The following is a 72,089-nucleotide window of genomic DNA, read 5'->3' as shown; positions in this document are numbered from 1 at the left end:
TGAAATCACCCAAACTGATGTGGACACTAGCTTTCGATCTTTATATTTGTGTGAAGTCTAGGAAATTGAAATGAAACACCAGGAAAGGGTAAGATTTTTAAGGAAGGGAAATAGTAGAACCAACGTTGTATGAAGAGGCAAAGAGTGCAGTTCATGCTTATTGTCTTAACTTAGCAATAAATTAATTTTACATTCATTGTTGAAACTGTACTAAGTTGAGACAATTTTCTTTTGTACAAAGCATAGACTTCTTGAGATTATTAAACACGTTGCTCTAACAGGTCACTGTTCACATCCATTAAAACAGACAACTTTATTCATCTGGGTTGTCTCATTAATTCTTTAGGACATATTAAGTGTATATGTACATATATATACAATTTTGTTTGAATAATAATTATACATTATTTTCTATTTTTCATGAGTCTTAATACACAAAGAATATAATCCAATTTCCACAGTGTACATATACCACTATTTAGTTAACAATGTTCATTTAATGTTCACATTTTTTTCTGTATTTGAAAGCAAGATTCAACCATAAACAATTTTGTCATAAATATCCTTGGCCGAACATCAAAGTAACACATTGTTCTCTGGGGATCAATCCTGAAGTGCAGTGTAGTTGAAACATCTGGCTGTACAGCATAGAAAGGATTAAAACTAGGGACACATTTCCTCGTATATCTTTAGCTGGCACTAGCAGGTGTATCTGCAAACTGCATCTGGGGCAGCTGCTTGCTCTACATAAAGAAGCTTAGGGAGATCCCACAGACCACCATTGCTGGGAAAATTCTGAGTCTGGTTCATCAAGAATGAGGTGATCTTCAGCAAGCACCCTGAATACTCACTATAAATCTGAAGAACCAGCTCAGTGCTGAAAGTTTTAAAGAAATGCCCTAGAATAAGGCATAACATAGTTGCCATTGAACAAAGCCTATTAAAGGCCTTCCAAGATCCAAAAGCCATATAAAACGTGGAAAATGATAAAAACAAATGGACATTAAGAGCTTCTCTCATGTAGAACTCTACACTAACACCCTGGATAAACAGGTTTGCAAGAGGTGACCTAATATTAAATTATTCATTAGACAAGAAGGAAGCATTCAAAGACTTTTGTCCTAGAATTAGCTACATACAATATTCATGCAGACATCACTAGATAACAAAACCTCAAGTAATTGTTTATCTCCAGAGATAAAGAAATTGCCATTAGTAAGGGACATCTGAAGTTGATTTAAATATCCATGTTTAGTGAGCAAGTCTAAAGTACAGAGTCCAGGGCCACTTCCAAGGCCAAATCTCCCAAGGCTGGGAGTTATCACCCCGTTTTGTGTTTTCCAGTCCTATTAATGAAACCCAGAGTGATGTGGAGGCTAGGCCAGGACTCTGTCAATGACTTACTACAAACCCAGGCCACTGTCAAATCATCAGACAATAGCTGAATATCTTAGATCAATCAGAAACTTGGGGCCACAGAGCAAAGACAATTGAGTACAAGCAAATACAGATCCAGGAAGAAGAATGTTCAGAGAGCCACAGCTTTGATGTGCTCACCTGAAGGAGAAGCCACTGAGATCTTAAAGGCACAGTGTTTATTTTGAAGAATCTCTTGGCCTGGATGTGCACTGGCTTGGACATGGACAATGCTTGTGAAATCAACTTCACACTTTTATGAATTTTACATTTGAAAGACATCATTGACTCATGGTGAAAACCTAAGGTTGACACATAAGGTGAAAGGGAAAAGTAGCCATTTTTTATATCTCTCAAAACTAAAGGACTACTATTTTGGAGTAAAATTTTTACTTTATCTGGACTATGTGATGGCAATTGTCCTCTTTTTTCTCTTTGATAATCTATAAGCAAACAGAATTTAAGGGTTTTGGCTAACAATATATCAACAAATGATTCTTCTGTATAGCATTGTAGAGGCTTCTAGGAATGCTAGGTAGTTGTTGTGTGTCTCTGAAAAAAAATAAGGAGTATATGGAACAGGCAGAGGCCATTCTTTTTTGTTTGATTGGTTGGTTTTTTGTGTTTTTGGTTTTTTTGTCTTGGTTTAATTTTTTTTTCTTTTATTGGGTATTTTCTTTATTTACATTTCAAATTTATCCCCTTTCCAGGTCTTCCTTTCAGAAACCCCCCTATGCCATCTCCCCTTCCCCTGCCTCTATGAGGGTGCTCCCTGACCCACCCACCCACTTCCGCCTTCCAGCCCTGGCATTCCCATACCCACAGGACCAAGGGCCTCTCCTCCTATTGATGTCCAACAAGGCCATCCTCTGCCATATATGCTGCCAGAGCCATGGGTCCTCCCATGTGTACTCTTTGGTTGGTGGTTCAGTCCCTGGGAGCTAAGGGGGGGAGTGAGGCGGTGTCTGGAGGTCATTCATGTTCCTCATCCACTGCACACACATTCACTTTTAGTTGTTAGATGGGTTTCTTTCGCGTTTCAAGCATCACACCAGAGTCATCTGCTTGGCTCCACTGCTATGGTAATATCAAAAGCACAGCCTAAGACTGACAGTGTGTTTGTGCAACAGGTAGGCCGAGAAGATCAAACTATAAATCTACTCCTTAATTATTAAATTGCCAGTGTAACCCTTTGACATTGCAAGTTTATTTTTAATGCTGCCTGAGATTTTATTTTTAGTTCATACAAGGAAATTTAAATAGGACTAGAGGAAAACGAGCAAGCCTGACTCCTGTGTGGTTTGCGTGTTTGCATATTACAGGGCTGGGATTATGGCGAGTCTAAGAAAGCAGCAAAAGATTTTCTGCTTAATGCAGGAATCCCATTTTAAACATGTGAGCAGTCCCAGAGGTGGGGAGGCTTTATGTGTGAATCAGCAGCTTCACCAACTCCTACTCAGTCCTGAATTTTCTCACTGCAGTGTCCCCCTTTCTCAGTCCCAGCTTTGCTCTGTAGCATCCACAAACACTTGTAATGTTAATGTAACCTTGGGAAAACTTCTGATTTACTGCTCTGAGTTTAAATATCGGATCCACTTTCCGAAATACTTTTGGAAATGGGGACTGAATTTTCTCAAGAACTTGATGAGTTAGGTGATTTTTGTTTTGTTTTGTTTTGTTTTGTTTTTGAATTACCAAGTGATTCTATGAGAGAACAGTTCCAGTGCTGAATAATTTAGCATCGTTGTTCAAGAAATTTTCATATCCTATAAAGTAATCACAAGTGCCCTCTGTTTTGAATTGTATTTGCATTATCAGTGATTGCCATAATCTTGAGCTTTGATATTTAGTAACTTATCAGTGTACAATATGCAGTAAATTACTGTTTTTAGCAAACTAGATCATCTTATCAAGTCTAAGCACTTAGGTTTAAATCTATAATATTTTATTCAGGTTTTACAAGTTATTATAGATTTAGAAATTATCTACGGGTCAATTCAATAAAAAGTCAGGTTTATATATTTTATATACTAACTAAAATATAAAATAAAAGTAGTTGGTAAACCTATATGTCATCGTAACTACATATTAAACAGCTAAATAAAATATTGCCTCATCAAAATAATTTGTCGAGAAAGATCAATGATGGAAGCAGAAAAGCTTGGAAAATATATGGCTTTAATTAGTGATCAATAATCATGATAACAACAATAATAAATATGATTCACTGCCATCATTTCTAAGGTTATGTTGCGTAGAAATGAGGAGAATAAAACAACAGATAAGCATGGTTTATTTTTAAGAAGACAATAACCTATGCCCATGCATTGTTCATATACTTCTAGGAAGGAAACAAAGTAAACAGTCAGTTTATTTGTAGCAAAGGAGCATACTAAGTGACCAGAAAATCTGAAGTATCTCTGCGTGTACCAGCAATCATCTGTTCATTTGTCAATAATATCTGGACAGTTAAAACAGTATTTAGAAATGTTCAGATGGCAATGAATTTATATTTTCCGGAGTTTTATAAAAAAAAATATAAAATATGATATTTTTCAATAGTATCTTATAAAAACGTTCCTTTTTTCTTAATTTATACTAACCAAAATATTTTTAAGACACACTGAAGTTATTGCTTGCCCTTTCTACCTGCTTATAATTTCAATATATTCAATTTAATGCATATATATATGTATATATATATAAACATATATACACACTTCATAGTATTACAGGAACTTTTCTGATTTGAAATATTTCACATTTTTATTATTAAATAAATAATTCACACTTGTAGAAAATTAGAAACTACAGAAATAACAAAAGAAAATACAGTTTTTCTTATTTTCTAAAGATTTAATATATGAAATTTTATGTATAGCAGTCCATATTACTTTCAAAGTACTTTCTCTTTTTTCTGTCAATGCAATATTAGCTATGTTCTCCATATTGTATTTCAATTTGGGCTAGTATCATGTCTCAAATAGCTTAGAAAAGCAATTGTACAGTATTAAATGTCAGTTAAATGTGACAATTGTCATTCAAATAACTTAAAATTTCAACACAACAGATTTTTGTTTTTACTTTTTACTACTTTAAAATATGATTTGTTCTATCTTAACTATTTTTCTGGCATTTTAATAAATACTGAACACATTTATTTATTTGGTGCTATCATTTTATTAGTAGTTTGACAAAGAATAATATCAAATAAAATTATTGTTGCTAGTTGATGGTATATATACATGTGTGTATTATGCACATATATGTGTGTATCTTTTCAAAAAATCTAATAAAACTTAATCTTGACTTTTTTATTTACACATTTGAAAGATGTTTATTTTCTTGTGTGTGTGTGTGTGTGTGTGTGTTTCTCTTTATGTACATGATGCTTGCAAGTGCTGAAGGAAAGAAGTCAGGATAATGTGTCAGACATCTTAAGACTGGAGTTAAAGGTGTTTGTGTGCTGCCTTATACGCATGTTTGTAACCACTCCTAAGTCCTCTGCAAATGCAGGACATGATCTTCAGTTCTGAGCCATCTCTCCATCCCCTTCCATGGATTCTTTCAAAGTATTATGTTTTTCACGTTTGCCAAAAAGTGTACACAGTTTTCTACCATATAACTGATAAGGATGTTAACAGGATGGCTATACATATCATTTAAGATTGGGACACACTGATACAAAGTGGAGAAGACTTCAGTAAAGAAATAAAAATGACTATCAAAACTATGCTAATTAGTTCAAATATAGTGCATCATTTCCTGTTCAGAGCTTCATTTCCTACTCAAGTATAAGTAGCAAAGCTCCAGCATTTCAAATGCAGACAACAAATCTTTTGAGAAGTTTAAGATGTTTTCTATCTACAAAAAAATAAGAAAAGGTGAAGATATGAACTAGACTTGCATCCCTATGTTTATCACACCAACGTCAAAGCAAACTAAAGTAAAAATTGATACTGGGTATTCAATATTACTGAACACTTACTAAAGACTTTCTCCACAGGAGAACTACGAGAGTTTTTGGAACTCTGAAGCACAAAAGCCACTGAGAGTTTAGAGTTTATCCATCTTAGCTCTGAATTTGTAACTCTTATACTTGTCCTTATTTAAAAATCCTCATCTATTTTATCATAGGCTAATGCAGCCATCAATTTCCATGTTTACTTATCTCCAATTGTGTCTGGACAGAAAGCATGAGAGAACAAGGAAAGAAATGCCTGACTTTAAATGGAAACCCCTGTTAAGTGGAAGTTTCTGTTTGTGTCATGTGATGCAGATTTAAGTGGTGTTTCACTGAGGAAAGACACACAGTAGGACAGGTGATGTTTGGAAAGAGTATAAATAGGACTCAATGGATGGTGATGGGGTGCTTTTTTTTTTTTTTTTTTTTTTTTTTTTTTTTGCTAGTTGTGAACTCCTTATTGGTATTAACTCCTTAGAGTGTATGGCAGAGAACACCTGGCAAAACTTTGACTTATTTTAAATTTTATAGTAGCTCATAGTTTAAAGATTAGTTTTTAAAAATCCTTATAATTTTTACAGGTTGAAATTTTAAAGATTATTGGGCTCTTATCGTTGAACTGTTGTGTATTTGACATTAACATGAGATCATGAAGATAAAGAAAGGCTGTGGTTTAACAGATAAGAGTTTGTATGTTGAGTTGACAAAGGGTTAACTTGTGATTGTTAGGTTTTGTGGTCAGCTTGACACTTGGGAAAAAAGACTCTCAACTGAGGAATTGCCTCCAATAGATTGAGAACATGTTTGCTGCACATTTTAATAATCACTGATTGATGTGTAAGTACCCAGCCTGTGATGCTATCCTTAAGCTGCAAAAGAAGTGATGGGGGGAGGCTGAACGTGCCAACTAGTTAGCAGAATTCTCCCACATTCTCTGCTTCATACCTTTAACCCAGGTTATTTCTTAATAGGTGCCCTAGTTTTTCTTGACTGTAGACTGTAACTCACAAATAAACAAGTAAGCCATTTCCCCCCATGAATTGGTTTGGGTGGGAGTTTTCCCTAGGAACAGGGAAGTAAACTGAGTCTTCAGATAAAAACTAGGGTGCATGACAAGGAGAATCAGTAGAAAATCTACCACTTGCCTATTACTGGGTCTAAATTACTAAAACTGAATTTAGCTAGTATGGATAGAAACTAACCCTACGTCTTTAAGCTTTTATCATTAAAATTTAACAGCACAAATACTGAAAATGCAATGAGGTTTACAGACTGTGTTGTTGAGTGTGCAGAAGTTCCAATGGACTTCTACAAAATGTGTCAGAATGCAGATCAGCACACTACTGTTATGCCTCAGGACTTCTATACCCTCAGGAAAAGTGTCTAGATGCCAAAGTTATTTTTATCAAGGCTATGAGTTACACTATATGCTCTATCTGTTGTCTCTGAAGTTCAGAAATATACTGAACACATTTTTATTATCAACAGTCATGATCTTTTTTCTATAAGGCTGTCATTGTAAGGCATGAGCCTATTTGCAGTCACCTTCATCTGAGTGTTAATCACTATTGTATCGTTTCACTTGTTCTACTCATCCTGTTTTGTCAGAGGAAAATTTTTAAGTTTTACAGTAGAAAATAAATGCTGTAAAAAATAAGTGGTTTATTCTTTGAATAGTTTTAACTCAATATAAATACTTTTAGATGAATACGGTCCCATTTCTAACAAAAGAATGGGGGTAATAACTGCCTAGCCCCATACATGTTCACCTTTGATAAAAGTCACACTAATCATGTTTTTGATATTTAGTGAGTCATTTAGGCTGATGAGACTTCACTAAATAAAAACACTGTAAGCATATAGAAAATATTTAAATAGAAATTATTGATGATGCCATGCTAGTTATTTCTGGTAACTTAATTATTCAAGTGAATGTTTAAATATCTGAGGTCTTGGCATGGTCTATCAGGTAAATGCTTTGTCACTTTAAGGACACAGAATGATAGAGTTAAGGAGATTCAGTCAACATTTTAATCTAGCCCAGGAAAAGACTAAGCATCATACAAGGAAATAGAATCTGGCAGCTAACAACGTGTTGTGGTAGGCCATTCATACAATCCAAAGAACTCTGAGCGAAGGTTTGTGAGCCACATTTACATACAAGAATTACTGACAGTGTCACTTATGTGCCTTGCCTACGGTACAGATCAGAGGTGGCTGGTGTATTAGAAACCATGGAGCTGAAGTTTGGAAGCAGCTTGTGTTCAGGTCACAGATTGGCTACTATGAGAGCTGAAGCCTGGAGGGAAAATTGTCAAATCCCTATCACTGGGATGTCATCAGTAACAGAAGTGGTATCTGCCTACTAGAGCTATTTAGTGGATATGAATCGCTTAAACATGGAATTGTCTAAAACAACTTTTGCTCTATATTGTTAAAGCTCTCCAATGTCTTTCTTGATTGTAAGTATTTGCAAATTTGAAAATTAAAAACTTGTGAATTATCAAATTATACGAACTCACAGAAAGGATAATTAACAAAATAGATTTTGGATCTTGGTAGTTTTCTTCTTTCTTATAGCCACTTTCACTTCTTCTGTAACAAGGACAAACAAGTGCTTTCCAGGTAAATGGATTCTAAATTGTGCCTCCAGTATTTGGAAACATCAGAAAATATTACTAATTAGCAAGTAAGATTTTCTAGTCTACTAAGTCAAATTTGGTCCTAAGTAGATGGAAAGATGGCCCATTGCTTAAGAGTGATTACTGCTCTTGCAGAGGATTCAAGTTCAGGTTCTCACAGCCACATTGCAGCTCATGATTATCTGTAACTCCAGTTCCATAGGATGTGGTGCATCATCTAAATGTCATAATTTTCTGCAAGCATGCAACGCATATACGTACACTCAGGCACACATACATCAAATAAAAAAAGAAATATTTTTTAAAGAAATTCATTTCTAAAATAGTTGATGAAATGCCTCAGTACCTATAACTGCATGTATAGATTTGTTACAACAGGTATTGTTACAGGTGCCAATAAACATTACTGGAAACTAGGTTGTGAGAAGAAATATTAGGCACTTTGTCTTTTTATTTAGCTTCTGTTTATTAACCTTTCCAATATTTACACTGCAATCAAAATCCATAAAATTGTAATATAATTAGAAGATTTATTACGTATTAAGTGTAATTAATTTACCTTTCCGGAAAGAAGACTAAGGAGTGATCTGAGTTGTCAACCATTATTGCTGTCTCTAGCTCCTGGGGAGAAATGTAAGCTGTATGTAAGGAGTGTCTAATTCATTATGCCCAGAGATTTTAACCTTTCAGACAATCTCTCTAAAACTAAATGTTTATAGGATATGATTATTCATTAGCACTTTTAATCTAAATTGCATTTGAAAATTAAACACCCAAAAGTTGCTTCTAATTTTCTTAGATTGCATTTGATATTAAAATCTGACAGTAGATTATTATTGTTGTAACATAGTATAAATATAACATTTTAAGGAAACTAAAATTAGTTTAAACATTGTGGAGAGAGAGGGGGAATGGGAGGAAATTAGAGAGAGTGAGGGAATGGGAAAGGGGAAAGCAGATATATATATATATATATATATATATATATATATATATATATATATATATGATACATAGATAGAGAGATAAAAATAGATAAAATAGATAAAAATAGATAAAAAGAGATAGATAGATAGATAGATAGATAGATGATAGATAGATAGATAGACATAGACATGTAACATAAAAGAAGGAAGAAAGGAACAAGGACAGTGGATGCTTCTTTAAGAAAGAATTTTATGTGACAAGGTGAAGAAGGTCTCCTCTTAAGGGCAAGACTCAATGAAATCTGGTTACAGAAGGATGAGCACTCATTTTACTTTGACAGCACATGTCTAGCATAATTCCAAACAACAGCTTCTTCTAAACTTTTACGGCAATATAAGCACTACCTAAGCATGGAAATTTATTCCTTCTAAGTACTTAAAATTAAAACTGTACAAAAATATTGCCCATTCTTTTTTAGAGCTGATACTGTAAAGAATTTCATAATGGCTAGAAATTTTAAAGTGAAATTAAAAAAGTTATTAGTCATTCCCACTGCATTTTGCTGCATATATGAATTTTAAAATATTTCCTTCTTCTCAATCAAGATCAATAGAAAAAAATCAGTTTAAATAACACCTCCTGATAAAGCAGTGATCACATTTTTGTGGAGAAACAAAGATAAAATAAACACTCGAGAAATATAATGTTTTTCCCATTCAAATAATACCTGCAGCATTGAGATATGACCTTCATGTGGGATCTCAGAGTTCAAGATTTAAGTGTATTTGGGTTTTTGTGTGTCAATGCTTCATGATTTGTCCCATAAGTTTAAGGGTTTTTTTTTGTCTGTAAATGATTGGAATAATGTACCCTCCCCTGGGTATCATTAATATCATTAATAATGATACCCCTGGGTATCATTTAATATATCATTAAACCCTCCCCTGGCTCTGAAATGACAACAGGTTAAGTATAATTTTCTCTTGGTAGTGAAACTTTTCAGAAGTTACTGGTTAGCATAAAGAAGTAAGTTGTACCAAAGTGCAGAGGCATATATCTGAAGAATTTCAGCCTCAGCTAGGTTGAGGCTGGTGCATTGAATGGAAAAACTTCCTTTATCAGCATACACTTAGCTGATTTTCATAACTACTTTTTTATGTTTTGTTGGTAAATATTTTTTATTTATTTTTAATTGAAAATAGATTTTTATCTCATATAGTACATCCCAGTCAGAGAAGGTGCACCTAACCCTCAAGAGACTAGAGAATGGGGAGGTCTGGTGAGGTGGGATTGGTTGTTGAGGACATTCTCATGGATACTGGGGTGGGGTGGGGTGGAGTGGGGTGGGGTGGGGGAAGGTGGAGATATGGAATGAGGAACAGTCAGAGGGTGGATCTGGAGGGGGATAAAATCTGGATTGCAAAAAAAAAATTATAAAAGAAAATAAAATTTAAAAAAGAAAAAAATTGTTGCGAGAGAAAGTTAAAAGACCTTACATAAATGCAGACTGAGAGGAGGAATTCTATGCTGAGAATGTCTAGGAACCAACCTCAAGTAATGTCTAGAAGCTGCCATATCTACAGTGGATTTTTGGAACATACTATTTTTGGAAAGGATCAGGGATCTTAGCCTCAAGTAAATAATCTGTAATCGATTATGCCATAGTGGTCAGTGAAACTAGAAATGGAAATTAAGAGGTTATATATTCCCAAAGAGTCTCTGCTCTTGCAATAGATCATCATGCAGCCTGTCCAACAAGGATCCACATGAGAAATCTTAGCTGAAAAATATGGCAGAAAATAACCAAGAATTCAGCAGAGGCCATGCTCGGTGATATCAAGGAAATGTGAATCTTTCGGGTGTGTCCTAGTTATAATTCTATTGCTGTGAAGAGACAATGTGACTAAAGCAACTTAAAAAGAAAGCATTTAATTGGGACTTGCTTACAGTTTCAGAGCATAAACTTCATGATCATGATGGCAAGGATTGCAAATTCAGGAAAGCGGTCTTGGGGTCAGAGCAGTCCGAGATGTGGTGACTCACATTGGATCTACAAGTCGGAGTCAGAGAATGAAACTGAAATGACATGGGCTTAGAAAACCCCAAACCCTACCTCAGTGACACACTTTCTCCAACAAGGCCAAGCTCCTAAACAGCCTACCAATTGGGCACCAGGCACTCAAATGTATAAGCCTGTGAGGCCATCCTCATTCAAACCACCATAAGCTGTGACTTCAAAGTGGGCCACAAAAACAAACAAGGAAGTAAGATGGAAACTGGGAAAAGGTATTTGGTAGTATTGGAGAGAGGACAGGAGGAAAATGGGAAGATTTGATCAGAGAATGGTATATATTGTATACTATACATATGTATATATTAAAAAATAATATATACTATATATGATATGCATGAATGTCATATATAAATGTAAATGAAAAAGTACTTGAAAAGCTTTCAGTGTCCTTGCTGTCCCCACAAGCCTTCATGATCATGCTATCATGAGAAAATAGATATTCCGTGCATCCTTCTAAAATTGATATTTCACAGTAATATATCTGAAGCATTAAGTGATGATGGGAAGCTTTTTACTTTGTTGCCAATGAAGTACATCCCAAATGAATTTTTGAAATTTAACTAATGTTCTCTTGGAAATAACCAACTGGCAATTTGTTGATAAGACCTTAAAGAAAAGGGAGTGTAGATCAGTGAGATATCAATACAAATGTTCTCACGGAAATGAGAAATTCAGGAGCAGAACAAAGACAGCACATCATACTGATTTTGTACAAAGAATGAAAATTTCCCTTGCAGTATCACTTCTCCAGAATAGATGAGAAAAAAATATCAAAACAGTGACAGATGATACAGCATGTATGGAGTCTGAAAGAAAGATTTAATCTATGAGTTGGCAGAGTCCCTGAAATAATACCAAAATAATCACAGAAGCAGTAATACAAAACTGATCTGTTTGTAATCTGTTATAAAACTCAGGATGCAGATAAAAATTACATTGTTGTAAGAAAATAATCATGAAATGAGACCTACAGCTAGCAAGCACTTGATATATTTTCTATTTTAGGGAAAAACAAAAGCCAACTCACATTCATTCAGGTAGAAAATTCTGCTTATCTCTACAAGAATACAAATCATTATAAACCTAGTCTTCACTTTCACAACAAATACAAGATTTTGGTAGGGAAAGATTTATTGTTTTGACAGAGAAAAGTTTATAATTTAGTACATTTTATAACCAGTTCTGATGTATTTTAAATGTCAAATCAATGATAAAATATTTCCATTTATATTAAAGTTCAGACAAGATGCCTTTAAAAACATCTCCACAAGGTCTCAGAAATCATATTTATGGATGACTGTGAGGACGTCAAATAATAACTCAAGACCTTGGAGGTTTTCAGTTTGAAGAACTGAACACTCTTCTCATGTCTAACAAACGTATCATAAAACACATTGCAAGATTGAAAAAAATTATTGTCATAGTGAGATATTCTATTCAGACTGGCCATTTGATTTATCCTGTAAGACTACTGTAAGTTATTTTATTTTTGGTTCGTATGTGCACATTTAAAGAGGAAATCTAGTGGATAGTTTTAATTATAGTGAGGACAAATACACATTTTTTAAAAAAATAACTTAATAAATGTGTACTTTGACAATCACTTAATAAATGTGTACTTTGACAATCCAGATGCAATTTGTATACAATGTCTTCTGACTCTGCTGTCACCTAACTAGTCTTTACATAATTCCCACCTCAATCAACCTCAAGTCCTCCCTCCAAATCTCACATATTTTTAAAATTCTTTGAAGTTAACCAAGGTAGTCAGTGCGATCACAGACTTGGAACTGTCCTTTGGAGCCTGCCAATGTCACTCATGGATATACAACTGAAGACAATGACTGATCTTCCTCTCTGAAACCATCAGTAATAAATTGTTCAGTAGAAAGTGGTAGCGCTCTCTTTGATTCACTTGACTGAGGAACAGTCTTAATCAGCCTTGTTTACTACACGATCATGACAATAGTGTCCTATCACATTCATACAATAGCCCTTCTCAGCACTTCTTATCTTCTAGATCTTGTGGATTTTCTGTTTCATTTTTATCTACAACATATCCTGAGCCTGAAGGAGAGTGATACAAATATCCTCCCAAGTGGTAAACACTGATCTATCATCTTGCTAGGTAGCAATTTCTTCTGGGAAGTGGTTCTCAAATCTGAACAATAAGTGATTGATTACCCCATAACAAATATGCCACCTTTGTATATGTAGTTAGAGCTTGCCTGGTAGGTTGGTCCCATAGTTTATACAATTCATAGCTGTGTCAGACATTGCCTTCTCTTCCAGAGAAACTTGCACAGCACTTTCCAATACTATGCAAACTCAGAAATAAGAAGACATCTCCCTGATCAGTTCCAGCTTATTTTACTATGACTTGAAAGATTGTAATAAATATAGAATTTTTGAATGTCCACAAATTCTCAGAAAAAAACATAATCTCATATTCATAAATTCAAATATATGTGATTAATATTTATTAAGCAAATGTTATGAGAAACACATTAGTCTATTTTAAAGGTCAAAAGAAACACAATAATGTTTATGTTATTTTTGAGTATTGAGAACACAGTAAAATTTAAACATGTTTTGATTTTCTAGTTGTCATCTACTTTTAGGCACATAACAAGTTCCAGTTTTTCAAACAAATTCACTGATTAATATTGAAGCTATTAAATTTGTTAAAAGTTCAGCCAAGCTGATTATAATAACACAGAATACTACACCATGCCAAAAGGATACTGGCTCAACTATGTTCATAAGCAGCTTTATTTGTAAAAGCTAGAAATTGGAAACAACCTATGTGTATCTCACCCAAAAAATGAATAAAGAATATGGGGTATATTTACACAGTGGAATATTACTCAGCTATTAAAAATGAGGACATCATGAATTTTGCAGGCAAATGAATGCAACTAGAAAATATCATTCTGAATTATGTGACCCAAACAGAAAAGGAAATACATAGTACGTACCCACTGAAAAGTAGATATTAGCCAAAAAGTTCAGAATACCCATGTTACTATTCATAGACCTTGTGATGCTTAAAAAGAAGGAAGGCCCAAATGTGGATGCTTCAATTCCACTTAGAAGGGAGAGCAAAATAATCACAGAAAACAGAGGAAGAAAGGAACCTGGGTGGGAGAGGGGAGAGGCAGGGGGAAAGGTGTGTAAGAATCAGGTATGGAGGGAAACAGAAGAGAAGACCAGAGGGCCAGGAGAATAAATAGAAATATGCAGCAGTAGGGATAGTTGACAGGGGGAATCTCTAGAGAGTCCCAGACACCAGGGATGTGATAGGCTCCCAACACTCAATGAGGGATGACCTTAGCTGAAATGCCTAACAGTGGAAAGATAAAACCTGAGGAGACCACCTCCATTAAATAAACATATCCCCCAGTTGAAGGATAGGGCCACTCATCCATCTCAAAATTTTTGACACAGAATTGTTCCAGTCTAAAGAAAATGCAGGAACAAAAATGGAACAGAAAATGAAGGTATTGCCCTCCAGAGACTGCCCAGGGATGTATCTCAAGCACAGGCACCAAACCCCAACACTATTGTTGATGGCAAGATATGCTTGCAGACAAGAGCCAAGCATGGTTTTCTTCTGAGAGGATCAACCAGCACCTGACTAAGACCAATGCAAATACTTACAGCCTACAATTTAGACTGAGCCCAGAAACCCCATGGAAGAGTTACAGGAAGGACTAAAGGAGCTGAAGAGGATTGCAACCGCATAGAAAGAACAAAAGTATCAACTAATCAGACCCCTCAGAGATTGCAGAGAGTAAGACACCAATCAAACAGCATACATACATGGGCTGGTCCCTGGCCCTTGTTAAATTTGTAGTTTTTTCTGGCCTCAGTGGGGAGATATGCTTGGTCCTATGCAGGTTTAGTGGTCCAGAGAAGGTAGATGCTACAAGGATGAGGTGGGAGTGGAAGGGTAGGTGGGGGAGTACCCACTTAGAGATAAAGCAAAGAGGAAGGAGACTTGTAGAGGGGGAACTCGAAGGGGAACAACATTTGAAATGTAAATAAATAAAATAATTAATAAACAAGAAGAAAGAGGAGGAGGAAGAAGAAGAGCAAAATAAATGAGAAGGTTTGGGTGGTTTGCTAGAGGCAGAGGCTGTGGCTGCATGAGCCTGGCCATCCAGGCACATCTGAGATCAAGTAGTGAATGCTTCAGGAGAGTCAATTCTTCCCCAAGTGTTTCAGCTCAGTAAAGATGGAAACTCTCAGAAGACACTAGGTGAAATAACTTGAGTGCTCTATTCCATGTGTTAAGAAACTGTAGAAACTTTGAGGAGTGGTATGAGGTTTGTGGGTAGACATTTCTCATTGGCTGAGTTTGAGATAATAATGATGCTTTATTTGCATGGGTAATGACTCCGGGTGATACTTTGTGTCACTGACTGCTCATGGTGTTCTCATTGGGGTGATGTGTGTCTCAGAGCAGGTACAGAGACAGGGAAGGAGTGGCTCCACTCTTGCCAGTCTCAGATCTCTGAGATTTCCTGGATCTGAGCTCACTTAACCTTGCCAGTTCTGATGTTATTCTGGTGGCACAGCCCACTTGCCTGACAAGGGGCTGTCTAATAAAATGAATCAAAGTAGATTTAAGGTTTAACTATGTGTTCCTGAATATGTTTTGTAAATCTACTGATGACTTTTTCTCTCTTCTTTCCTTTTTGTTGCTCCCTGACAACCTACTTATCAGCTTCTTGGATGCTCAAGCTATAAATCATAAAACTCAAACTCAACCTCCAGTACCTGTGCTGAGCTAATGTTAAATGCTTATTTCTTGCAGGTCCTTGTTTCATGGGCTACATCATCAGATGAGATGAATTTCATTGTCAGAAATGTTTTAAGTGGAGATAAGTGCTTGTCCTTTGAAGGGTATGTAACCATACTCTTCTCAGTTATGTTAAGAACAGTGTTGCTTCAGCTCATTTAACTAGTGAGAATTTAAATCTTTCAATAGATGCTGAAATGTGCGTGTCCCATTCAGGCTGAAAGATTTTGGTGTAATTCACTAACTCATTGTTACTGATACTTATTAAACATAAAGTTGACTGTGTAGTGTTCATTGCTACATCAGCCACAGCAGAATGTGTCATAGGAAAGATACAAATAGAAGTGGTCCCTTGTAACTCAAGATCTCTGAAGGAAATAGGGCAAGGATGAAAATATGTGCAATGACAGGAACATGATCGTGATAATTTTTTAAAAATAGATTCCACTTCATTGACTAATGATCACCTAATCTCATTTATTTTTCATTGTTCTTGAGCACTAGTGTATACTGAGGGTGATGGTAACAGTTTCAGTTGATCACCACGCTAATTTAAGGTCATCACAGATTCTCACATGCAATTGTAAGAGGTAACATCGTAGATAGATATCTTATTCCAAGGCCCAACTACAGGTCCCTTCTTGCTAATATATGTTATAATTCTAATACACAGCACAGGGATATTAAAATGGTCACAATTAGAGCATTTACATGCCCTCACAGATCTTTATATGGTCCTTACATGCCCACCCCTCCATCCCTTCTATAGCCTCTTAAATTCACTAGTCTTTACTTTTAATTTCCTTTCAATAATATTACCTGTGTGGAATCATATATAAATATAACTCTTTTAGAATAGCTTTGCATATTATTTCTATATTATTTTGTATAAGTTTATGATTTGACTTTGCTGTTGTTTGTATTAAATCGATATTAGTTTTTCATTGCCAAATAGTATTCTGTGATGTGTTTATACCACAATTTTTGGCACTCACCTATTAAAGAATATTCAACGTTTAAAGATTTTAAGTTTAAAAACATTGGACAAATGAAACTTAAGGAAGTACATGCATGTTCTAGCTTCAATTACAATAAAAGATTAGCCATCTCACTGGGCAACCTAAAGGTAAACTGTTTGTTAAACAATTGAGAGTGTTATATACACTTTCAAAAGACAACCATTTATCTCCACTCATGGTTTAGAGTGGTACTTTGCAGTAATAATGAATAATTTAATTAAATAATACAATTTTTTAAAGTTTAATACTCAGGTACCACAAAACTCACCATATTCCATGGAAATAAAAGCTTCTGTTCATATAAAAAAAAACCTAACAAAAATAAAACAAAACAAAAAACCATAAAACCCTTTTCAGAAATCTTTAGTGTGGGTTTTGGTTCATGTAACATGAACAATCCAAAACTGAAACAACCATGGTGTCTCTGCTTTGCAGCCATGGCCATGGGAGGAAGAACAGCTCTTGTGACTGAACTATGAGATAGCTGGTCACATATGTCCATAAGCAGGAAGCTGAGATAAAAGGATGTTGCGTGCTTCTCCTTGTCATTTATTCTGGAACCCAGCCCATGTGACTGTTTCATTCACCTCTGCAGGTATGTCTGCTACATTGTTCTCTGTCCTCTCAAGCTGACAGCTAAAACTAACTGTCATAATTACTAACTTGTTTGTCACAAGGATCCCACCATTTTATATTCTCACCATCATTGAATGAATAACATAGATTTTTAAAACCCTTGCCAAATGTCACAACATGTATTCATAGCTTAGCCTCTTAAGTAGATATGGTGCTATAATTGTAATTGGTATCTCTCTAATAGATAATGAGGCTAAACATTTTCACAAATTTGCTACCTATCTAATATGTCTTTTTAGCTGACAGCCTCTAGTTTGTTTGTTTGTTTTTTCATTATCTGAATGTATTGTTTTCATTGGTGAACATTGACAGTATACTTTTCATTTTAAAATTTAAATCTATAAACATTGGAATAACTCTCAGGTATGTACAATAGCATCAAATATTTTCAGATAAAATCATGTAAATCAAGAATGTCTGAATATAAAAATAACTGCAAAAAGAATATCTGTATACTTAGAGTACATTATTAGGAAGTACTTATGTCATGGTACATATTGTGAATGATTTCAAGTTGTTTATAAAATGAAAATTATTGGGTAGTCTATGAATTAATTGTGTAATGTATTAAAATATCTTTTCCTGTGAAAAGAGAGAATAAATGCTTACCAAAAGGTGAATTTTAGAAATATCTAATTCATTTTAAAAGGACTCTTTTATTAATTATTTTACACAAGGATTTTTAGTGGAGCATCACTTGTAAGGGAAAAGAGGGGGGATAATCCCAACTCCCCTAAAGATATAAAATATTAAAGGTATAAAAGGTATAAAAATATAAAAGGTACCGATAGTGGAATAACTATGGTATAACTGATACTCCTCTGTTCAAATTTAAATTAACAAATTAAAATATAATTGCACCTTTGCCCCTTCTTTCTTTCTCCAGCCTCTCCCATGCAGCCCACTGTTGCTCTCTCTCTCTCTCTCAAAATTCATGGCGTTTCTTCTTTAATTATTATTAAATATTCCTAAATATTATAATACAACCTGATCAGTCCATGTAATTTATGTTACTTATAATGTGATTTCAGGCCTGTAGACGGGCACTGGCTATCCAAGTATTGTGCTCTTTCCTGGGAGACACTTTCAGCACCTGATAGTGGCCTGCTGCCTTTGTCTAGGATTAGGACCTCCTGAAATTTTCCTCTTCTATGGTGCCCTGTCTATAATAATAAAAATGTGTCTATGTGTTTATCATGCGTCTGCGATTCCCTTTGGTGTTCACTCTCTATAATCTGATCCTGTGCTGACTTGTGCACACTTGGGTTCTAGTAACTAGTACATATTAAATTAATATTTTAATGCAATTTTATGTGGTATTTCCACACCTGCAGACAATACGCGATGGTTAAGGGTAATCTGCCCTTTACTCTATCCCCACTTTTATAATCAGCCATTCTCCTTTTCAACCCACTCAAATGGTTTTCATAAAACATTTCTTTATTGTTCTTTCTTCTTATTACAATAAAGTCTCTTCCTTTGTATTCTGGACCCTTCTTTCTAATAACTTGATGAAAATCTTTATATCACTTGCTAAGCCAGATTTAGAATGGAGAAAAACAGAGTTACAAGTGGCACTTATTTTAGAAAATCCTACTTTGAGATGTTAAAATGTATTATTCTTTTAGAAGAGTTAGATCTCAGCTTTAAAAATAATATTCCCTGTCATATTGATGATTTTACTGGTAGTACACAAATCTATATTTTGGATGTGGAGTTGAATAAGAATTATGGACTATTACTCTTTACTCATGTGACTGAACAGAAATGTTGGATTTAGTATGTCAGCTCCATATTTCTAGAATATAGTCTGACTTGTTTTTTATGTGATTGCTTGCTGAAATCAATGTGCACATTGTGGTAACATGAGAGTTTACTAGTATGCTCTGTTAAATATTCTGCAAGGCACAGGCAGCTTTGCCTGACAGTTCTCAGTGTCTCAGCATGGCTGGCAGCACAGTGCTCTGGATTATTTTCTTTAGTGCCTTTCCAGTTATTTTATTTTCATGCTGTGCTATCAGCTCACATATCTGCATCTTTGTCTCTTCTTGGTCATTTAATGAAATGAAGCATGCTTATGTTTCCCTATGAATAAATGTCTTCTTAGTCTGTAGTCAGCTACAATCTATTGGTATATTTTATGAATTCCATTATTTTTCTGACATGCTAACTTTAAGTGCCTTAAGCTGAGTTTGTACCATGGGACTAGAAAAGATAGAGCTTGTGAAAGTGAACTTATCAAAGCTACATATCTATAATTTAAGAGATTACATATTCATTCGAGTGTCTGAAAGATTTCCCAAGGAATTTCACAAGCCATTTTAATGAAACCATCACATCCAATGTTCAGTGGAGAATAAAGTTGATTCTATTTGAAAAAATCAGTAGTGACAAATACTGGACAAATGGGACACTCTACTCAGCAAAGTGTTTAACTACAAATCTCCCATTTTCTTCATTTCATCTCTATACACATTCTCTTTGTTATACATGAATTTCTACCATGTTTTAAATTTCGATTACCAATGATAATATTTGAGGAGCCTTTAAAATGCTCCTACTCCACTGTCCAAGACAGAGATGTTTTAGAATGGCCCCATTAAGTGCACTCTACTTAACAATGTCACCAACTAAATCAGATCCTACTAAGAGTACCTGCTTGGTATGCATTAAACAATGGATGTTACTTATAGTGAACTTACCACTATAAATAAATGTATCTCTTATTGCAAAAACAGAGAGAAAAGTCACAGTCAGTGTACATAGATCAAAATCTTTAGTCCACTTTTTGCAGGGACACTTACTGTAACCCTAAGGTCACTTTCTGTCTTTAAGATAGTTTAAATTTGCATTATTCATATCTTCTTTTGACATTAAATCAACATTGTAGCCAAAGCAAATCCAGTATTTTTAAGAGAAGCCTCTGCTTCCTCCTTTTTTTCCAGTTCCTCTCTTTTGTTCTCTTACATTCATTACATTAATTGGGTTATCTCTGAGAATTGACACTGAGTTGTGAATTCAGAGACAAAGTTCTAGACACAGTAAACAGCTTTCATTCATGCACAAGTAGGCAATTTGTTTCTGCCTGATATCAGAAAATAATATGAAGAAGAGGAACAAAATGGAGTGACCTGGCCTTGGTCCAGTATTCATCTTATTTAGGCAATCAAAACTATCAAGGCCGGGACACGTTTCTTGCTTTTCAAAGCAAAATTATTGGTTTCATTGGATTTCTGGAAATCTCAAGGGAAAAAATACAGACAAAAATCTTTCAATTTTCTATGGTTGTCACAATTCTCATGGGCTTCTTGCAAAACATGTCCACTTTTTCTGTAGTTGCTTGAATGCCATTGGAGTAACAAATACTTTTCTGATTGGAATCAAGTCCAGTTTCACAAGATGAAACACATAGCTGGCTCCAGGTTTTGCTCCAGGAACTTCTAGATAAACAGGCTATACATATGCCCTAGAGAAGAACCAGTTACTATTATTCTGCTAGATAACTATAGTATTAAATTGATTCTTATTTACTTATACTCATAGATTAATCAATCCCTCAATGTTGTTCAAAGAAATTTTTTATTTATAGTATAGTGATTAATAGAGATCAATAGATGTTTGTGGGGAAGAGAATAAGAGTCTGTGAAATTCTCAGCCATATGTGGGATATGTATACCATACTCCTTTCCCCAAATCTCAATGATTAGTTGTATAAGAGGGCATAAAAAGAATGTGAGAGCCAGAGAAAGTAGATACACAATAAAGAAACAGTACTCTCTGCACTTCAGGGCAGTGGTACATATGAACTCACAATAGTTTATGAAGCACATTCAAGAACCATGTAAACCCAGTGCAAACAAAATCCCAGTATAGTGAGCTGAACTTAGCACAGATTCCTCCAGTTTAGCTGAGGAGCAATTGACAGTGAACAGTTCCTAGAAAAAGCAGAGTCTTTCTTTTCTTTAAGAGTGTAATTCCTGGTAAGCTGACCATGCTCCAGAGCAAGGCCACATATTCAGGCTATATAAGGACAACAATTTAGAATTGATAGATAAAAAAAAAATCAGAAAATCTACAACGAAGAATAAATACAGAAGAAATAAATGTAGGTAATGCACAATTGAGTCATAAAAGAGGATACAAGACTGATTATGTTGTTAGTTTGGACTGTCATTTAAATTTTTTATTGATAGATAAATGCATAAAAATATATTTGGTATTGAATGTTTAAAACCAATTATGAATTTCCCCAGCTTCAGAATAGTCATTCTAATTATACAGAACTTCATTGATGTATACAGAGGTTGGGTCTGGCAAATTTTGATATTTGGTGGTTTTTATTAGCAAATAACTTACAATAAATTTTTTTAGAAATGTAACAAAAAAGAATTCAGCAAGTAGGAAAGGAAAGGGGTGGATCTGGGAGAACTGAGGTATGAAGACAATCAAATCATATCATATGAAATTCTTTAAAAAAAAAATCTAGAAACGTCAAAACCCTGGGTCTAAAATATTGGAACTGCAAAATCCAAAGAGTATAATCCTAAACAAAAGAAAATTAAAATTAAAATTTTTTTGTATCTTAAGAGGGAGTTAATTTGATAAAATTTTTAAATATGGCAGAACATACCATAATTCTCTCTTCACAATAAATTGAACCATGAAATCAAAAAAGGAACAACATGACATGAGTCACACCATGTAAGCAGTCACCCAAGGAGCCCAATTCCAGAAAACTCAGCCATAGATGCTTATGAAAAAATGGCCATACCTTCCTTAAACACAAAAATTTGATTGATTGATTGACTGATTCATTCATTCATTCATTCATTCATTTTATTACTTTTATTTTTTTTACAACACAGTCGTTGCACCCCCTCCTGGTCCATCCTTTCACAGTTCCTCATTCTATTCCTCCTCCCACCTGTCTCCAAGAGGATGCCTCCCTCCTCACTCTCTGGGGCCTAAAATCTCTCAAGGGTTAGGGGCCACTTTTCCCACTGAAACCAGACCAGGCAGTCTTCTGCTGTATATGTGTCAGGGGCCTTGGATCAGCTTCTGTGTGCTTACTAGTTGGTGGCTCAGTGTCTGAGAGATCTCAGGGGTCCAGGTTATTTGAGACTGCTGGTCTTGCTGTGGGGTCAGGCTCAACCTCAGCTTCTTTCAGTCTTTCCCTAATTCAACCACAGGGGTCCCATGTGCAAGGATTAGGTGTAAGTATCTGCATCTAGGTACATCGAGGCAGTCTAGGTAGAGGAATATACCCAGGTACAGGCAACAGCTTTTGGGATAGCCTCAGCTCCAGGTGATTGGGACCCACATGAAGACCAAGCTGAACATCAGCTACTTATGTTTGGGGAGGCCAAGTTCTAGCCAGTGTATATTCTTTGGTGTGTGTTTCAGTCTCTGAGAACCCAATGGGTCCAGATTAGTTGGCTCTGTTGGTCTTTCTGTGGAGTTCCTATCCCGTTCAAGCCCCCAAATCCTTCCTCCCACTCGTCCATAAATGTCCCCTGACTCCATCCACTGTGTGGCTATGGATATCTGCATCTGTCTGAGTTAGCTGCTGAGTGGAGCCTCTCAGAGGATAGAATATTGCTATTCTTAATAAGCATACTTGCTTTTATTTTGTTGGTGTTGCTGCTGTTTTTAAATTTTATGTTGTGATAAGCATTAGCACAAGCATTCCTTTTAAATTTCAGGCTCTTCTGTACCATGCTTCTCTGCTGTTTTGGGTATGTGGAGATTTGCTCCTTTGTATACACATATATTGACTACAGATTTCATAAAAACAACCCTTCTGAATACCTTCTTTTTCCTGTTGCTCATTCAACTATCATCAAGAAGGTCTGTAATTTTTGCTGGGCTTCTTTAAGAAAATTTAGTTCCAATGCCCTAAAAATAATAGGGTTTTATAGCTAGAAGGAATGCCATTGCAGATGATTGATATGTTTTTAAAATGTTTTCATCATTGGCATATTGTGTGGCCAATATCCTCTCCAGAATTCAGCATTCTATCCTTACAACACAGTGTTTTTGTTAAATAAAAATTACATGTTTCTTTTTAATTTCTAAATATATCATTTAAAACAAAATGACTTTTAAGGTTTTTCAATTAAGTTTTTAATATGTAAGAGTCTAGGGTTTTGATCTTATGGGATGTCAGTTAGTATTATGTTTCTTGACATAATGGTAGGTAGGCAGATTAATTGAGACCAGTTTCTCCAAGGGTATAGTCTAATTTGATAAGAAAAAAGGACAACCAAAAGAATTCATAAGAATCTTATGTAGATATGCTGGCTGTTCTCACCTGAAAGTTCAGTGTTCTTGGGTCTGTAGTAGGTAATAGTGTGCCATGGCCCTCTTTATTACTAGCTACTAAATTAGAAAATTTTTTAAATTTTTTAGGTCTCAATTTTCATATTTACATGATTGTAATAAAACAGGCATGTGTTTCTTAGAACTTATGTTGATTAAAAAATTCGCAGCAGCACATGCCATATATATATATATATGTATATATATACATATATGTATATATGCATATAAAGTATATATATATATATATATATATATATATATATATATATATATATATTCTCCAAGGCCCTTCTTTTCAACTTTCTATTTCGACTTTTATGTAATTGTGTACTGAAGAAATCTTTCACTATGCCCAAACATCAATGAGAAATGAACAGATTAAATATGAATGACAGAATTGGGTGGACATGGGCTAACAGGGCATCCAAAGAATTAGCTATCTATTCACATATATACTTACAGCCTTTATACATTTGAGCTATTTTACCACTTGGAATTAAAATTACAGGTAATATTCACATGTTCAAGAGTTTAAAGACAGGCAGGTAAAGGAAGATCTTAGCACATATTACAAATTCTGATTAAGTTTCTCTGAATGTTCTATTATATTATGAGTGCATAGGTATCTGAGTAATTGTAACTAGGGGCTACATAGTAACCACTTGCATGGGGTACCAAGTTGACATTTCTGATCTCCAATAATCCGCACATATTCTTCTTAATGCTTGCATTACCTTCTAGATATTTTACTTGTTGAGTTACTTTTGGAATATTTTTATATTACCAAGATGTCTTTATTGCATTAATTGTTTCCCCTGACATACATTCCTAGAACTTAGAACTGTTCTTAGCATTTAATAAATCTATTAAATCACAAATGATTATATTCTAAGATATTAATATCAGAAAACTACTTCACTAAGTATCTTTATACTTTCTTTGTTTGGTTTGTAGAGGAACAGTTCATTTATTGCCATATATTATTCACTATTTTCTTAGGGGTCTATTGTTGATACTTCAGCTTAATATGTCACAAGAAAACACATAATTTTTCCTCTGAAATTTACTCTATTGATACCTTCTGAGTTACTGTCAGGCACATCTTCCAGAGGCTTAGGTATCATTCCTTACTCCATTTCACACCCATAACCATACATCATATATCATGTCTGAAAAAAGGTACTACTAATTCAAAAGTACTTCCAGATTTTTAAGAATCTGTCATTTCTTCTTCGGTAATTGTGCAGCAATCCAGTGCCTTCTTTTGTCTAGATTCTTGGCTAACAACATATCTGCTTTTAATATGAATTAAATATGAATGACCAGATTAGACTTGAGGTATCTTTCACTTTCCACTTTCATAGATAGTTTAAGGTGTGGAATTTTTTAAAAAATAAATGTTAATTCAGGTCAGAAAGAAACCAAATAATTAATAGTATTGATTAATCATAAACATAATATAGTATCGTAACTAGAATTGATTCAACTCTAGTCTTGAAATGGCATATATTAGAAGAAACTATACTAACTTAAGCTGTATTATTAGTTTGTATTTAGATCTGTCAAACTGACATGCAATTTTAAACTTTTCTGCATTATTTGTAGTTATAGTCTTAGATATAATCACCAGATGTTTGCTACTGTTCTTAGATTTTCTGGTTAGGTTTGAGCCACATTAGCTAACACACATTTTGTTTAACATCATTGATGACATGGCCTTTTTCCGCAAAATTCTGTTTCCATACAACTACTTTAAAGACATATTCTGGACCTGCCTACCTTTGGCTTTCTGTTTTACATGCCATCTGGAAACTTCATCTGCAACAAAATTTTAATCTTCATTACTTAAAAATAATTGCCAATTTAAGATATTTAACTCCTTCCAACGTTGAAATAACGTAGAATAAGAGAATTCTCTTATTCTATATTCCACTCCTATGAGGGGAAAGAATAAACTGGTTTCTTCTAAATTGTTCCATATCTTTTTTCATCTCTTGAGGCATACAAATGTATATTTATGATAATAATGAAAATTGACTTTGGAATAATTCTTGTAAAGTCCCAGCTGAAAGTTTAATTCTAAATGTATAATTGTCACCCTCCAATAATCAGGTATACTGCAAACCAACCTTTTCTTCAATTGGTCAGAGTAAGAACACAAAAACAACAAAAAAAAATAACTGGTTAATCTACATAAACTATATGACTGAAAATATCACAGCTAGCCTAAGGTAGAAGGATTGCCATGAGTTCTAAATGTTTTGGATTAAAAAGAAGGTGATAGTAAAACAGCACAGATAGAATATATTTGATACTTTATCTAAAAAAGAACCTTCTCAAATTAAAGTTGTTTTTATATGAACAATGGGAATAAATTCTCTAGACTGTAGCTAAAATCGTATTCAAATACTATTTCTTGGTGACTTTTTGTTGCTAAACAACTTAATGCCAACAAAGCATGGTTCTTCTCATCTGTGAAGCAAGGAAAATGACTCACTTCACCTAAGGGACTGTCATTCCTATTACAAAATTCATTATTCTTATTCTCTAATTCATACATTAGAGATTCTATATAAAGCTATGACTCATTGGAACCCAAATGCTAATTATTATCACCGGTGTCATCCCTCTGCTGAGCAATAGAGTGTCACTAGAAACTGTAAAGCCGCCCTCCTCCAGTCTGAGGCCTGCGGGTAAGTGCACCCAGGAGCCCCCCAGACACATTCTGGGGGATCCATAGAACCCATAGCCAGCGCTAGCACGCCCTGTCCACCGCTCGCCCCTCCTCCAGTCTGAGGCCTGCGGGTAAGTGCACCCAGGAGCCCCCCAGACACATTCTGGGGGATCCATAGAACACATAGCCAGCGCTAGCACGCCCCTTCCCCTGCTCGCCCCTCTTGCAGTCTGAGGCCTGCGGATAAGTGCACCCAGGAGTCCCCCAGACACATTCTGGGGGATCCATAGAACCCATAGCCAGCACTAGCATGCTCCTTCTGCTGCTCGCCCCCCCTCCGGTCTGAGGCCTGCAGGGTCTGAGTCCCAGACCAGACCTCTACCAGGTCTGCAGTTGTGTGGACCCCGGATTCCACCTGAGACATACTGGAAGGTCCGCTCAACCCAGAGCCACAGAGGAACAACTGAACTCAGAGTGTCAGACAACATACCCTGAGATATCCAAGAGGAGACACTGCACCCAGAACAGCAGACATCTAGCTGGACTGCTACCTTGGAGGCACCATATCCTGAGGCATCCTAGAGATACCACTGTAATCAGGGCAGCTGGAAAAAAACCACAAAGACATCTGGACTCCTAGAAGACCAAACAAAAGCGAGACAACTGGAAAGACAGGCTTCAATCAGAGACAGAAGTACAGGTAGCACTAGAATTAACCAGATGGCAAAAGGCAGGCGCAAGAACGTAAGCAACAGAAACCAAAGTTACATGGCATCATCAGAACCCAGTTCCCCCATCATAGCAAGCCCTGAACACCCCATCACACCAGAAAAGCAGGATTCAGAATTAAAATCACTTCTCATGATGATGATAGAGGACTTTAAGAAAGACATAAATAACACTCTCAAAGAACAGATAGAAACCCTTAGAGAGGAAACACAAAAATCACTTAAAGAATTACAAGAAAATGCAACCAAACAGGAGAAGGAATTAAACAAAACCATGCAGGACCTAAAAACGGAAGTAGAAACAATAAAGAAATCACAAAGGGAGAACACCCTGGAGATAGAAAACTTAAAAAAACGTTCAGGAGTCATAGATACAAGCATTACCAACAGAATACAAGAGATGGAAGAGAGAATCTCATGTGCAGAAGATACCATGGAAAACATTGACACAACTGTCAAAGAAAATGCAAAATACAAAAAGCTACTAACCCAAAATATACAAGAAATCCAAGACACAATGAGAAGGCCAAACCTAAGGATAATAGGAATAGATGAGGGGGAAGACTCCCAACTTACAGGACCAGTAAATATTCTCAACAAAATTATAGAGGAAAACTTCCCTAACCTAAAGAAAGAGATGTTCATAAATATACAAGAAGCCTACAGAACTCCAAATAGTTTAGACCAGAAAAGAAATACTTCCCGCCACATAATAGTCAAAACATCAAATGTACAAAACAAAGAAAAAATACTAAAAGCAGTAAGGGAAAAAGGCAAAGTAACATATAAAGGCAGACCTATAAGAATTACACCAGACTTCTCACCAGAGACCATAAAAGCCAGAAGATCCTGGACTGATATCATACAGACCCTAAAAGAACATAAATGTCAGCCCAGACTACTATACCCAGCAAAACTGTCAATCATTATTGATGGAGAAACCAAAATATTCCATGACAAATCCAAATTTACACAGTATCTCAACACAAACCCAGCACTTCAAAGGATAATTGGTGGAAAACTCCATCACAAGGAGGGAAACTACAACCTGGAAAAAGCAGGAAAGTAATCTTCCAAAAACCGTAAAAGAAGGTAGCTACACAAACATATCCCCACTGCCAATAACAAAAATAACAGGAAACAACACTCATTTTTCCTTAATATCTCTTAATATCAATGGACTCAATTCTCCAGTAAAAAGACATAGACTATCAGACTGGATACGTAAACAGGACCCAACATTTTGCTGCATTCAGGAAACACACCTCTGTGGAAAGGACAGACACTACCTCAGAGTAAAAGGTTGGAAAACAATCTACCAAGCAAATGGTCCCAAGAAACAAGCTGGAGTAGCGATTCTAATATCAAATAAAATCAGTCTTCAACCAGAAGTAATCAAAAAAGATAAAGAAGGACACTTCATATTCATCAAAGGAAAAATGTACCAAGAGGAACTTGCAATTCTCAACATCTATTCCCCAAATGTAAGGGCACCCACATACATAAAAGACACTTTACTAAAACTTGAAGCATACATTGCACCCTACACAATAATAGTGGGAGATTTCAACACCCCACTCTCAGCTATGGACAGGTCATGGAAACAGAAACTAAATCGAGACACAATGAAACTAACAGAAGTTATGAACCAATTGGACTTAACTGACATCTATAGAACATTTCACCCTAAAACAAAAGAATACACCTTCTTCTCAGCACCTCATGGTACCTTCTCGAAAATAGACCATATAATTGGTCACAAAACAGGCCTCAACAGATACAAAAAGATTGAAATAATCCCCAGCACCTTATCAGACCACCATGGATTAAGACTTGTCTTTGACATGGACAAAAACATCAGAAAACCGACATACACTTGGCAACTGAACAATGCTCTACTCAATGACAACTTGGTCAAGGAAGAAATTAAGAAAGAAATTAAAGACTTTTTAGATTTAAATGAAAATGAGGACACATCATATCAAAACATGTGGGACTCATTGAAAGCAGTACTAAGAGGAAAAATCATAGCTCTAAGCGCTCACAAAAAGAAAGTGGAAAGAGCATACATCAACAACTTGACAGCAAACCTGAAAGCATTAGAACAAAAAGAAGCTAGTATACCCAAGAGGAGTAGATGGCAGGAAATAATCAAACTCAGGGCTGAAATCAACCAAGTCGAAACAAAAAGAACTATACAAAATATCAACAAAACCAGGAGCTGGTTCTTTGAGAAAATCAACAAGATAGACAAACCCTTAGCCAGACTAACCAAAGGGCGCAGAGACAGCATTCAAATTAATAAAATCAGAACTGAAAAGGGAGACATAACAACAGAAACAGAGGAAATTAAAAAAATTATCAGATCCTACTACAAAGGCCTATACTCAACAAAATTGGAAAATCTGGAGGAAATGGACAATTTTCTAGATAGATACCAGGTACCAAAGTTAAACGAGGAGCAGATAAACCACCTAAACAGTCCCATAACGCCTAAAGAAATAGACACAGTCATTAAAAATCTTCCCACCAAAAAATGTCCGGGGCCAGATGGTTTCAGTGCAGAATTCTTTCAGACCTTCAAGGAAGACCTAATACCAATCCTCTTCAAGTTATTGCATCGAATAGAAACAGAAGGAACACTACCTAATTCATTCTATGAAGCTACCATTACACTCATACCTAAACCACAGAAAGACCCAACAAAGAAAGAGAACTACAGACCAATCTCTCTTATGAATATTGATGCAAAAATACTCAATAAAATTCTGGCAAACCGAGTCCAACAACACATCAAAACAATTATCCATCAAGATCAAGTAGGCTTTATCCCAGGAATGCAGGGATGGTTCAATATTCGGAAATCCATCAATGTAATCCACTACATAAATAAACTCAGAGAGAAAAACCACATGGTCATATCACTAGATGCTGAGAAAGCATTTGACAAAATTCAACATCCCTTCATGTTAAAAGTCTTGGAAAGATCAGGAATACAAGGCCCATATCTAAACATAGTAAAAGCAATATACAGCAAGCCAGTAGCCAACATCAAACTAAATGGAGAGAAACTGGAAGCAATCCCACTAAGATCAGGGACTAGGCAAGGCTGCCCACTCTCACCTTACCTATTCAATATAGTACTGGAAGTCTTAGGTAGAGCAATTAGACAACAAAAGGAAGTCAAAGGGATACAAATAGGAAAGGAAGAAGTCAAAATTTCACTATTTGCGGATGACATGATAGTATACTTAAGTGAACCTGAAACTTCCACCAGAGAACTCCTAAACCTGATAAACAACTTTAGCAATGTGGCTGGATATAAAATCAACTCAAACAAATCAGTAGCCTTCCTCTACTCAAAGGATAAACAGGCAGAGAAAGAAATCAGGGAAATGACACCCTTCACAATAGCCACGAATAAAATAAATTATCTTGGAGTGAATCTAACAAAGCAAGTGAAAGATCTGTATGACAAGAATTTCAAGTCTCTCAAGAAAGAAATTGAAGAACATCTCAGAAGATGGAAAGATCTCCCATGCTCCTGGATTGGCAAGATTAATTTAGTAAAAATGGCTATCCTGCCAAAAGCAATCTACAGATTCAATGCAATACCCATCAAAATTCCAAATCAATTCTTCATAGAGATAGAAAAAGCAATTTACAAATTCATTTGGAATAACAAAAAACCTAGGATAGCGAGAACTATTCTCAACAATAAAAGAACCTCTGGGGGAATCACCATTCCGGACCTCAAACTGTACTACAGAGCAGTAGTGATAAAAACTGCTTGGTATTGGTACAGAGACAGAAAGGACGATCAATGGAACAGAATTGAAGACCCAGAAATGAACCCGCATACCTATGGTCACTTGATATTTGACAAGGGAGCTAAATTCATCCAGTGGAAAAAGGACAGCATTTTCAACAAGTGGTGCTGGCTCAACTGGAGGTCAACATGTAGAAGAATGCAAATTAATCCATTCTTATCTCCTTGCACAAAGCTCAACTCCAAGTGGATAAAGGACCTTCACATAAAGCCAGGTACACTGAAAATATTAGAAGAGAAGTTGGGGAAGACCCTCGAATACCTAGGCACAGGGGAAAAGTTCCTGAACAGAACACCAATGGCTTATGCTCTAAGATCAAGAATCGACAAATGGGACCTCATCAAATTGCAAAGCTTCTGTAAGGCAAAGGACACTGTCAACAAGACAAAACGGCAACCAACAGATTGGGAAAAGATCATTACCAATCCTACATCTGATAGGGGGCTAATATCTAATATTTACAAAGAACTCAAGAAATTAGACGCCAAACAACAAAATAACCCCATTAAAAAATGGGGTACAGAGCTAAACAAAGAATTCTCAACTGAGGAAACTCGAATGGCCGAGAAGTACCTTAAGAAATGCTCAACATCCTTAGTCATCAGGGAAATGCAAATCAAAACAACACTGAGATACAACCTCACACCAGTCAGAATGGCTAAGATCAAAAACTCAGGTGATAGTAGATGCTGGCGAGGATGTGAAGAAAGAGGAACACTCCTGCATTGTTGGTGGGGTTGCAAGCTGGTACAACCACTTTGGAAGTCAGTCTGGCGGTTCCTCAGAAAATTGGACATAGCACTACCTGAGGACCCAGCTATACCACTTCTGGGTATATACCCAGAAAATGCCTCAACAAATAACAAAGACATATGCTCCACTATGTTCATAGCAGCCCTATTTATAATAGCCAGAAGCTGGAAAGAACCCAGATGCCCTTCAACAGAGGAATGGATACAAAAAATGTGGTACATTTACACAATGGAATATTACTCAGCTATTAAAAATAATGAATTCGAGAAATTCTTAGGTAAATGGATGGATCTAGAAAATATCATCCTGAGTGAGGTAACCCAATCACAAAAGAACACACATGGTATTTACTCACTGATAAGCGGAGATTAGCCCAAAAGTTTGAAACAACCAAGATTCAACTACCAGAAGACACGAAGCTCATGAAGAAGAAAGAACAAGTGAGGATGCCTAGGTCTTTCTTAGTAGGAGTAACTAAATAACCAAGGGAGCAAATATGGAGACACAGTGTGGGTCAGAATCATAAGGGGGGGTTGTAGGGAGACCATTGTGTCTGGGTATTCATTCCATAGGCAGTCACCAAAAATAGACGCTGATAGGGATGTCAGGATGGGAAAGCTGACAGCAGCCTGATAAGGCTGTCTCCTTAGAGGTCTCTCAGAGTCGGACATACCCAGAGACAGATACCCACAGCTATCCATTAATCTGATCAAAGTTCCCAATGGAGGAGTTAGAGAGTAAATTGAGGGAACCGTGAACCATATGGGCTGGTGGCCCTGTGAGGAGAGCAAGAATACCAACCAGCCAGAGCTCCCCAGGGTCTAAACCACCAGCCCAGGTGCACATAGGGAGAGACACATGACTCCAGCTGTATATGTAGGGGAGGATGGCCCTGTTGGGCATAGGTGGGAGACAAGATCATTGGTACCCTGAAGGCTGAGCACTGAGGGGGGGGAATCTGAGGGTGGGGAGGGAGGCTGGGGGTAGGTGGGTAACACCTTCATAGAGGCAGGAGGAGGTGGGATGGTATAAGGGGTTCCTGGGTGGTGGGGAAAATATGGTAAGGGGATAAAATTTGAAATGTAAATATTATATCCAATAAAAGAGGGGAAAAATAGAAAAGCGGTTAGAACCAACATTCTTAATAAAATGTCAGCCCTCTTTAAAAAAAAAACTATCTTGATACTAAAATTTGTTTTGAGAATTGTATATTGCAGAATGATCAGCCTTGGTGTATCTACTCAACAAGCAAGCTGGGCAGACCTGCTCAAACCTCTGAGGTCCGTGAATTCCATCTGGAGGCAGCGAAGACACAGCATCAGAGGATTGTCAACTTGCTCTCCCCCCCCCACTCCTCTTCTAATATCTCAACGCCCATAATCAGCTTGAAGAAGCTAATGATGAGTCAGTGCCCCTATTCCCTGGGCATGGGGACTAAGGTGGTAAATGTTGGGCTGTCTCCCTAGGGAAAAGTAGTGGTTTTGTCGGAATAGAGAGGATTAGCTAGGGTTTATTGCATAGCCATAACCTATTAGTAGAAATCTGTATAATTAATATCAAGATGAAGATATAAATTCTTAAATGGCACCAATTTACTTTGTTTACAAATTTTAAGGTTTTCATTGGCATGAGCTTCTTAGTGATATAAGAGTGAGATGAATATTGTTACTCTCATAGGCATTGTACCAGTATAACACACTTAGGAATACAAAGCTTAGACCCAGTCCTTCTTTAACTTTTTTAACTGATTTGAGATGGTCAGCCTGTGAGTTAAGGGACTATAGCAAATTCATGACTTGGAGCTTATTATAAGGGTGTTCTCTATGTTTTATTTAGAAATAGCTGAGTGGAGTTAACAGACAACAGTCCAGATTACCTTACATGGATAGCTGGTTTTCAAAACATCAGAAATCCTTAGAATTGACATGACAAACATTTCAGTATTAATGTTCATTTTCATTAGAGACCTGTCTGCTCCGGACAGCTTCCTATGTTAAATTCTAAGAAGAAATTGAGCATCCTTGGAGTTACTCCAGTTGTGGTGAGACAGCCACTAGGCAAGAATTGCCACTTTCCTTCTACAGACAAATTACTGTCCAGAAAAGGACACACTTGCAGAATAGTCGACTGATTATATCTGCCAAGACAGAGTAATCAGCCCTTAATAATTCTGCAGCACTAAGGTCTGTCAGATGATCCTGGGCCAGAAGGCAGAAGAACAGATGCTCCAACGTTTTGAAGTAGAGCGAGTGTCCAGGTGTTCAGAGGTCTCTATAAATTGGCTAAGTTTTAGAAGCTATGCTTTGTGCTTCCCACAATTATAGTCAACTCAGTCATTCTGGATTTCTGATGGGGTTGAAAACTTATAGCTATTTACTTTGAGAGAAAAGATCTGAGTGTATGGTCATCAGCTGACATTCATCCTAAAGCCAAGGAAAAAGCCAGGTTCAGAACTAAGTGTTTTAGTTAGGATAGATGACAGAGGTGCTGGTTAGTCAACAAAAGGATGGACTGGTTATTAGGACTATCTTGTACCTCACTGGTACAAATAGGCATAATTATGCTCTAATTGTATTTTGAGAGAAAAGTTTCCTTTTAACAGGAAGGGTGATGTGTAGGAGGAGCTAAGGTGGGAGGAGTACTGAGAGGAAGAAAAGGAGTAAGAAGAGGAGAAGAAGAAGGAGAGGAGAAGCTAGGTGATGAAAGAGAGATAGAGGGGGGAGACAGGGAAGCAGATGTTCATGTATCTCCACCAGTCAAAGATAGTTGATATATCTAGGTTGGGTAGTGGGTTACACCTCTGATTGAACAATACCAAACTTATAAAGCCTATGATTAACATTTCTTTAAAAAATGTATAAATGCAAAATGAAAAGGGGGCATGGGATAGGGGTTTTCTAAGGGGGGGGGAATGGGAAAACAGGATGGTATCTGAAGTGTAAATGAAAGATCTAATAAAAAAAAAAAAAAGAAAGAAACTGTAAAGCCATTAGTTGTATCTGAATAGGGAAAACTGATTGGTTTTCCTATGGGGACATGTTGCCTCACCCACAATCTGAAAAGCACGTCTTTCACAAAATTTAATATGTTTAAGAGAATGTCTTCCAAAACTTAAATTTATACCTTTAATGGACAACTATAAATGAGCACAAAAAATGTTCTTTTCTTTCTCAGTCAACTTGGGTATATATTAACTTTTTATAGTAGTTGTACCAGGCATGAACTTCATGTAGTGATGAAGATGGAGATGACTATTTTGGTGTTGCATAACAATTTTTGTAGTAGTTAATTAAATTATGAAGTTGTAAAGCATAATAATTATAGTTTTCATCTCTTAAATGAATATTTCAATTTTCAGTAACTATTTTACATTCTTGATATTCTAAAATTTTTTCTTGATAGTTTTCTTCAATAACATGTTCAAATCAAATGCTATACAAAAATTTAAGTGGTTGTTTTTCATATTTAAGTTTCAAGAAAAGCATCGTCACATAAATATTTTCCTTGAGATTAAAACTGATTGTAATTATAATCCTGTCACTGTGTTTTTTTAATGCATGCACACATATGAATGAAAGGTGTGAGAGGGTATGGTTCTGAGTGTGGTGGATAGAAAAAAATATTGATTTTGAAAGTTAACAGGAGGATAAAGTATTTTAATTTTTGAAAAATTTGCAATATAGCTTCACAAAGCCCCTCATGTGTCTAGGGATTTAAATTATATGCTTATGTCTGATATCTGTTGATCTAGCTAAGGGAGAGTACACTTACTGCTTCTTACTGTACCTGGGTGTCTGTTCTATCTCACTTGTTCTGGATAGCTCTAGGGTGCACAGATGGTGCAGAATAGATATGGCTTAACCCTATGGCTGACACAAAGATTCTAAATCATGCACTCCATTGTTCAGATTGCTGGAATCATGCCTCACTCTTGTGTTTCTGACATATTGATAGTCCCACTTTTGCATTTGATATTTGAATTTGTCTCTGTAGGCTTATTGTTTGTAGGCAGCTTCCATTCTGCAAAACTTCAGGGATCAATCTTGAGGGTTTGAAATGCTAGCTTGAAACACACTTGCTTAATCAGGCTTTTAGCTGATTGCTTCTTTGCTTGCCTCCTGCATTGCATTTCTTCAGGGCACACTTACAAACAATTCTATGAAATACTGGAATATGTGTATTACTATCCAGGGACTGACTTTATTTTGTATGTTCTCAGCTATGCATTGGAGCACAGTAGGAAGCTATCATTCAAATACCAAATTATTACAAAAATATGCACTTCTAAGGTATTAGTCATTAGAGGTATTTGAGAGTTTTAGCTAAAGTTTGGTTTCAGAGCTTCATATAGATCTAAGGATCCTTCAACAGTTGAAATGATTGCTAATGTATCTATAAAAAAGCATCAAAACCTGGCAAATTAAACAACAAAAATATGAGAAAAGTGGTCTAAAGTTTGATTTAAAAATATGGTTGACCCTCAATCTTCATGAGTAACAAATAATAGGACTAAGAATACATTATTATGAATTGCTTGAAGACATAAATTCATACATTGCATTAAAGTTGAAAATTAAAGTAATAAATTCAATTAATTACCATTTACATGTTGTCTAAAATATGTGCAAATGAAATAGCATAAGGTTTGGTTTTGGTTATTGTTTCTCTTCATTATAGTCTCTGTTCTACAAACAGAAGAGTTTTTATTTAATGTGGTTATTGCTATGACTACAAAGCATTTGTCAACATATAGTAGTTGAGTAATGATCTGACACTTAGGGTGCCCAATATGTTTGCCTTGTAACAATGTGAAGATAGTGTTTGTCCACAGGTAACACTTAAAAACTGGAGATCACCAACATTCACCCTAACCTCTTTCATCAGAATACATAGTATGTGTCCCCAAGTAGCTGCCAAATGGACTCAGATAGTTTATTCTCAGCCAAATTTGCTGTATATTATATAATTCAAATATTTGAACATGTGTTTTTCTTCTAGAACAATGTTATAACTAACAGGAAAATTCTTATTTAAGAATAGACACAGTTTACTGAAGAATCAAATCAAATAACACTCATTAATTTTTGAGCTCTAAAGCTTCAAATTTGAAGGTAGAATGATTTTCTCATGAGGTTTTCATAAGATACATCTATGACCATATGCTTTATTTTAAAAAAAAGTTCTTTTTAATGAAATATGCTATCAGAGGCTAAAGATTCTATTTCAGTTGAGAAAAGAACACATTAGAATAATAGAGTAATACACTGGTGTTTAGCTAAATGTATTGAATCCTAGAAACAATTTATTAAAATTTATCACTCCTGAAATTGAACAGCTGAATGAAATAAGCTTATCAATAGTATAAACCATGACCCTGCAATTTTATCTGAAAAATTATAAAAATATTAGACTTCCTAACATATATGCAACAATCTGTAACAGATTGATGCTTTTCTTTTATTGAAAATAGTTCTTTTTATATGATATATTCTAGTTATGGTTTCTTCTCCAGAACTTCTTTAGGAATTCCCCACTTCCATTCTCATAAGAATCCACACCCTTTCTGTCTCTCATTGGAAAACAAATAGGCATCTAAAGAATGATAATAAAATCAAATGAGACAAAAGAAAAATGGCCAGAGTATGACAAAACATGCAAACAGAAGAAAAAAGCCACAGGAAAGAAAATCATGAGAAACATATAGACATTCAAACACATATTCATATTCACAGGTATTCCATGAATTCAAATAACCTACAGCTATAATCCACATGCAAATGACCTGGTAGGTTAAAAAAGAAAATTCTGTCAAAAGAACATTATAAGACAGAACCCCCCCCCCCAAATGATAATGAGACAGTTTTGTGTTCGCCATCTACTTCTGGATCAGAGTGGTTTGTTTTCACAGTGAGACTCTGTTGGAGAGAGAATTTTTCATTTGTGAGTGGTTGCCAATTGGAGATAGCTTAAGTTATAGATGTATGCTTGAGTCCACATGCCCTTTCACATTGGGGAGACCCATCATTCCTAGCTTAAACACATGTGGGCCCTGTACATATTGTCAGACTCTGTGAGTTCATATTTGTGTTGTTCCCGCTATGTTTAGAAGACCTTGTTTCTTTGGTGTCTTCTATACCCTCAGGGTCTTATAATCTTTCTGCTTCATCTTCTGTAGCATTTTCTAAATCCTTAGGGGAGGAATTTGAGGGAGACATTTCATTTAGGGCTGAATATTCCAAGGTCTCTGTAGTTGTCTGAATATGCTTATTCCATGAGAAGTGGCTATTAGGAGTTGTGGCCTTGTTGGAGTAGGAATGGTCTTGTGGAGGGAGTGCATCACTATGGGAATGAGCGTTGAGGTTCTATGCTTAAACTTCACCCACAGTGGAAAAGACCCTCCCCCTGGATTCCTGTAGAAGAATCTTCTGTAGTTTCCTTTGGATCAAGATGTAGAACTCTCTGCTTTTCCATAACCATGTCTGCCTAGATGTTGTTATGCTTGTCTCAAGTGATTTCAGAGGAGGGGAATTTTAGTATGTTTCCTGGAGATTGTTCTTGTGACATTTTATTGAAGAATGTGGCTGCTTTTCTAACCTTTTCTAGGGAGTCTGCCTGAGGCTAAGATACAGAGACTCAAATTTGTTGCATTAAGGAAGAAAGGAGGTCTTTAAAAAGTCTCCTATAGGCTCTGCCCTGTAGCTTACTTTTATGAAGAGTATTTTGGTTAAGTATAGTAAAGTGAGAAAAAAATAGAAAAATAATAGTTCAAGTAATAAAATGGTAGTAGGAAGTAGAATGGAGCTGAATTCTATGTTCAAGAAGATAAACAGATTAAGTGGTTACCTTGGGGCAAAGTGCCACCCAGCTAAGCATATTGTTATGCTTTTGCCATTGAAAAACAAATAGTTATATCTAGGCAGTATTATTACCTGGTTGTTTTCATTTAAATTTTAATATGAAATGAACTATAATACAGAAATTGAAGGCACACCTGCGATGCAGGTCTTGAGGCTGGAAGACGCATGCTTTTGATTTGTATCTCGACATGGGATGACACATATTTTTCATCCAGATCTTGAGGTATAATGGCCATGAAAGGCTTAGGTCCAAGCATGCTCGTATATAACTTTAATCCCAGGAGACAGAGACAAGAAGATCTCTGAAATTAGGCCAAGCCTGATTCAGAGCAAGTTCTATGTAGAAAAAGAAAAGCTTAGGTCCAGGCATAGTGGACCACACCTTTAATCCCAACACTAAGTAAAAAGAGGCATGCAGATCTCTGCATTCAAAGTCAGTCTATAGAGCAAGTTCTAGAACAGCCAAGCTTAGTCAATGAAAGAATTGGAAAACAAAAAGCTGGTGATGGTGTACTAGAATAAGGAGAACAAATTCCAGCCCCAGCAAGCATAAGAACTCAACAGCTTTGACAGTCTGTGGCTCTACCTTTAGACTCAAGGATAGAAAATGTTATTGGGACAATTGATGCTGGTTACTGGGTCTAAGAAATTAGTGGTGATTATTAAGAGATCAGCATTACTGAGGTGAAATCTGGGAAATATTTTTTGAGAACACAAAGAAGCTGTGTTCATATAGCTAAGGTTGTAACTCCTGCTGTGGCTGGACTTTGTAATGTGTAAAAATCACATGGGTGGTATTGATTTTGAGGGCATGGAGTCATGGAGACCAAGGCTTGACATTCTGAGAGTCCAGAAAAAGTCATTTTTTGAAGGTACCACCTCAATTGCAAGTAACAGCCCAGGACTGAAGATGTCATGCAAAAACAGTTAATGCTTGGCATTATGAAGATAGACTATGAGAGGCTACTGGTAAAAATTAGTTATGGGGAAGACCTCAATTAATTGGAGATGTCATTACTATGGGATGACAGGATGACCTCCAAGAACAGTAGCAACAATGGAATGGAGTCAACCAATGCCTAGAGTGTTACAGAGGGTATAACTGGAGAAGCCCTTTGGAGGATCCCAGATCACATGTGGATACCAGACATTGAAAAAAGAAGTTGTAAAGTCAAAGTTGCTCTAGAGACCCCAAGATGTTAGAAATGCCAGAGCCATGGAATACTTGATGAGGAACCCTCCTAACAGGGAATGGAACAAGCCCAAGAGAAAGAAGTGTGTTGCAGCTATCAAAGCTGAAAGCAGTTGGACATCAGACATGGAGATATGAAGTGTGGAGTTTTCCCAGCTGATTTTTGGTTTTGCTTTGGTTCTATATTTCCTTATAAAGCCATTTTGGAATAGGAGTGTATACTCTGTTCCATGATATGTTGGAAATTTGTAATCTACCTTTTAATTTTGATTATCTAAATGGTTATAGTTAAGAAATTGTGAGAATCTCAGAAGAGACTTTGAACTTTGGACTTTTACCATTGTTGAGACTGTTATACATTATATAGACCTTTGAAGTTGAACTAAATGTGGTTTGCATTATGCAGTGGCCAAGTATGGCCCCAATAGAATCATGTTTGGACAAGCCTATGGGTGACTGGGAGTAGAATGTGGTGGTTTAAGTATACTTAGACCATGGGAATTGGCAATGTTACAAGTTGTTGGAGTAGGTGTGGTCTTGCTAGAGGAAGTTCATCACTGTGGGGTAGGCTTTGAGCTCCTATATTTAAGCTCCACCCAGAATGGAAAAGGCCCTCCTCCTGACTGCCCATAGAAGAGAATATTCTCCTGGCTGTCTTTATATCAAGATATAGAATTCTCAGCTCTTTTAGCACCATGTCTGCCTAGATACTGCCATGCTTCCTGCCATGATTATAATGGACTGGACCTCTGAAACTATAAGCCAGTCCCAATTAAATGTTTTCATTTATAAGAGTTACCTTGGTCATGGTTTCTCTTTATAGCAAGAAAAACTTAAGACAGTCTCTCACTCTTTGCATATTGTATAGTGGTGGTACTCTGGATTTAGTTCTATCTACTGCAGGAGGAAGCTTGCTGATGATAGCTGAACAAGGCACTAATCTATATTTTCTAGATACCAGGACTATTAGGTTTAAGGTTCTTGGTCACCGGAGCAGTGCTGTGAATCTGTTCAATCTCATGAAATAACCCTTGCATTCAATCGGATAGTGGTTGGTTAATCTCAAAATCTTTATGGTGTGTCATGTAAACAGGTCATCATTATAGGTAAAAAGAGTTTGTAATTTGTTTAGAGTTTAACTTTCTACTTTATTAACATGAATAGTATCTTCCAGTACTAAGAATACTATTTCATAGGAATAAAGGCTCTAGGTCAACACAGCTTAACTTCTCTATATTTAGTGAATTGTGTATTATATGTGGTCTTCATCAGTTGGTTCTTATTGTCAGTTTATGGAGAACAACCAGTAGTCTGGCAATATCCTGGGTTGTTCAGTGTGTTCCCATGGGACTCAATTGATCAACAAGTAAATTAAAGCACTGGAGGTATCATTTGGTGATGAAAGATGTCCACCTGGAGCTTGTCTTATTATTTGGCATTTTCATTTAGATCACCTTCATACATGTACATAACTTAGGAAGATCCTACTATATTACATTTTCATAAAATTTCACAAATATCCCTGACTTTTTGCTGTAAATTGCATACTCTTTCTGATCTCTCTCTTTTTTTTTCATTCTCTGATTCTCTCATTGCTGAAATCCTTTTCATTTATTTATAACTATCTTTTATATTTTCTCTTCCTAGGGACATCCACACTTCATTCTCTTATACTATACCTAACTTTTGTTGTTATAAATATTTTAGTTTGCTCCTTGAACACTTAACAGCTAACATTCACATATAAGTGAACATATGCCATATTTGTCTTTCTGGACCTAGGTTATTTCATTGTATCTAACCACCATGGATAAAAGGGGGATATTAACAACAGAAAGAACAGGCAGCTTACAAACTCCTGGAAACTGAGCAATTCACTACTGAATAAAATATGGGTAAAGATGGTGATTAACAACTAATTTATACTTTTTAAAATAAAATGAAAACACAGTATACTAGAACTTATTTGACAGAATGAAGATGGTTCTGAGAAGCAAGTTCATAGCAGTGAGTGCCTACATTTAAAAAAAAAATGGAGAGACCACATATTAATAACTTAGAGGCAAATGCAAAAGCTCAAAAACAACAAAAAAGAAAGGAAGGAAGAAAGATAAAAGGAGGGAAGGAAGGAAGAAAGGAATAAATAATTTCCAAAAAAGGATAGCATATCATTTATTGGATGTAGTCTGTCCTGTGGCATTACTCAGTTATATATCTGCATCACAACTTACTTTATTTTCTAATTTCCGTTCCAATAAGGTTTTTACAAGTCTTATTTGTCTTTCCTGTTGACAAGTTGGAATCCTGCTTCTTTTCTAGCTTACTATAGTGACCTCTTGGATTATGTTCAAGTTTAGTCTCTGCAGGTCATAACATCCTCAAAACTACTACAATGCCACAGTGTATAGTCTACAATAGAACTAGAACTTTTTTCTTTTCAATATAGATGGCATCTTGTTCATTTCAGATTCACAAATTTTCAATGACTTTCCTAGAGACTTTCAAGACTAAAAATTCTTCTGTTTTAGACAGGTAACCATCTTAGAGACTTGGCTCAGTGCAAAATCATCCTCTCTCCTCAATCTCCTTTCCTCTACCTCCCTTACCACAACTCATTTTGAAAACAAAACAAAACAAAACAAAAACAAACAGAGCAATGTCCACTTGATGTATGAGAAAATGTGAGCCTAGAAAAGTTGAAGACTCTGTGTACATGTTTGACTCCAAAGAAGAGACTAATTTTGTGTTACAAACTGAAATCTACCATTTTATATCATTTCTTTATACTCTATTTTGTATTCCAGGAACATTTACACACTTATAGTCCTAATAATAAGAATTTGTTGACAATAATTGCATCTTTGTATGCAGTGTATGAAATCTGCACTTTCTAGTTCAGATCATACTGCATATTTTGATATATCATCTGATCTTGCACATGATAGGCAATACCCATCTTTTTTTTTTTTAGTTAAGCAATTTGTCATGCGTTTCTATAACTAAAAGTAAGCGGAAAGTACTAGAGATATTCAGATTTAAATATGCAGTTTTTCATAACTGATGAGTAAAATAAAAATTTAGAGAGAATATTTTTTTATTTCTTCAAAATAGGTTTTAGTACATTATCATGTGATGTTACCTACAAAAAAAAAAAAAACCATACTTTTAAATGCCAAAGCAAAAATTTAAATCAAATAATAAGTAATTTGTACTTAATTCACAATTAGATGCTATGAGAGATTTGTAAAAGTGAAGCAGTATTTACACCTTCTGAAATTTTTTACGTGATTTTCAAATTGACCAAAGAAAGATATAGATAACTACAAATAATCTAAAAATGCATCTTAACAACAGGCCCACAAACATCTATAGATTAACAATAAATATTTTATAAAATTTACTGAATAATTAAGTTTCAAGAAAAATGCTACATCTATATAATAGTTTTGTCTTTCAAGTATTTGGTATGGGAAAATGTAGATTCAAAGATACATTTGTGAAACAGATGTTTAGAAAAAAGCTTTTTATCATTGATGTAACATAGAGAAAAATAGGGCAATGAGGAGCATATTTGGGTTACTGATACAAAGATCCTGACTTCACATGATTTAAAGTCTGGGGAACAAAGGTTACTTTTACAGAGAAGAATAAGACAAAAATTCATTATGTAGAACCTTGAAGGTGCCAAAAGAGGAAGAATGTATCACAAAGTGTCTGTCTTGCTAGTGTGCTCCCAGTTTACTGATGGGAAAACATTGTGATAGATTTGACCAAAATGCTAAAATTACTAGAGCAAAACATTTCAGACTGATATTATTTCTTCATAGGTTACTCAGATTTCATGATTGAAAAAAATGCATCCCATTATCCCAACTTTAGATTATAATTGTCCAAATGTGGTTAAATTTAGGAAGCACTGCACTTTTTGACTATTGACAAATATGAATGAAACACTGATAGGTTTAACGTGATGCTTCTGGGTGATAAAATTCTGTTTGCTCATGATGGTTAGTCAATAGGTATTTGGATAAATTATGGAGGCATTGTGCTAAGGGCTTAGGACTCATAATTAAGTGGAAGATCACTTAACAGTACTGAATTTCAACATTTTTAGTTTATAGGCTGGGAAACAATTGTTGAAGGATGAGATTGTCAGTCCCTGGGTAGTCCAGTCTTCTCCTTCTTCTCCTTCTTCTCCTTCTTCTCCTCCTCCTCCTCCTCCTCCTCCTCCTCCTCCTCCTCCTCCTCCTCCTCCTCCTCCTCCTCCTTCTTCTTCTTCTTCTTCTTCTTCTTCATTATTATTATTATTATTATTATTATTATTATTATTATTATTTGCTTTTCTTATTTATCATGACAATAGAAGATATTTAAATTTAGACTCATATTCAGTCAGCAAACTGAAAGTCTATCATCTAGAGTATAAGACGTATTCTGGGTGGTGGAGAATATAGAGAATTTTCATTGTTCTGTTTCTGTTGTTCTTAGCCTTCATGAAAACAAGATGACTTGATTAATACTCCCCATTGTTAAGAGGTTAAAAAATGTAATATCAAAATGCTATCAGATCTACTATCTGGGAGGGCCTTCTTCTGTGTCTTCCCCTTTATGTTTGTATAACTTCTTCTGGTTTTAATACATAAGAGAAAACATAAAAAGCAGGTCAACTGTTGTTTTATAAAGCCCAAATTGCAGGGGTTGGGAGGTGGATTAGTCAACAAAAATGCTTTCTCTTCAAACATGAAGGACTTAGGATGAAAGACATGCAGTCACACAATAAAGCTGGACATCATGGCATGAATGGTAAGGACCTATAAGCCCATCATTGAGAGATATAGGGAAGTAAGTAAATCTAAAGAACTCAATGCAATGAGGGACCCTGAAACATGACAGTAAGGTAGAGCATGATAGAGAATCATACCAGTCATCTTCCTCATATATGGATGGCATACATGCATCTCATGTGACACATACACATGCATTTTATATGACACATCATATGTGTGCACACATACACATACAACCAAATCTTATTCATAAAGGTTTTGCCTTGTTGAGTTCATAAAGCCCCATCATCTTAATTGTTGCAGGAAATATTAAAAAGATTGGCAAGTTCCCATGCTATGTAGGGCACTTGTGGGTCACATGGTTCCCGAGACATCTCCACTCGACTCCTTGATTTCCTTTGGTAGGTCTCTGCCTTGCCAGCCCCATGCAATGACCACTCACCTCATGGTTAGGTATCATAATACCTAGTAATACAGTAAAATCAAAACTCTTGAAGCTTATAATTAACCATTCAGATTTATATAACAATAAATTCTTAATTCAGAAGATGCCCACACAATAATTTCAGAGCCAAATGAAAATGATACAAGCTGCCCATCTAGATTAGACAAGTTGCCCCAATTAGTTTATCCCTATATGTTATTATATCTACCTGTGGTTATTTAAATCTATGCTGAATCTAAATCATCCTATTCATCATCCATCTTGATTCCTTTCTCCTCTCTCTTCTGTCACTCCCTCTCTCTACAACTTTTAGCTCTGCCTCTCTTTTCCCTGTCCAATCACAGGCTTCTTGTGTTAATAATTAAATTAAATGGACAGAGAAAATCCTGCTACATTTAATGACATGCTGGATTTAGGAATTTGACATATTGTTTTTAAAAAGCAGAAAACACGCCTTCCAGTCTGGGCCAGAGCACTGAGCAGATTTTGGGTGGCAGCTCTGTCCCCAACCCCCAAGAACCCAGAGGAAGCAGGGATCCCAGGCGCTCGAACTCAGGCAGTATCTTAGGTAAGCAGTCAGCAGGGCCCACCCTAAACAGGGAGTAACTGGGAAGCAAAAGGACCCAGGAAGTCACTCCGGCCTGGAACACTGGTTCCTTCCAGTCTGGGCCAGAGCACTGAGCAGATCTTGGGTGGCAGCTCTGTCCCCAACCTCCAAGAACCCAGAGGAAGCAGGGATCCCAGGCGCTCTAACTTGGACAGTGTCTTAGAAACTAGTTCCCAGATCTGAGGCCTGGATCAGACCTCTGCCAGGTCTGCCGTTGTGTCAACCCCGGATTCCACCTGAGACATACTGGAAGGTCCACTCAATCCAGAGCCACAGAGGAACAAATGAACTCAGAGCTTCAGACAACATATCCTGAGATATTCTAGAGGAGACACTGCACCCAGAACAGCAGACACCTAGCTGGACTACTACCTTGGAGGCACCATATCCTGAGGCATCCTAGAGGTACCACTATAATCAGTACAGCTGGAAAAGATCACAGAGACATCTAGACCCTAGGAGATCAGACACAAGCTAGATAACTAGAAAGACAGGCTTCAGTCAGAGACAGCAAGTACAGGCAGCACTAGAGTTAAACAGATGGCAAAAGGCAAGAGCAAGAACATAAGCAACAGAAACCAAAGTTACATGGCATCATCAGAATCTAGCTCCCCCATCAGAGCAAGCCCTGAACACCCCATCACACCAGAAAAGCAGGATTCAGAATTAAAATCACTTCTCATGATGATGATAGAAGGCTTTAAGAAAGACATAAATAACGCTCTCAAAGAACTTAAGGAGAGCACTGGCAGACAGATAGAAACCCTTAAAGAGGAAACACAAAAATCCCTTAAGGAATTGCAAGAAAATGCAACCAAACGGGAAAAGGAATTAAACAGAACCATGCAGGATCTAAAAATGGAAGTAGAAACAATAAAGAAATCACAAAGGAACAATACCCTGGAGATAGAAAACCTAAAAAAAAGATCAGGAGTCATAGACACAAGTATCACCAACAGAATACAAGAGATGGAAGAGAGAATCTCATGTGCAGAAGATACCATGGAAAACATTGACACAACTGTCAAAGAAAATGCAAAATACAAAAAGCTACTAACCCAAAATATACAAGAAATCCAAGACACAATGAGAAGGCCAAACCTAAGGATAATAGGTATAGATGAGGGGGAAGACTCCCAACTAAAAGGACCAGTAAATATCCTCAACAAAATTATAGAGGAAAACTTCCCTAACCTAAAGAAAGAGATGTCCATAAATATACAAGAAGCTTACAGAACTCCAAATAGTTTAGACCAGAAAAGAAATACTTCCCGCCATATAATAGTCAAAACATCAAATGTACAAAACAAAGAAAAAAAATACTAAAAGCAGTAAGGGAAAAAGGCAAAGTAACATATAAAGGCAGACCTATAAGACTTACACCAGACTTCTCACCAGAGACCATAAAAGCCAGAAGATCCTGGACCGATATCATACAGACCCTAAGAGAACACAAATGTCAGCCCAGACTACTATACCCAGCAAAACTGTCAATCATTATTGATGGAGAAACCAAAATATTCCATGACAAATCCAAATTTACACAGTATCTCAACACAAATCCAGCACTTCAAAGAATAATTGGTGGAAAAATCCAACACAAGGAGGGAAATTACAACCTAGAAAAAGCAAGAAAGTAATCTTCCAAAAACCCCAAAAGAAGATAGTTACACAAACATATCTCCACGGATGTTAGCCCAAAAACTTGGATTAGTGAAGACTCAACCCACAGACCACATGAAGCTCATGAAGAAGGAAGACCAAGAGGGGATGCCTCAGTTCTACTTAGAACGAGAAACAAAAATGCTCAAGGGAGCAAATAGGGAAACAAAACATGGATACATAGGGAGGGACCCAAGACTCCAGAGGTATATGTAGGGGAGGATGGCCTTGTAGGACATAGGTGGGAGAGGAGTTTCTTGGTCCCATAAAAAAAAAAAAATGAACACACAGTGGGGGGGGGAATGATGTGAGCGTGGGGAGAGGATAGTGAGTGGGGGGTAGGTGCAGTCACTGCCTCATAGAAGCATGAGGAGGGGGATGGGATAGGAGGTTTCTGGGTGGTGGGAGGAAGTAGGCTAAGAGGATAAAATCTGAAATGTAAATACTACAACCAATTTTACAATTTTAACAAGCGGGGGGGAAAAAAGTCTTCAGAACCAACATCTTTAAAAAAAAAATGTCAGCCCCCTGGGGGTGGGAAATTTTTTTTTTCTTGATACTAAAACTTGTTCTGAGAATTGTATATTGCAGAATACACAGCCTTGGTGTATCTACTCATCAAGCATACTGAGCAGACCTGCCCAAACCTCTGATGTCCTGGAATTCCATCTGGATTCAGTGAAGACACAGCATTAGAGGCTTATCAACTTACTCTTCCCCCCAACCCCTCTTCTAAAATCTCAACGCCCTCAATCAGCATGAAGAAGTTAAAGAAGAGTCAGCGCCCCTATTCCCTGAGCTTGGGGACTAATGTGGTTAATAATGGTCTGTCTTTCTAGAGACAAGTAGTGGTTTTGTTGGAACAGGGGGGATTAGCTAGGACTTATTGCATAGCCATAACCTATTGGTAGAAATCTGTATAATTATTATCAAGATGAAGTTATAATTTCTTAAATGGTACAAAATTTACTTTGATCTCAAATTTAAGGTTTTCATTGGTACAAGCCTCTTATTAATATAAAAATGAGATGAATATTGATACGCTCATGGGCATTGTGCCTGTATAACACATTTAGGAATACAATGCCTAGACCCAACCCTTTTTTAACCTTTTTAACTGATTTGGGATGCTTAACCTATGAGTTAAGGGACTATAGCAAATTCATATTTTTGAGTTTATTGTTAGGGTGTTTCCCATATTTTATTTAGAAATTGCTGAGAGGAGTGAACAGACAACAGTCCAGGTTACCTTACATGGATAGTTGGTTTTCAAAACATCAGAAGTCCATAGAATTGACGCTACAAATATTTATATATTAATGTTCATATTGATTAGAGACCTGTCTGCTCCTGACAGCTTCCTGTCATGGATTCTAAGAAGAAATTGAGCATCCTTGGAGTTACTCCAGTTGTGTGGTAACAGCCACTAGGCAAGAATTGCCTCTCTCCATCTACAGACAAATTACTGTCCAGAAAAGGACACACATGCAGAATAGTCGACTGATTATATCTGCCTAGACAGAGTAATCAGTCCTTAATAATCCTGCATCACCAAGGTCTGTCAGATGATTCTGGGCCAGAAGGCTGAAGATTTGATGCTCCAACGTTCGGTAGTATAGGGGCTTTTCAGGTGTTCAGAAGTCTCTATAAATTGGCTAAGTTTTAGAAGCTATGCTTTGTGCTTCCCACAATTATAGTTAACTCAGTCATTCTGGATTTCTGATGGGGTTAAAAACTTACAGCTATTTACCATAAGAGAAAAGATTTGAGTGGATGGTCATCAGCTGACATTCATCCTAAAGCCAGGTTCAGAACTAAATGTTTTAGTTAGGATAAATGACAGAGGTGCTGGTTAGTCAACAAAAGGATGGATGGGGTATTAGGACTATCTTGTACCTCACTGGTACAAATTGGCATAATTATGCTTTAATTGTATTTTGAGAGAAAAGTTTCATTTTAACAGGAAGGGTGATGTGTAGGAGAAGTTAAGGTAGGAGGAGTACTGAGAGGAAGAAAAGGAGTAAGAAGAGGAGAAGGAGGAGAGGAGAAGCTAGGTGATGAAAGAGAGAAAGAGGGGGGAGACAGGGAGGCAGATATTCATGTATCTCCACCAGTCAAAGTAGTTGTTATATCTAGGTTGGTCAGTGGGTTACACCTCTGATTGAACAATTCTAAACTTATAACGCTTATGATTAACATTATTTTTTAAAAAATGTATAAATGCAAAAAGGAAAAGGGGGCATGGGATACGGGTTTTCTAAGGGGGGGGGAATGGGGAAAGGGGATGGCATCTGAAGTGTAAATAAAATATCTAATAAAAAATAAAAAAATAAAATAAAAAAAAGCAGAAAACACTTTTTTAAAGAAGAAAGTTCAAAAACACTGCATTTCTTATATCACTAAATATAGGGTATTTTTTTTACTACTTTATCAATACTAAAGGTTTTTGGTGTGTGTAATATATATATATATATATATATATATATATATATATATATATATATAAATGTGTGTGCATGAATGTGTGTGTGTTCTTGTGTATCTACATGTATGAATATGTGTTGTGAAAATGTGTGCACATGAACATGTATGCACTCATATACAGAGAATAGAGCATAACCTTCAGCATCATTCCCAAGTATAATCTATATCTGGTTTTGATACACAATCTTTCACTGTCCTCCAACTTACTAACCAAGTAATGTTACATGGCCAGTGTCTCTGATTTCAGGTGCTGGAATTGCAACTACAAGTTATCACTTCAAGTTTTGGGTTTTCTTTGGGGGGGGGGAGTAGGAGGAGAATCAAACACAGGTACTTGTGTTTATAAGGAAATCACTTTACCAAATGATCCATCTCATCAGCCCTAAATTGTCAACTCCTAAGTTTCTTTCATATGTATTTCCAATACAGGCATGTGCATTAATGAAATGGCTATTATATGAATTATTCTACTTCAATGAAGTCTTGAGATACTAAAATTTGTAAAATTACTTGACTTATATTTTTATTACATTTATTATGTGTTTGTGTGTCCTCAAGTTTGTGTATGTGGAAATCAGATGCCAACATTAAGAAGGAGTTTATCTTTTAACATGTTAGGCTTTGTAATTCAACTTAGGACTTCATTAGGCTTTGTGGTGGTCACCTTTGCCCTCTGGCCATCCTGAGGTGTGTTTTAGAAGTGGGATGGAACATATCAAAAGTGTTCATAATCCAAACTTTAAAATGTGACCTTCACAACAGAAAAAATGACAAGTGTGGGAAGCCATGGCAAGGCCTTATTCTTGGCAAACACTCACCCTTGGCTCTCCTAACTACTACTCTTTTTTCTGCTGAGCTTCCATGATTCACTTGCTGTATTTTCAGTACTCAGAACTTCAAACAACGCCTCATAGGAACCCACCTTAGTAACCCTTCCTCTGATCTTCAGATTTAGCCAACATCCTGCTAGATAGATGTTTTTAGAACCCCTGGTAATGGCAAGTCTTTGTGAGAACAACAGGCATAACCTGGTTACACCCCACAGCTGCAGACAGCTTCCTCCACTTGCAAAGCTCCTTTCCCTTCCTGTACCTCCCCATATTCTGTTTTCAGAGAATATAACCTGTGCGAAAAATAAAATCTTTGCCAGCTTGATCAGACTTCTTGACTTGCTGTGCCTCCTTATTTTCTCAGGCATCTCAGTCCTCCCCACAGGGTCTAAGGGTCCCACTTGATTGTCTATCTGGACTGGACAGACAAGAATGCACAGTAAAGAATACAAAGGTATATTATGTGGACATAGAGTTGACCCCAATTTTATTAAGATATTACTTAACACATATCATGTTGAACCAATAGAGCCTGAGTTTTCGTGCCTAACAAAATGAAAATTAAATTGGAAGGTTTTTCAAAGTCCAGTTACAAGATTTTCTGCTCTGTATACTGAATAGTGCTTGAAAGTAAACTAATTAGAATTAGATCACTGGTAGTCTTCAACTGTATCAATATAGCATAAGGAAATCTGGTGCTAGGAAAGTAAGCCTACAACATTAGCAAATATTTACAAAATATAATTTGGCACAACTCTAAGTAAATGAATATTTTAAACTGTTATAAAGAAGAAAAATACATAATTGCTTTATCCTGTGAAAAATATTTATAGAGATATATCAAAAAATTGTTATTTTCAACCTAGACTTTAAGACAAAAGAAATACTATATTGTATAATTATTTGAAAACAAATGTAACTGACTTGACATGTCCTCAAAAGTTTAAAAGCAAACAAATATGGCTTAGAAACCGGACCTTGATTTATTAAGTATATACATATCACCAAAAAAGCAATGGAAAGAATCAATATTTTCTTCTTTTTCAATTATGATATTCTTTAATATCACATCTGGGACGGCTGTGGCCATCTGGCTTCTTTGTGGAGGAATCACTATTTAACCAGATACATTAATTATCTATAGTTTAGTGTTTTACAGACTATGCTCCCTACATCTTAAACAATGACAATAAATGCAAATGACTTAATCCCCAGTAGACAGACGTAAAATACAATTAGGGAGGTTTTGTTTTTAAATAACAATTTTCTTAAGGTCAGCAAAGATAGAATGAGAGATCAAGACTTTAAATCTTCATCTTCTACTCCAGATAAACTGACATGCCAACAAACAAGGTGACTTAAGGCTTTGGGCTTCTTGAACATAATAGTTAGAAAGCCACAAGGCAGTTTCTACTTTGGTACAAATGTCTCTAAGCATGCACAAGAGTTGGACCAGTAAACTTTAGCCACTTTAACATAGAATATGTGCCAAAACATGTTTAAAAAATATAGAGGAGGCATTTAGCAATCATAGCCACATTATTTTTATTTAATATTGTTAAATCTAAATCTGAAACAAGAGCCTTACTGATAGTCAACTGAATGAATTCATAGTATAATATAAAAAGAAGTTTCAAATCTATTTTAATTTCTTTAAATCCCTAAATTCACATTTATAGTATAACTTAGTTGTATATCAGCATGTGTTTTAGAGCAAGAAATATGAATTGTAATAGATTTTTTCCCATTAATTTAAAGTTCAAAACCTATCTTTCCCACTTCCACATAGCTGATATAGAAGCAGGTAGGATCATCGTTAGAACCTATAGTTGGATTCAGATACTCACTTTCTTAATATTCTTCATTTAAAATAATTTTGCTATATGTATTAGTGGACTAGCCTCATATGATATCACAGTTACTGTATTCTCAAGCTGAGTGGCTCTTTATAGATTACAAAATGTCCCAGACTTATTGCATCGTTGAAGCTTACAATTAGACTAGATTAGTTTTAATTGTATTTGGATTTGAAAAAAAGCAAAACAAATAACAAACATTCATCGATTCTTCTGCTCAGAACAATTTATACATGTATGCCAAATTAGTGACAATCTACAGCCTTCATTCAGATGAAAGTCCTAGAAAGTGCTAGGAAGAGATATTTACCTACTTCCAATACTTTCTGTATTCTTTCTAAAAGTTTATGAGTCAGAGACAATTAGTTGGTGTTTATTAGGTTGCCTTAGTCAATGATTCTGTTGGTTGTGACACTCACAACTGCCATATGCATATCAGATATGCTGCATATCAGATAATTACCATTCATAACAGTAACAGAATTACAGTTTTAAAGTAGCAACAAAATAACTTTATGGTTAGAGATCACTGCAACTTGGGAAATTGTAGGAGATGGTCTCAACATAGTGAAGGATGAGAACCACTGCCTTAGAAAATGTGATAGTCTGTGGTATATTTGGAGTCCAAATCCTCAGTTCTGTTTATGATTTATATTTTTAAGATTATAGTTTTCTCATCTACTGAATCAAGTTAAGGTAGTTGTGTGTATTAATGAGGCAACACATGTGTTGTTGCTCTTAAATCAATAGAGAAATGTGATGCATTTTTAGTAAGTTGTAAGATACTAATGCTGTTTAAGAGTGCATGGCTAATGTCCAGTGCCACATATCATGAGATTGTTCCTCAATAAGATGCAGGGCATAAGCAAATTTTATATAGAGAACGGTTGTTGGAACCAGAAATCAAAGTTAATTATACTTTCTTTATCTTGTATGTGAAAAACACAAAATAAAGTCAAACCAAATTAAAATAATTTAATGATCCTCAAAATAAAAATTTTTGTCTTATTTTGCACATGTTTACATGGTTGTTTAGAGCTAATTAAAAATCCAGAATGATGTATGTAAGTAATTGTGGCTGGATAACACAGGGTTTCTCATGCCAGGCTGTGGGTAGTTGGCTAGGAACGCTCTGGGTTTCTCCAGGCTGGAAGTTAGGCATGGTTGCTGTGGCTCCATGGTTTCTCATGATCCATGGGTTTTACAGGCTTTAATGTCATGGCAGATAGTGGATGGATCTGGATGCACTGCCCCCCCCCCCCCCAAAACCCAAGGCAGACCTGAGTTAAATAGCACACAGAGGGGGGAGGGGCTGAGGAAGTATGCTTAATTGACTCCACCCTCTGGCCTTCAGGTACCTCATTAGTATGTAAATCTCTCTAGGGCCTGAGGCACTGTTCCTGACTGTTGGCCATAGACCTTTCTGTGGGAGGGGTTGTGGAGGGTTGAAGCTAATATAAAGAACCAGGGCCTGGGAGCAGAGCAAACTCCTGCCATCCAAAGGTTTCTGGGTTCCAAGCCCATGCTCAACCAAGCACCCAGCTGCTTCTCACAGCCCACCGCCCCACAGATGTACTCTTGGAAAATGCTTTCTCCAGGAAGTGTAAAAAGCAATCCAAAGAAAACTGCTTATCAGTGAGCTATCTCTTCAAAAATAAAATCTCAACTGCAAAGGAAATATGTCATCAAGTTCACATACTAGTCTAACTTTACATAGATATTTCTCAATGAGTTTAGTTGCAATAATATCTGAAGATATAGATCACTAGATCTAGATGCAATAAAATCACTACAAACAATAAAAATTCGTGATAATAAAAATAATCTACTATTAATTACTTTAGACATGATGTACTTATTATAATGAGTTACTTTTTCCTTAACTATTAATTTTATTTGTAATCATGTATATGTGTGTGCCTGTGATTGTTTATGTATATATGTATGAACATAGTTGCTTACTAAGGAAACCAGAAGAGGTTATGGAATCCCTTTGGAGCTTAAATTATAGCCAACTATTAAGCATCAGACACAAACGTCGGGAACCCAGGCCTGATTCTACAGAGTATTGTGCTCTTGATTGCTGGATCATCACTGAAGCCAATATTGTGACTATTTTTCAGACTTTTAATCCATGAATTGGAAGCCACATGTTAGAAGAACAAGGTTCTAGGTCAAGCATAATTTTTATTTAGCAACCCTCTAATAATATGCTAGCAGTTTTTATTCACACTATGATTTGGATAATATTTCCCATTAAATATGCACAAAGACAGGACTATTAATTACATAAATTTATAGTTTTGGCAAAAATGTTGAAATTTCTGTCTATAATATTTATCAGGGAGCTTTAGTACTTCATTGGTTTTTAAAATATCAATAATTGGTACTTTTTAAATATACAATTTAAGGGTCATAAAAGGGATTACAAAAAGTTACTGTATTTAATACATGAGTTTCCTGGATCACATGTTTACAGGGAGTAGAGACTGGTAATTTATCATTTTAGATAAATGCCCAACATAATAATTACCAAATCCACAGTTAAGAATTGGGAGTTATGGATTTAACTCTAATGTCATTCCAACTATCACTATGTGAAATAGCCTGTGACAAAACTTTAAGGTCTTAATTAAAGAAGACAAATTTAACTATGTAAAACAGAAAATTTTGAGTATTTTTTCTGTAAATTATGGTGAGTATAACTCAGGATATATTCAGCAATACAACAATAAAATTAAGCAGTTAATATTCTGGTGGACTTTCTACTCTTATACCAAGGACATTAATCTATAAACAAATGCTAATAAATATCTTAAAATAATTTTAATAATAGTTTTTGGATATGAAAGACACTTTCCATTAGGAAAGCTATGTGCTCAAACCAAAGCTCACATAGCCAGAAAACAAATTCAATGCACACTTGCCATGTTAATCTTCCTTGTAGATGAAACATAGATATCATTGTAATTTCTACTGGTTTAAGTTAAAGACTTGCCATTCCAAAAAGACTTGCCATTCCAACTTCCTAGAAGGTGCTTCCATCTTTCTTAAGTGAGTTTTACTGGTATTTTTCTTCTGCTTCTTCAAAATTTCCCTTGGGTAAATTAAAATTGTTATTTGCTATTATTGTTTTGTTTTGTTTTGAAGTCTGATTTGTAGAACCTAGATCACATTCTAGAATCTTAGATTAAAATTATTGTTAGAAAATTTGTATACCAGTTTCCCCTGGAGTCAATAATAGATAGCATTTATCATACAGGGTGTTTGCTAGCTTGAGAAAGCATTTATTTATTTATTTATTTATTTATTTATTTATATATTTATTTATTAAATTATCTTTAATATTTTTTAACAGTCCAGTCATTATCTGCCTCCCAGTCTGTCTTCTCATAGGTCTTCATCCCATTCTTCCTCTACCCCTATTCTGGGTCTCTGAGAGGATATCCTCACCCTACCAGCCCTACCCCACAACACCCCACCAGACTTCCCTACTCCCTGAGGCCTTAAGTCTCTCAAGGGTTAGAGGATTAGGTGCATCTTCTCTCATTGAAGCCAGACCAGGCAATCCTCTGCTGTATGTGTCAGGGGCCTCATACCAGCTGGTGTATGCTGCCTGATTGGTGGATCAGTGTCTGAGAGATCTCAGGGGTCCAGGTTAGTTGAGACTGCTAGTCTTCCTATGCGGTCACCCTCTTCAACTTCTGCCAGCCTTTCCCTAATTCAACCACAGAAGTCTCCAGCTTTGGTCTATTGATTGGGTATAAGTATCTGCTGCTGTCTCATTCAGCTGCTTGTTGGGCATTTTGGAAGGCAGCCTGTCTGTAAGCACACCACAGCATCAGTAATAGTGTCAGGCCTTGAAACCTCCCCTTGAGATTGATACCAAGTTGGGAAGGTCACTAGACCTCCCTTATTGAAAAGAATTTATAAAATCGGGTTTTACATTAATGGAGACCAGGTGGGTAATAATGGAGAAGAATAAATACTGTGGGTGTCAGGGATGGAAAAATGTCACAAAGAAAATAATATGGGAAGGGCTAGCTAACATTGAAATTGTTTATGACTATGGAGAAACTACTGCATAAACATTCTAAAATATATAAAAATACACATATAAAAAGACTAAAGATTGCATTATAATATGTGATAGGACTGTTCCCCTTCCCTTTTTTAATTGGATATTTTATTTATTTACATTTTAGGTGCCATCCCCTTTCCCCATTTCCCTTCCCTAGAAACCCCCTATCTCATTTCTGTTCCACATTTTTGCTTTTATACCATTTTAATTGCATGCAAGTATTAAGGTCAATTCTAGGTTGAGAAACTAGCAATACAATAGATGCGAATAATCAAGGAACAAGCAAGAGTGTCTGGTAAGACAGTGAACCTTCTTAACACCACAGATTAACATATAAAATACTATGTCCAGATATGGGTTACCTCTTTTGGAATTGGCCATTGGCATCCTATAGACCTCTTAAAATCACAAGGTATTATCATTGTTCTTCATCCTCAAGTCTTAATACACTGAGACCCTACTGGTTTAAATTCTGCATACTCACTCAGGGAACATGAGGAAATCATGGTGGAACTGATGAGGTAGCTCTGTCCCTACAGGGTAGCTTTCATCAGGCTTGAATATACTGTGTATGGTACTAGATGAGAAGAGTAAGCATCAGTATTACCCATCTGTGAAAATCATGAGCTGACATAAAGACTATTTGGCAAAACATGCCATTGGTGGAATGGTTTTCTGAATGTCATGCAGTAACCAATAACTTTTTTGTTGGATTTAAGTTATTCTTCACAAGATGAATCCCATACATAGTACTATTGTCAAGACAAGAGTCTATGAGTAGACATGTCATAGGCTCTAGGATATTTCTTAATACTATTTATTTTTTAAACACTTATTATTAAACAGACTCCTAAACATTATCATTATAAGCCACATATTACTTTACATCTCAGTCCTCATAAAAAACAGCCTCTTGTGTAGTATATGGTGAGCAATACAGAGACAATCTCACCCAAGAACAGAGTAAGAAATTGTAGCCTGCTCATCCATATTTATGGCATCTATATCACTTTACTTTTTCCAAAACTCATGGTGTACCTTGAAAGATTGTTAAACAAGTATAAAAGCCAAAAGTGGTAGATGGATACAGCAAAACAGCTTTATGGTCAAAACAGGAACTTTGTACATATGAATTCACTTAGATTGTTGACAGTATGTGCAAGATTTGAGCAAGATAAAGGTGTAAAAAATATATAGTATTGAGAGGGGAGATGATCAGGATGTTCCCATCTCTAAGTGAGGAGATATTGACAATAGATAGTTTCTGAAAAAAGGAGAGGTTTTCTTTCAATGAAGCAGCACCTGAAATATGGCACTATTCCCAAACACATACTGGCACCATCGAATAAATGTTGGGGGCCGACTTTTAGCAGAAAGTGGCTATCAGCTTTGCAGCCATCTTGAGCCATATACCCTGACATGAGATTTAAATTACAATAGCCTACAACAGCTGAGAACACTCGGATAATCTTGGTTTAGATACCTTGAGATTAAAGGTGTGTGAGATTAAAGGTGTGTGACTTAATAAATAGTATACTTAGAAGTATAGAGATCAGAGTTAGAGACAAGACCTAAGGGCATGATTAAAGGTGTAACTTAGAGGCGTGGCTTAGAAGTGAGACATATAAAAGGCAGAGACAGAACAGATCAGGATTGAGACGATAGAAGACATTAGTCAGACTATAGAAGACAAAACCAGAGATCAGAGAATATATAGACTGAGATCAGAGACTATAGAAGGATCATCAGAGGCGAATCTCAGACATTAGGTCTGCCGTCACCCTCGTTCTTGCTGAAGCCCGACCTGCAGACCAGAGCAGCAGCTTGGGCCGGGATACAGTGGCCACCCAAACGTGGGTTGGCCTGGGCCTCAACATTTTGCCTGGGCTGCAACAATTATTTTGGCGCCCAACGTGGGGCTAGTGTGGTCCCCAACATTATTTTGGCGCCTGAACAGGGACTCGAGTGTGGACCCCAACATTTATTTTGGTGCCCGAACGTGGGGCAGCAAGAACGAGAGACCCAGTGACGGACTTTACTGGAAGAAGGATCTGTTGATTGTCGCAGGAATCTGCCGCATCGAGAAAGGTAAGGAAATGGGACAAGAAATTAGTCAACCTGAATCCAACTCTCTGTTTTGGTTTGCTTCAAGAAAGGTAATGAAAATCAGATAAGAAATTAGTCAGCCTGAATTCAACTCTCTGTTTTGGTTTTGTTATTTGCTGCTCACATGTGTTAATTTTCTGCTTTTGTTCTTGAATGCTGTCTTTTTTGTTCAAAATAAAAGGAAGCATAAGTTAGAATCCAAAATACAACCAAAGGTTGTTGACAATTTGTCAGAGCCAGATTGTGGTGACCAAGAGAAAGAGGAAGTCAAATTTTATGACGCTGAAATGCCCCCTCCTTATGTGCCTCCACCTCCAAGTGCTCCTCCAATGGAGATGGTGGTTATAGATCCCATAAGGGAGTTACAGGAAAAAATATCTGTTCTTAAACAACAAATAGAGTTAGAAAAAGAGTATCAGGATTTAATTAATCAGCTACAAAAATTAAAGACAGGAAAGATGTCTCAAGAGGTAAACTGTGAAAATCCCCTGGCTCCTTGCATTCCTCAACCAGGAATCCAAAGGCAGTCCCTATCACCTAGCTTAAGATTAGCCACAGATCAGCCAGAGGAGGGAAAGGCTGAGGCTTTCCCTGTATCTGAGACTAGAGACAATCAAGGAGTTGCTTGGAGACATCACACAGGTTTTAATTTTCAAATTATTAAGAAATTAAAAAATGCAGTATCTCAATATGGTGCCACTGCTCCTTTTACTCTTGCAATTTTAGAGTCTGCTGCAGAGGAGTGGCTAACTCCTAGTGATTGGAATACGTTAGCGAGAGCAGTTCTTAGTGGTGGACGTTAGCGAGAGCAGTTCTTAGTGGTGGAGACTATTTAATTTGGAAATCAGAGTATCATGAGAATTGCAAAGAAACAGCTAGGAGAAATATTCAGGCAGGTAATGGTTGGTCCTTTGATGCCTTAGTAGGAGAAGGGCAATTTGCTTCTAGTGATAACCAGATGCAATATGACCCAGGTTTATTTGCTCAAATCCAAAATGCAGCATGAAGGCTTGGCGTAAACTTCCAGTAAAGGGAGACCCTGGTGCATCTTTAACAACAGTCAGGCAAGGGCCTGATGAGCGATTTTCTGACTTTGTTCATAGATTAATGACAACAGCAGGAAGGATTTTTGGTAATGCAGAGGCAGGTGTAGACTATGTGAAACAACTTGCATATGAAAATGCTAATCCTGCCTGCCAAGCGGCCATTAGACCTTATAGGAAAAAGACAGACCTTATGGGGTTCATCAGACTTTGTTCTGACATAGGTTCCTCTTACCAACAGGGCTTAGCTATGGCGGCTGCTATGCAAGGAAAATCAGTAAGAGATTTTTTGGCAAGTAAAGACAGAAAGGCATGTTTTAAATGTCGTAAGCCTGGACACTTTGCAAGAGATTGCAAAGTAGAAAATGAGTTAAGCCAGAGACAGCCCAGAAAACAGCCTGGGCTCTGCCCAATTTGCAAACGTGGAAGGCATTGGGCTAGTGATTGTAGGTCTAAACAAGACGCACAAGGTAAAACCCTTTCCCATAATCAGGGAAACGGGAACAGGGGCCAGCTCCAGGCCCTGAACCGATGCAAGTCAAAACAGGCTTATGGAGCAGTCAGCTTCTTACCAACAAACACCAATCCCTCTCTGAACTTAGTCGAGCAACACAAGGAAGCGCAGGACTAGACCTCAGTTCTGCCACCCACACAGTATTAACCCCAGAAATGGGATCTCAGGCCTTCCCATTAATCTCTGGGGCAGAGATCTGTTATCCCAGTTGGGATTGGTCATGTGCAGCCCTAATGAAATAATCATGGCTCAAATGTTAAACTCTGAGCCTTCCCCAGGCAAAGGATTAGGAAAAAGTGAAGAAGGGATTATCTAACTTGGATTAATCCGGGCAGTGGTGGTGCACGCCTTTAATCCCAGCACTTGGGAGGCAGAGGCAGGCGGATTTCTGAGTTCGAGGCCAGCCTGATCTACAGAGTGAGTTCCAGGTTAGCCAGGGCTACCTGGTCCTCTCTCTGAAGGAAATACCAAGGCAGAACTAGCTACTCGTATAGCCGCAGTGACTTTATCGAATCAGCAATCTAATTTGGATCAGGCCATAAAGGCTCATGAGTTACATCACCTTAATTCTAAAACTTTAAAAGGTATGTTTAAAATTACCAAAGAACAAGCTAGACAAATTGTCAAACAATGTCAATCATGTGTTAAACTTTTACCAGTTCCTCATTTGGGTGTAAATCCAAAGGGACTGATACCAAATAGTATCTGGCAAATGGATGTTACTCATTATAATGAATTTGTCAAGCAAAAATATATACATGTATGTGTAGACACATACAGTGGTTTCATCTATGCAACATTACAAACTGGAGAAGCAAGCAAGCATGTGATTGCTCATATGCTTGCTACAATCACTGTATTGGGTGTGCCTAAACAGATAAAAACTGACAATGGCCCAGGTTATACAAGCTCCAGTTTCCACCAATTTTGTGAAAGATTGGGAATACTACATAAAACGGGTATTCCATATAATCCACAGGGCCAAGGTATAGTAGAAAGGGCACATCAAACCATTAAATGTCAATTTGAAAAAATTAAAAAGGGGGAATGGTACTCTACCAAGGGATCCCCCAGAAATATCCTTCATCATGCACTCTTCATTTTAAATTTTTTAAATTTGGATTCTGAAGGAAAATCTGCTGCAGATAGATTCTGGCATCCTGATACCAAAAAGAATTTTGCAACAGTCCTCTGGAAAGACCCATTAACTGGAACCTGGAATGGGCCAGATCCAGTGCTTATCTGGGGAAGAGGTTCTGTTTGCATATATTCCCAAACTGCAGATGCTGCACGTTGGCTGCCAGAGAGACTGTTTAAACAAATAGACAATAATAACAAATCCAGGGAAGAGAAACCCCCTGAGAAGCATATTTTTTCTTCACAGGAAACATGAAGATGCTTCACAATTGCCTTCAAACTGGAACAGATCAACGAGTAAACCTGACCTGAGAAGTTATCAGTGCTGAAGGAGACATCACCACCCATATCTCCAGGGTGGCTCTATTGGACTCTTGATTCCCTGACTTATGATTTAGTGGGGAACTAGATTGTTTTAGATTTATTTAGTGGGAATTTAGATTGTTTAGACCCAGGAGAAAACCCACTACCACAGTCACTATAGTTGTTTTTTTTGGGTTGAGATTGACTAGAGCAGGAACAGGGATTTCCTTAGTTTTCTTTAGATCAAAGCTATGATCAGTTTTGTATTTATATAGATTTAGATTCTGATATAATACATTTATAAACAGAATAGAAGAGGCTTACACTTTTTACTCCTCTGATAGAGGGAGTTATATGTTGCCCTTTAAAAAGAGTGTTGCTGTCATACTAACTATTCAGGCATTGTTAAGTCTCTTGTCTTTTGGGTCCATGCAGTTCAACAAACTGATGGCTTTTGTATGAGATGCTATTCAAATGAAACCCACACAGGTCCATTATTACAGGCTGGAAGTAAGGGATTGTAAAACCTCTGTCATCAAGACTAATGAGGTATATCCCCTAACTTACGCGCTAAGCCGGATAGTCAGTGATGGGTAAGAGAGCATACCAAGACCCTTGCCCCTAAAAGAAGGGAGGCCTCACCATCCTAAGACAGGAGCTCAACCAATGGCTGTTGAGTATCCAAGGACGGGAAAGGGAGGCTGGGGTCCTTTGCTCCAACCTAGGACAGGCACGGTTTCCGTAAGTTTTCCCAGCCTTCCCTTTTAATAAAAAATTTAAAAGGGGGGACCTGTTGGGGGCCGACTTTTAGCAGAAAGCGGCTATCAGCTTTGCAGCCATCTTGAGCCATATACCCTGACATGAGATTTAAATTACAATAGCCTACAACAGCTGAGAACACTCGGATAATCTTGGTTTAGATACCTTGAGATTAAAGGTGTGTGAGATTAAAGGTGTGTGACTTAATAGTATACTTAGAAGTATAGAGATCAGAGTTAGAGACAAGACCTAAGGGCATGATTAAAGGTGTAACTTAGAGGCATGGCTTAGAAGTGAGACATATAAAAGGCAGAGACAGAACAGATCAGGATTGAGACGATAGAAGACATTAGTCAGACTATAGAAGACAGAACCAGAGATCAGAGAATATATAGACTGAGATCAGAGACTATAGAGGGATCATCAGAGACGAATCTCAGACATTAGGTAGAATCTGCCGTCACCCTCGCTCTTGCTGAAGCCCGACCTGCAGACCGGAGCAGCAGCTTGGGCCGGGATACAGTGGCCACCCAAACGTGGGTTGGTTTTATCTCTAGTACTCTGTGAGGCTTACCTATGAGGAGTTTGATTTACTTTTTAAAATTTTTATTTTCAGTTTGACTTCAGTTTGGGTTTTCTTAGAGATTCTATTTCTATTTTTATGTATTGAACAATTCCTGTAATTTTGTCACCCTCTTTGTGTTTTCAGACTTCTTTAATGGATTTATTCATATTCTCTTTCAGATCCTTGTATGTACACAGGATAGCTATTTTGAACTATGTGTTTTGCTACAGCTATATTACATTTTTTTTCATAGCTTGCTAAAGAAAGTGTTCTGGGTTCTGGTAGAAGTATATTTTCTCTTGTATTAATCATTGTGTTTTAGAACTTGTATCTAGGCATCTGGGTTTAGAATAGCTGTGATTCTAGGTATCAATACCTTCTCTTGTTTTTGTTGGGTCAGTTTCCTATTTGATTGCATTCTATTTTTCTCTCTAGGACTTAAAAAAGTTTAGTGCCTATAACTTGACTGGTTAGGTGTGTTTCTGAGTGTTTCCTAGTTTTAGCTACTGGAAGTACAGGGTATCCAGTATTTTGGAGCATGACATAAAGAATAAGTATGAGCTAGAGGAAGAAGGAGCTGAAAGGATCTACAGAATAAAAAAAAAAAAAAAAATCCTGGGTCTACCCTGAGTTTGGTGGAATCCCCAGGGAATAGAGTCAGAGATGGAGAAAATAAATCCCTACAACTAGTCTGTTTCCAGAGTGAAAATGAGATTAGGGAAATTCAAATTATGGACAGAAATGAGAGTGAAGATTCCATACTTGATTCCCAGGCTGTGAGCAGCAGGTACCCAGGGAGAGATAATCTCTGGGAACTGGAAGCTGAAATGAAGGAGAATGTCTGTGTTGCCCAATAGAATCTTCAGAGTTCCTGAGGAATGGAGACCTAAAAGAAAGACAAGCCTCTGCTGGCAGTTTGCTCAATGATTCTATTTTTGATAGAAATTAAATACTGAATATATTTTATATCTTTATAGAACAAAAATGTTAAAGTGTTAAATTCTCAAAATGTTAAGTGTGTAAAAATGCCATCTAAACATTAATAAAAGGACTACCAAATGGAAAAATTAGAGTTTTCATTGTTTCAAAAGATAAAATGTGAAAAGACTGAGAAAATTGGAACTGAAAAGGAATAAATTATGACATAGTATGTTTCTTTCTTCAGGATGTAAAAATGTGAATGTATTCTCAAAAACTAATGTCGAATCTAAGACTATTTCACCAATAATGGCATTAGTGTACCCTGTCCTACTGTGTTTGTTTTACTTAATGGAGGAGAGATCATCATTTATTACTATCCATGTATGTTTAGTTTTATTTCAGCAAAATGTCCCCGAGTTTTACACCTTAAAAGATTTGTAATAATGAAAGTAGCTTGAAATTCAACTGAATATGGTTGCATTAATTTCAGAAATTGGAGTTAAAAAATCATAAAACTCAGAAATGTTTGATGATTGTGTATAATAGCATTTAAATATCCAATGATTTAAATCAACATCACTGTTACAGCTTATGTATTGACAAATATATTTTATAAATTATTTGCACAAAATAGTTTACAGTTCCTTATAAATTCTGCTTATGTAATTTTAAATATGTAACTATTGACAATTTATTTTATATACTTCTGCTTTTAAGACTGTATAGAATCATCCTACATTCTAATTATTTTATCCTTCATGTGACCACCAAATTAAATTTACCCATAGGCCAAACAATAAACTCATAGAAAGTCACAACTATCTAATACATGAAGTCACTTGAAATTATGCTGTTGGATTTTAGACTTTAATGGGTCATCAAAGTATGACAGATCAAATAGACATACTCAAGATACAGAGATTTGGATTTTTTCCTAAGTCAGGTTCTCTCTATATAAATTTTTGAGATATCATAATGAAATCATTATCATTTCCAAAATTGTGTTTTAATTGACAGCTACCCATATAGGCTCAGTTATTTGAACATGTGGTGTCCAGTTAAATGTCTCTTGGGAGACATTTAGCAGGTTCAGTATTGCTGACAGAAGTATGTCACGGGAGGCAGGATTTGAGAGTTTATAGTTTCTCCCTACATCCAGTTTGCTTCCACTCTTAGTGATAGGCCAAAAGGACATGATCTCTAAGGTTCCAGCTATTGTCGTCATGCTGGATGTTAGATGTTATTCTTCCCTGTCATGATGGACTCATCCTTCTAAAACCATCCATCAAAATGAACTCTTCCTTCTGTAAGCTTCTGTGGTCATGGTGATTTATCACAGTAATGGAAAGGTAAGTGGATGAACAAATGATCGAATGGTATCATTTAATATTTAAGATGTATGGTGTGTGTTTATAAATGTTGATACATAAATACTAAATCTGATGCTTGCTCCATTTTCAGTGTAAAAAAATATTAAAAACTGTATAAAACAGATTTATCATTTGCTAAGGTGAAACATTAAGAAAGAACATGGGTAACTAATTTCCGAATCAGTTGAGCTATAGCAATTAATTTGACAAAAACTGGAGAGAATATATCAAAATTAAGTAAATGAATGCCAATAACAAATGAAGTAAGCTGTTTTATGAACTTTAGCAGAATGTTTGTAAGAATTATCTGTACCATTACCTAACATGATTACACTATATTAAATATTGATTGTTCTAGATCCAGAATTCTGGTTGAGAATTATGGTTATAATATTCTGAGATGAATATAAGGCTATATATATTACTAAGCAAACTGCATCTGCTGATTAAATGACCTCTATCAGTATTTATTTTCTTCTAGAGACAAAGCACTGTCTCCCAAACCTTGAGTTTCCTTCCTCACAGCATGAAAGTTAACTTTGCAGTACACTGTGAAAAAATAATTTCAGTTCCTACCTGTATACAACAAATTTCAGGAGAACCAAAGCAAACATTCTAAAATATTGCTAATTTATATCTTTGTCCACTGTCATGGTGCTAGGTATCAGGAAACAAACTCATATTTATGGCAGTCAGAAAAAAATACCTTATTGAATGTGCACCTTTCACTTCTGCCTTTCCAATTCAAAGATACTTGATCTCTTCAGTTATTTATTCTAATGGTTAGAAATTCAAGTACTGAATCAATATGGAGTGAGTAGATACTCTTGTCTTTTTTCCTGATTTGGGGAGAATTGAATGGGTTTTTCTCCCATTTAATTTGATGTTGAGTATTGGCTTGAAATAAATTCCCTTTATAGTGTTGAGATGTGTTTCTGGTATCCCTATTGTCTCCAGGACTTTTTATCATGAAGAGATGTTATATTTTGTCAATGGTTACTTCACCATCTAATGAGGTGATTGTGTGTTGTTGCAGCCCGAGCTGCCCCACGTTTGGGGGCCCAAGTGTCCCGGACCATTCTGTCAATGTTGGACCCGCACTGCCAAAAGCCTTGGGTGCCAAATTGTTAGAGCTCCCACTGCCCCAAGCTGCTCTAGTCCATGGGTCAGGGTTCAGCAAGAGAGAGAGAGTGAGGATGGATGATGGAGACCAGACAGTGTGATTCAATCCCGTTTATTCTTCAGTCTCTCTTCTTCTCTCCAAGTCCCAAGTCTTCAGTTCCTAGTCCCTAGTTCCTAGTTCCTGGTTCCTAGTGCCTCCAAGTTCCAAGTTCTTTCTCCAAGTGTCAAATGCCTAATAACTAATAATTCTTCTGAGTTCTCTAGTCCAAGTGTCTTCTTCCTCAATGCCTAATTCCTACTCCAAGTTGTACTCTAAATTGTACTATCTAGCCTAATTCCTAGTTCCAAGTTGTACCTCCGAGTGCCTAATAATCTGTTGCTTTCTTCTGTCTGCCTCTCACCTTTTATGTCTCACTTCTAAACTACGTCCTTAAGCCACGCCTTTAAGTCATGCCCTTAGGCCTTGTCTCTAAATCTGATCTCTAAGTCATGCCCTTAAGTTTTGCCTCTAAATCACAGCTTTAAGTCTCACACACCCAAGGGAAGATCCTGGGTATCTAAAGCTAGATGTTATCAGAGTGTGCTCAGCTGTTGTAGGCTAATGTAATCAGGTCTCTTTTCAGAGTATATGGCTCAACATGGCTACAAGGATGATAGCCGCCTTCTGTCGGCTCCCCACAATGTGTAGATTTTTTTCCCAGTCTTTTATATTATGTATTACATTTGTTGATTGTTGTATGTTGAACTATCCCTACATCTCTGGGATGAAGCCAACTCAATCATGGTTGATCTTTTGGATGTATTCCTAGATAAAGTTTGCAAATAGTTTGTTAAATATCTTTTTCCAACTCTGAGGTAGTGTCTATCTTTGATGTTGGAGTGCATTTCTTGTATTAAGCAGATGGATGAATTCTGTTCTCTTATATATTCTATTAATCTGTCTTTTTGTTAATTATGCCCATTGATATTGAGAAATATCAATGATTAATAATTCTTAATTAGTGTTCTGTTGTTGTTATTGTTTGGTGGTCGTATTCACATGTGCTTTTCTTCTTTTGGTTTTAAAGGCATGACATTCTTTCCTAAATTTTCTTCAATGTAAACTTTCTTGGGTTTGACTTTATCTTTTAGTAACTTCTGTATGGCTAATTTATGGATAGATATTATTTACATTTAACTTTATCATTGAATATCTTGTTTTCTCCAACCATACTGATTGAAAATTTTTCAGGGTATACCTCTCTTGGTTGCCATTTAAGGTCTCTTAGCATATACCTAAGTCCAGGCCTTTCTGTGTTTTAGAGTCTCCATTGATAAATCATGTATAATTCAAGATATCTGTCTTTAACTCACTTGTTCTCTTTTTCTTACAGCTTTTAACATTTTCTTTGTTCTTTATTCTTAGTGTTTTCGTTATTATGTGATGAGGGGACTTTCTTTTCTGGACAATTTATTTAGTGTTCAGAAATCCTCTTATATCTTTATAGGCATGTCCTTTTTAGCTTAGGAAAGTTATCTTCTATAATCTTAATAAAAATGTTTTCTGAGTCTTTGAACTGGGATTCTTCTATTTCTATTATTTTTAGGTTTGGTCTTTTAATTATATCTCAGATTTCCTGAATGTTTTCAGGTAGAAACTTTTTTAGATTTAACATTTTCTTTCTCCTAAGTGTTAATTTCTTCCATTGTATCTTCAATTCCTGATATACTCTCTTGTATTCTGTCAGTGATGCTCGTATCTATAGTTCCTGTTCACTGACCTAAATGTTTCATTTCCAGAATTTTGTTAATTTGTATTGTCTTTATTGCTTGGTTTTTATTTTCTAGTCTTGAACAGTTTTAGCTTTCCTTCATATTTTTTCTTGCCTTTCTTGGCTTTTTTTTGAATGATTTATTCATTTTCTCTTTAAGAACCTCTATCATTTTCATAAAGTTGGTCTTTAAGTCATTTACTTGTTCAACTGTGTTGAAATATTTGGGATTGTTATATCAACATAGCTGAACTCTGGTCATGAAATATTGTCTTGGCTTTTACTGTGTGGTATATGTGCGGATATTTGTGTGTATGTTTTTGTGTGTTTGTATATGCATGAAATGTATATCTGTATGCTTGTGGTATATGCATATCCAAGTGTATATCTATCTCTAAGTATATTTTATGGTGGGTATATGTGCATGCCTATGTCTGTTTCTGTGTATATATGTGTGTTTTTATATCTGTATGTGTATGTGATGTGTGTTTGCAGGGTGTATACGTATATGAATTTGTTTATACTTGTGTAATTCTTCATATAGAAGGTTAAGTAAGTTTCAATAGTACAGTATTATTTTATGTTTTCTTTTATCCTTGGGTAGATAAAAGGTATTTTATATTTATTTTGCTTATTTTTATGTTTGTACCTTAGATATGAGGACAATTTACATTTTATTTGGTTAAAGACTCAGTGTTATCTTCTCTGATACCACCCTTTTTTTCTAATACTTTACAGCCTTATTTCTTTAAAATGTTTCAATGGAATATTTGTGGCCTACTTTGTGATTCTCTGAGGCAAGAACCCAATTTAATCCTATTTTAAGTTTACTTGATATTCCTGAATAAGCTGAATTTTATTATCACAGATATGAGGTTCAAATTGTCTCTGTGTGTATGTCTGTGTGTGTGTGTGTGTGTGTGTGTGTGTGTTGGCATTTTCATGTATGTGGTTTCATGTATATCTATATTTATGTGCACTTTTAGACCAGACGTCAACTTTTGGGTTCCTTCTTGAAGAACCTTCCAACTGATATTTGGAGATACTCCTTCAGTGGTACTTGAAGCCCATTAGTCTCAACAGAGTAGTCATCTAGACAAGGGAATCTGCTATATCAACCTCTTCAGAGTTGGGGTTACAAGAGCACATTAGCACTCTACTTCACACAGCCAATTGATTACTATTTCTTACAACCAAGAACCCAAGATGAAAATGAAATGCATCTGTAAAACAATAAAATGAGAGATCAAAGGTTTTTGAGGATGCTTGCACAGGGCCATATCGTAGTACACAAAAACTAGAGGCAAGGAGACTGTGAGTTTGAGGCTATGCTAGGCAACATAGTGAGTCATTGTAATAAGAGGAAAACCTAAAACATTTAAAAACAGTCAAAGAATACTCCACCATTATTTCCAGAAAAGCACATTGATTTCCCTATAAAATCTGTGATGATGATAATACACATATGTGTGCAAATTTACACAAATGTATATGAGAGAGATCAAATTTTCAAATCATTGTTCATCAAAGAATCTCTTATTAACAGCATTTTAATTTGTCATTTGAGGTCAGAGAACAGTCAAACATAATACTAAATGATTTTAAGTAGGAGAGATCACAGCTCTTATGATAGAATGGTAAGAAGCCTTTCAGAAAGACTGTTCCAGAATTTCTGTAAAAATACTGGACAGTTTTATACAGTTTAAGAGCTTTTGTATAATTTCAAAATGCAATTCTCTGAGAAGTATGATAAATTAACTACTCGTCGTTTTATTTTAGAACCTCTGAGGTACTAGAAAACGTTATGAGAAAACACTGATGACTACAGAGCAATTACTAACAGGTAACATATTTTACATTTGTCTTTCTTAGTTGCAAGACTCTGCAGGACCTCTGCCCATGCCATTTCTATTTGTCTTCTACTTTGTATTTATTACCTTCCTTATATGATGGTTTTCCCCATAAGTCTTTTTCCTAGTAATTACATAACCCTGGCTTTTAGCCCTTGTATGAGCCACAGGTTTCTGAGCTCATTTGCTCAGTTCTTGTCACCTTCATCCATTTTCTAGTCCCTATGTTCTTTTCTACTGAAAAACCCCAGCATGCAGCTCTACAGCAACTCTGCTGAACTTCTGACCTCCTACAGTGAACAGAATCAGAGCATTTGAGTACTCACAGTACTGTGTAGAATTCAGATTGTAACACAGCCAGGGCACATCCAGGATCTTCCCAGTGAGTTGGTTGTTTGCTCCAAATGAGGAAAAGGTGAAGTGAAGCAAAGGAGGGTGTGTTCCATTTAAAGTTATATGTTCTCCATTTCTAACACACGTTGTACAAAAGGCTACTTCCCTCCACAAAGGAACGTCAAGAGAAGATTTGTTTCTGATGAATATCTACAAAAATTTTTATGTCATAGGTAATATATTCATAAGAAGAAACAGAAAATAATATAATCCCATCATAATATGGCAACCAGAAGATACTAAAAATTAATTTGGCAGTAATTACATGAAGAAAAAATTGGATGATAGAAATTGATATTTTTATATAAACTACAATATAAAACTTTTCTGTTGTCATATGAAATTAATTGTGTATGGTAGATGACTAGATATACAGTGGCATTTATAAATTTTCTTAGATTATTTTCTTAATATTTATGAAATGATCTCAGAAATACTTCTAAAATTCTTTAGAATTTTATTTGGCTTTGTGTGAGGAATTGTTCTGCAATTAACTATTTCTCATTTACAGTAATACAGATAATTTCTTCTTAGTTATGGATTATTATTTATTTAATGAAACAAAACCATGACTATTAATCTATTATTTGCTAATTGTGTCCTTTTCTTTAAAACTGTATTTGTTTAAGGACTGGTTCTGTCTATATACTAAGATATTTTCTGAGGTTTTTTTTTTCTTATTCATTTACTTTTTAATTTTTTAAATTATGTGTGTGTGTGTGTGTGTGTGTGTGTGTGTGTGTGTGTGTGTGTATGGGTGATTGGGTAAATGCTTGTGTGTCAGGTCATACATATGGAAGTTCGAGACAACTTATGGAAATTTCTTCTTTTCCTCCACTGTATGCATCCCGGGAATGGAATTCCGGTCATCGGGTGGGCAGCAAGTGCCAGGCCTTTTTGTAATCTTTTCTTTTTATTCTATTTTCTTTTATGTTTTTCTTTCTTTCTTTCGTTAAAATTTATTTACATTTCACCCATTGTCCGCATCCCCCACCCCAACTTCCCACTCCCGGTACACCCCTCAACAGTTTTTCATCCAAATCCCATTTTTCCTTCCCCTTGCCTCCTTAATGGTGCACCCTCACTAGACCTCCTCCTTCTCTGGGGCCTCAAGTCATTCCTGAATTAGTCACATCTTCTCCCACTGAGGCTAGACCAGGGGATATACAGTGGCATTTATGGCACATATAACACATTTGCTATATATGTGCCGGGGACTTCAAACCAGCCCATGTATGCTGCCTAGTTGGTGGCTCAGTCTGTGGAAGCTCCCAGGGGTTCAGTTTAGTTGACACTGCTGTTCTTTCTATAGGGTCACCCTGTCCTTCAGCTCCTTCAGTCTTTTCCCTAATTCAACCATATGGGTCCCAGACTTTAGTCCAAAGGTTGACTATAAATAAATGCATCTATCTCAGTCAGTTGCTGGTAAGGCCTCTCAGAGGACAGCCATGCAAGGCTCCTGTCTGTAAGGAAATCATAGCATCAGGCCTTGGTGCCTCTGCCCCCCATAAGATGGATCCTAAGTTTGGCAGGTTAGTGAACCACCTTTCCTTTAGTCTTTTCTCTGTTTTTGACCCTGCAGTTCTTTTGAAAAGGAACAATTCTGGGTTAGAAATTTTGACTGTGGTTTAATAACCCTGTCCCTCCACTTGAGGCCCTGTCTATC

This window comes from Arvicanthis niloticus, chromosome 20, assembly GCF_011762505.2.
Source record: "Arvicanthis niloticus isolate mArvNil1 chromosome 20, mArvNil1.pat.X, whole genome shotgun sequence".
NCBI lineage: Eukaryota > Metazoa > Chordata > Mammalia > Rodentia > Muridae > Arvicanthis > Arvicanthis niloticus.
Note: the sequence above shows the minus strand (reverse complement) of the source record.